A 72,089-nucleotide genomic window follows, 5' to 3' on the forward strand; every position below is an offset into this window, starting at 1 on the left:
GCGTCCTTGACGCTTACTGATGAGTCCATATTTGATGGTATATTGTGACTCAATTTAGATGGATTCTAGCACATGAACTCACACTTAAGCACTAGAATAGCGTACTTTTGTGTTTGATCCCTAATTTGGACTTAAATATGAAAACATGCATTTTTGTGCTTAAATCGAGTAATTTAATTCCACTTTTAAGCCATTCGATGCCGTGATATGTTTTGTGAGTAATTTCAGGTCATTTTGGCAAGATTGGCTAAGCAAAAGTGGAAGAAATCATGAAGAAGGGAGAACACATAAAGAAAACAAGGAAAAGCACACAGAGCAAGGTGTGCGTGCGCACAAGCAAGCGTGCGTACGCACAAGACCGCATCAGCCAAGTGTGCGTGCGCACAAGCCAGCGTGCATACGCACAAGAGGAAATTTCCATGCGTGCGTGCGCACAAGTACCCGTGCATACGCACAGGAGCCAAAACAGCCGAGTAATTAGGAGTAGGAGTAGTCCAGAGTAGAAAGCTCTCCTATGGTTTTTGTAGTTTCCATGTAGCATTTTATAGCAAGCTTAATCTTAGATTTTGATCATCTTTAATTGTAAGTACTCTTGATCTTCTCTTTAATTACATTACCCTTGCCTTTATTTTCTTTTGGTTTAAGCACTTTGTTTATAAATGCAATTTTGAGTTCTTGAAGTTTTGATTGATGAATTTAATGTTTCATGCTTTCTTTATGTTTGATTTCTTGTTTATGTTTAGTTTTGTTGATAGTTGGTTATAGTTTCCGTTTTACTTTGCAATTTTCTCATGTTTTACTTTTATGCACACAAGGTGTTTGTGAAAACGCCAACATTAGAATTTGAGTAGATTTTCCCACCTTGGCTTGTGGTTTGAGTTACTAGGATACTAGAGTCATAATGTCTGACATTTAGTGGTAATTCTTGGGTAGTTAGTTGACTCTTGTTTGCGTTGACGCTAGCCTTTTATCAACTAGTTTGGTAAGTTGGCTAGGACTTATGGATTAAGGTCAATTATGCTTGCTTGACTTACCCCTCGATGGTTGGGGTTGACTAGGCGAGATCGACTCATCATAATTACCATAGTTGTGGTTATGGCGATGATAGGATTCATTGGATCCTCATTCCCAAGTCAAGGCTCTTTGTTTCATTTATAGCATTTTCACTAGTTTTGACCTTGTTTCCTTTTACTTGCATTAATTCCAATTTTTGGTCATTGCTTAGTTCTTTTAATCTTTAGTTCTTTGATTGCACAAAACCCCTTTTTTGCCCCGTTAACAACCGAAAGCGTAACACTTCCAATTGCGTCCTAGGGAGAACGATCCGAGGTTTCATTACTCTTGGTTAATTTGAATTAGAAATATTAAACTTTGATTTTGAGGATTATTTGTTGGCTTGGACTATACTACCAACGGAGAAATTATTTTGCTATTTCCGAACTATCGTGATCCTCTCCATCAAGTTTTTGGCGCCGTTGCCGGGGATGCAATTGAGTGCTGTCTTTTGGTTGTTGTAAATATGTCCATAGTGTAAATAGCTTACTTTTTGGTTATTTGGTTGTTTTTGTTAATATTTGGGTGTCTATTTTTCTTGTTTGTTGATGCCTTTGGCTTTTATTTTCTACTTTCTCTATGAGCTATCACCCTTGTTGCTTGGAGCTTGGTTGTGACTATTTTCTAGGGTACGATGAATTCATGTTGGGATGGCTTCATGGAGAGGGAGAATCAATTAAGGGAGGAACCAATTGTGTATGAGCAACACTCATGGCAAACACCTCCCTCATGCCACAACGAGCCACACTCTCCCCTATATGAATATCAAACCAAGGATATGAAGGATACCTCATACACAACCCTCAACCACTAAACCTTTAAGCACCACCCTATACACCTCCATGGAATCAAAACGTCTACACACCTTATTACCAACCATATGAACCACACCCTTATACACCACCTCAATACCCTCATCCACATGATGCACCGTCCAACTATACAACCTTCTTCCCAACTTTTGAACCTTCTCTTCTACCTCAATGCAAAGTTTTCCAACCCTTGCCCCAAGAAGAACAATACCTTCAAGCATTCTTCCAAGTGCAAGAAGGGTTCCAAAGGAAGCAAGGGGAGTTCATAGCTACCATAGCCGAAGCAGTGAACCGCTTAGCCTCACTACGCTCAAGCAATCAAGACATTCCCCTTGAGGAATGTGGAGGAGCAACGAAGGAGTGTAGTGAAGAGGAGAACGTGGAGCCTCAAGAGAAAGAAGAAAAGCTGGAACAAGAGTTGCAACATGAGGAGGAAGGTAGAGCTAGTGAACTAGAAGAGTTAAATGGAGAATTGAGGGAGTTTGATCAAGAAGCGGATTGCATCATCAATGATTTTTTTTCTACCTTGGTCAACCCCCTCAATGATCTTGAGGAGCCTTCTACTCTTGAGTTTCAGAGGGATATGGAAGAGCTTGAAAAGGTAGGTGAGGAAGAGGTGATGACCCAAGAAGTGGAAGCAATTGTGTAAGAGCTAAATAGGTTAACTCCACCCCAAGGACAAATTGAGTGGGTAACAATTTCCTCCATGAGCTTCACAGGCCCGCATCAATTTTCTCTCTTGGAAATGGATTATCAACTAAAGGTGCTTCTTGGAGTGTTACATGATGAAAAATTGGGTGTTGGGTTCCAAAGAAATTCAAAGCATGAATTATGCAAGGTCCAACTAGGAGGAGTCCAACATTCAAATGGGTGCTTTAAAGGTGCTTCAAGAGGTTGTTTATCCAAAGACACAAGTGAAAGGCAACAAGAGGATGATAGAAAAACCAAGGTGTGGGATCCGGGCATACAATTCTACAACCAACAATTTTGGATCCCAATATTTGCTTGAGGTTTCTATAGAGCTTGATGTACCTTGTGTGGGATCCCGGAGGATTTGTGAAGAACAAACATCGGTGGCAACTCAAGGACGAGTGGAAGCACAAGCCACCATGACACAAGCTTCATCTCTTTTACCTTTTGTTTCATGAATAATTGGCTATATTGCTTGTTCGGTTAGATTTACTTTGATGTTTGTTAGGTAATTTTAGTAGAATAATATGTTTTTGGGAGTTTTATGATTATTTGAGACTTGAAAATCTGTTTTGGATGTCAAGTTTGGTGCCTTAGAACCAAAATTTTTGTTGCAGGAACAGAGACCTGTGCGTCCACACAGTCCTGTTCGTGCGTACAGCTCCCTTGTTTTCCCATCACTATGCATCCGCACAGCATTGTGTGCATGCATGACCCTCAACACTCCTTCTGTTCGCAGCACGCGCACGTCCTGTGCGTGTGTACACCCTTTCCTTCCCCCTGTGCGTCCGCACCCCAAGCGTGCAAATGCACACTTCACCCTGTACTCAAAAAAAAAAAAAACCTCGTGTGCCAGCGCATAGCTCTTTGTGCCCGCATAGCTTGCAGCGATCCCTCTGGTCACAGCGCACGCATAGGCTGTGCGTGTGCATCCAACCCCTTTCCTTCTTCTGTGCAAATGCACACCCTCCTGTGCGTCCGCATAGGTTGTGATACATCTTCTGCTCGCAGCGCCCGCACACCTCTGTGCACGCGCATACCCTCCTCTCTTTCTTTCGTGCGTTCGCACACAACCTTATGCGTCCGCACAGGTCTTTTCTCTCTTCTCTATTTCTTTCTTTCCTCTTCTTTTCTTTCTTTCTTTTATTTCTTCTTTCTTTCTTCTTTTTCTTCTTTCTTTCTTCTCTACTCCGGCGAAACTCCATAGTCGTGAGCCTCGCCGTGGCTAACACAAGTGCCACTGTTGTCTATCCCTTTCTTTTCCATCCTTCACCTTTTTAATTTTCTTGTTTTCATCTTCCTTTTTATGCTTAGCTGCACGCTTAATTTTTGTTTCCATTATTTAATTTTGGTTATTTAGTTTAAGACTTTTTAATTATCTATTTGTTTGTTGTATTACAAGTGTTCAATTTTTTTCATTTATGGGTTGTTGATGTTTGAATTTTTGCTTGAATTGTTGAATTTGTGCACTGGACTCGATGTGTTTGACATAATGCCTACATGAACTTTTTGTTTAATGCATGTGTTGTCGCGACCATGTGTGTTGGACTATATCCTTGATTGGCATTCTAATCATGATTATGAAGATATCTTGGAGTGAAATTTCAATAATGCACTTGTGGTTTTGAGTTGCTAACATCAAATGAATATGGACATTGATATTTAATTTCTTGTTTGGTAAAATTTTTAACAATTACATATTGAATTTAGTGAATTTAATTGAATTGCTTGTTCATCATGATTTTTAAGTCAATATAATCACATCACGAGGTATTTGCTCCTTGTTATGCTTTGCATTTGTTTGAGTTGACTTGACTTGATTTTTATCAAGACCGGTTACTTTTTGTAGCAAACACCTTCCCATGTGATTATTGCCTTATTCCTTAGAATGAATAAGTAGTTTCTCTTCATCATTGCATTGGTTATTGTTTGTTGTGCTGTTTTATCGCTCTTGTACTTTCACTTGCACACCTTCAATATCCAATATTTTCTAAATTCAATTCACTCTTGTTGCAATTGCCTAAGCTTGCTTGTGTTTAACTAATTCTCATCTTTTAGTTGCATCTTAGGCCATTTAATTGAGGAACTCATTATTACCTTTAAGTGTGTGGATGCCATCTTAACTGGCCGTTCTATGTATTCTAACCATGTGCACAATTGGAATACACACATGGCTCATCTTTTCATCATACCACACAACTATGCAAGTTTCCTCAATTAGATGCTTAATTGCTTACTCCTTTACCCTTTTGTGCCACTTGCCTTTTGATTCTTAATTATACTTTATTCATTCTTTTTGAGGATGAGCCGTGAAGGCAAGATCCGGTAGAGGAGAAGCAAACCGACAATGGAGATACTGAGCATCCATTGGACTAGGCGATTTCCACATAACCCGAGCCCCCGCATCCACCAACCGAAGGTGGAGCTCTTGAGAGGCGTTCTCCCTGGATCGTGTTCGTGCACAGAAGACTGTGTAACACTTAAGTGTGGGGAGGATTCGTCATTTTTGGGGTGTAGATTCCTTTTCCGAACACTTTGCACTTTCATTTTTTGTGTTCTTTTATTACATTCTTGCAGATGTTTGGAGTGTTTTTAATTGTTAGATTGCATTTTCTTTTTGTATACATATCATTGTTTATTTCTAGTTATTGCATTATGCATTTTTGCATGGTATATAGCTTATAGATAGATAGCTGTGATTGGATGATGTAAATAGCATATGCCTAGTTTGTCTTGATCCTAATTGTTCATGTTACTTTTTGCTTGTTAAAAATTAGGAAAAGAACTAGGAAATTTTGAAAAGTTTGCATCCATCACATCATATAGACATATAAGAAATAAGTTTTGCTGAAAAACAACAAATTTTCCAAGAATTTTGTTTTAAAGGCATTCTATTGAATTGATTGAGAAAATTGTTTTCAAACTTGCTTGAATGATTTCCTTATGGAACATAGAAGAGTAAAGAACAAATACCTTGTGAGTTTTTGAGATTGAATGAGTGGTTACATCTTTTAACCACTAATTTTATTCATGTGTGATATATCTCTCCTATTATTGTAATCTTGGTTTTGCTTGATTCTTTATGTCCAATGTTTGATGTTTTGAATTGCATTGAGTATGATTGAGGCCATCCTTGATAATAGCTCACTTTACCCAAATATCCTACCCTTTGCATCTACTATTGTTGAACCCCTTTGAGCTTTATTTATCCCATTGTTCTTGATATTAGCACATCACAACCTTAAGTGGAAAACCATGAATTACCTTGGATTGTATCCTTGATTAGCTTAGGTTGAAGGAGTGTGTTATATTTAAGTGTGGGGGAATCTTTTGGGAAACTTTGGTAGTAAAAGAAAATGTTTAATTTGGGTATTCATTGAAAATTTGGAAAATGGGTGCATTCATGTATGAGCTATTGAACCATATTGATGAGCGGATAATTTATACGCTTTTTGGCATTGTTTTTAGTATGTTTTTAGTAGGATCTAGTTACTTTTAGGGATGTTTTCATTAGTTTTTATGATAAATTCACATTTCTGGACTTTACTATGAGTTTGTGTGTTTTTCTATGATTTCAGATATTTTCTGGCTGAAATTGAGGGACTTGAGCAGAAATCAGATTCAGAGGTTGAAGAAGGACTGCTGATGCTGTTGGATTCTGACCTCCCTGCACTCAAAGTGGAATTTCTAGAGCTACAGAACTCGAAATGGCGCGCTTTCAATTGCGTTGGAAAGTAGACATCCAGGGCTTTCCAGCAATATATAATAGTCCATACTTTGGCCAAGAATTGACGACGTAAACTGGCATTCAACGCCAGCCTTCTGCCCAAATCTGGCGTTCAGCGCCAGAAAAGGATCCAAAACCAGAGTTGAACGCCCAAACTGGCACAGAAACTGGCGTTCAACTCCACAAATGGCCTCTGCACGTGCAACACTTAGGCTCAGCCCAAACACACACCAAGTGGGCCCCGGAAGTGGATTTATTCATCAATTACTTACTCATGTAAACCCTAGTGACTAGTTTATTATAAATAGGACCTCTTACTATTGTATTAGACGTCTTTTTGACCATCTTTGGACGCCTGGTTCTTAGATCAGAGGGGCTGGCCATCTCGGCCATGCCTGGACCTTTCACTTATGTATTTTCATACGGTAGAGTTTCTACACTCCATAGATTAAGGTGTGGAGCTCTGCTGTTCCTCAAAGATTAATGCAAAGTACTACTGTTTTCTATTCAATTCTTCTTATTTCGCTTCTAAGATATCCATTCGCACCCAAGAATGTGATGAAGGTGATGATTATGTGTGACGCTCATCATCCTTCTCCCTTATGAACGCGTGCCTGACAAACACTTCTGTTCTACATGAATTAAGCTAGAATGAGTATCTCTGAGATCTCCTAACCAGAATCTTCGTGGCGTAAGCTAGAATGATGGCGGCATTCAAGAGAATCCGGAAGGTCTAAACCTTGTCTGTGGTATTCTGAGTAGGATTCAATAATTGAATGACTGTGACGAGCTTCAAACTCGCGAGTGCTGGGCGTTAGTGACAGACGCAAAAGGAGGGTGAATCCTATTCCAGCATGATTGGGAACCGACAGATGAATAGCCGTGCCGTGACAGGGTGCGTGAGCATATTATTCACTGAGAGGAGGGGATGTAGCCACTGACAACGGTGATGCCCTTGCATAAAGCCAGCCATGGAAAGGAGTAAGACTGATTGGATGAAGATAGCAGGAAAGCAGAGGTTCAGAGGAATGAAAAGCATCTCCATTCGCTTATCTGAAATTCCTACCAATGATTTACATAAGTATCTCTATCCCTATTTTACTATATAATATTCAAAAACACCATTATCACTTTATATCTGCCTGACTGAGATTTACAAGGTGACCATAGCTTGCTTCATACCAACAATCTCCGTGGGATTCGACCCTTACTCACGTAAGGTATTACTTGGACGACCCAGTGCACTTGCTGGTTAGTTGTATCGAAGTTGTGACAATTATGAATTAAGATCAAAGCACCAAGCTTTGGAGCCATTACCAGGGATTGTTCGAGCCTGGACATCACAATTTCGTGCACCAAGTTTTTGGCGCCGTTGTCGGCGACTTAATTGTTCCTGTTTGGCGCCAAGAATCGTCTGAGATCCCAATCCCGGCAACAACACCATGTTTTTGGCGTCGTTGCCGGGGATTGTTCGTGTTTGGACAACTGACGGTTCATCTTGTTACTCAGATTAGGTAATTTTCTTTTTGTTTTCTTTTCAAAAAATTTTTCAAAAATATTTCAAAATATTCTCATCTGTTTTCGAAAAAAAAAATGTTTTCAAAAATTTATTCAAAATTTTTAAGAATGAATTCTGGTGTTTCATGAAGCATGTGAAGCCTGGCTGGCTGTAAAGCCATGTCTAAATTCATTTGGACTGAGGCTTGCAATTTGTTATCAAGAGCAACTTAGTTGTTGCTCATCCACCTGCTGCTGATCCATGATCACCTGCTGAAGCTTGGCTGGCCATTGGCCATGTCTAGTGTTTTGGACCGGAGCTTTCTTTGAAAGCTTGGCTGGCTAGTGAGCCATGTCTAATTCCTGGACTGAAGCTTTAGACTAACATGACAAGATTCCTGGAATTCATATTAAAAATTTTTGGAATCCTTATTTTTCCTTTTAATATGCGAAAAATATAAAATAAAAATCCAAAAAAATTAGAAAATCATAAAAATCAAAAATATTTTGTGTTTCTTATTTGAGTCTTGAGTCATATCATAAGTTTGGTGTCACTTGCATAAGCATCTTGCATTTTTTTCGAAAATATCATGCATCCATAGTGTTCTTCATGATCTTCAAGTTGTTCTTGGTAAGTCTTCTTGTTTGATCTTGATGATTTTTTTGTTTTGTGTCTTTTCATGTTTATCATATGCATTCTTGAATTCTTAGTGCGTAAGCATTAAAGAATTCTAAGTTTGGTGTCTTGCATGATTTCTTTGCATTAAAAATTTTTCAAAATTGTGTCTATGATGTTCATCTTGACATTCATAGTGTTCTTGGTGTTCATCTTGACATTCATAGCATTCTTGCATGCATTCATTGTTTTGATCTAAAAATTTCATGCATTGCATAATTTTCATGTTTTTCAAAAAAAATTCAAAAATCAAAAAAAATTTCTTTCCCTTTTTCTCTCATCAAATTCGAAAATTTGGATTGACTTTTTAAAAAATTTTTAAAATCAAATTGTTTCTCATGAGTCAAATCAAATTTTCAATTTGAAAATCTTATCTTTTTCAAAATCTTTTTCAAAAATCAAATCTTTTTCAAAATTCTTAGTTATTTTCGAAAATTCCAAAAACATTTTTCAAAAATCTTTTTCTTATTTTTATATCAAATTTTCGAAAATAACATAATCAATTAATGTTTTGATTCAAAAATTTGAAGTTTGTTACTTGCTTGTTAAGAAAGATTCAAACTTTGAGTTCTAGAATCATATCTTGTGATTTCTTGTGAATCAAGTCATTAATTGTGATTTTAAAAATCAAATCTTTTTTTTCAAAAACTAATTTCAATCATATCTTTTCAAAAATATCTTCTTATCTTATCTTTTTCAAAAATATCTTTTCAAATATCTTTCCTAACTTCCTAACTTCTTATCTTTTCAAAATTTGTTTCAACTAACTAACTAACTTTTTGTTTGTTTCTTAACTTTTTCAAAACTACCTAACTAACTCTCTCTCTCTAATTTTCGAAAATATCTTCCCCCTTTTTCAAAAATTTCTTTTTAATTAACTAATTAATTTTATTTTTTATTTTTGATTTCAAAAATTTTCGAAAATTACTAACATTTTTCAAAAACCATTTTCGAAAATCACTAACTCTTTTTCAAAATAATTTTCAAAAATTATCCCTCCCCCATCTCATTCTATTTATTCATTCATATCCTAACATCTCATCTCACATCTCTTCTATTCGTACAGTTGTGTTTCTTCCTTTACATCACATTCTTTGTCTCCCCCTCTTTTCTTCCACTCACAAAGGGATCCCTATACTGTGGTATAAAGGATCTCTATTATTATTATTATTATTTTTCTGTGCCTTCTTCTTTGTCATATGAGCAGGAGCAAGGATAAGAACATTCTTGTGGAAGCAGATCCAGAACCTGAAAGGACTCTGAAGAGAAAATTAAGAGAAGCTAAAATACAACAATCCAGAGATAACCTTTCAGAAATTTTCGAACAGGAAGAGGAGATGGCAGCCGAAAATAATAATAATGTAAGGAAGATGCTTGGTGACTTTACTGCACCTAATTCCAATTTACATGGAAGAAGCATCTCCATTCCTGCCATTGGAGCAAACAACTTTGAGCTGAAACCTCAATTAGTTTCTCTGATGCAGCAGAACTGCAAGTTTCATGGACTTCCATCTGAAGATCCTTTTCAGTTCTTAACTGAATTCTTGCAGATATGTGATACTGTTAAGACTAATGGAGTAGATCCTGAAGTCTACAGGCTCATGCTTTTCCCTTTTGCTGTAAGAGACAGAGCTAGATTATGGTTGGATTCTCAACCCAAAGACAGCCTGAACTCTTGGGATAAGCTGGTCACGGCTTTCTTAGCCAAGTACTTTCCTCCTCAAAAGCTGAGCAAGCTTAGAGCTGATGTTCAAACCTTCAGACAGAAAGAAGGTGAATCCCTCTATGAAGCTTGGGAAAGATACAAACAGTTGACCAAAAAGTGTCCTTCTGACATGCTTTCAGAATGGACCATCCTGGATATATTCTATGATGGTTTATCTGAGCTATCAAAGATGTCATTGGATACCTCTGCAGGTGGATCCATTCACCTAAAGAAAACACCTGCAGAAGCTCAAGAACTCATTGACATGGTTGCTAATAACCAGTTCATGTACACTTCTGAAAGGAATCCTGTGAGTAATGGGACGCCTATGAAGAAGGGAGTTCTTGAAGTTGATACTCTGAATGCCATATTGGCTCAGAACAAAATATTGACTCAGCAAGTCAATATGATCTCTCAGAGTCTGCATGGAATGCAAGCTGCATCCAACAGTACTCAAGAGGCATCTTCTGAAGAAGAAGCCTATGATCCTGAGAACCCTGCAATAGCAGAGGTAAATTACTTAGGTGAACCTTATGGAAACACCTATAACTCAACATGGAGAAATCATCCAAATTTCTCATGGAAGGATCAAAAGCCTCAACAAGGCTTTAATAATGGTGGAAGAAACAGGTTTAGCAATAGCAAACCTTTTCCATCATCAACTCAGCAACAGACAGAGAACTCTGAACAAAATGCTTCTAATTTAGCAAATCTAGTCTCTGATCTATCTAAGGCCACTGTAAGTTTCATGAATGAAACAAGGTCTTCCATTAGAAATCTGGAAGCACAAGTGGGCCAGCTGAGTAAAAGGATCACTGAAATCCCTCCTAGTACTCTCCCAAGCAATACAGAAGAGAACCCAAAAGGAGAGTGCAAGGCCATTGACATAAGTGCCATGGCCGAACCTGTGAGGAGAGGAGAGGACGTGAATCCCAAGGAGGAAGACCTCCTGGGACGTCCAATGGTCAATAAGAAGCTTCCCTCTAGGGAATCAAAGGACTCTGAGGCTCATCTAGAGACTATAGAGATCCCATTGAACCTCCTAATGCCCTTCATGAGCTCTGATGAGTATTCCTCTTCTGAAGAGAATGAGGATGTCACTGAAGAGCAAACTGCCAAGTTTCTTGGTGCAATCATGAAGCTGAATGCCAAATTGTTTGGCATTGATGCTTGGGAAGTTGAACCTCCCTTGTTCATCAATGAACTAAGTGATTTGGATCAACTGACATTGCCTCAGGAGAGATAGGATCCTGGAAAGTTCATAATACCCTGTACCATAGGCACCATGATCTTTAAGGCTCTGTGTGACCTTGGTTCAGGAATAAACCTCATGCCCCTCTCTGTAAAAGAGAAACTGGGAATCTATGGGGTGCAAGCTGCTAAAATCTCACTAGAGATGGCAGACAGCTCAAGAAGACAGGCTTATGGACAAGTAGAAGATGTATTAGTAAAGGTTGAGGGCCTTTACATACCTACTGATTTCATAGTCCTGGATACTGGAAAGGAAGAGGATGAATCCATCATCCTAGGAAAACCTTTCCTGGCCACAGCAAGAGCTGTGATTGATGTTGACAGAGGTGTAATAGTCCTTCAATGGAATGAGAACTCCCTTGTATTCAAAACTCAAGGATCTCCCTCTGCAACCATGGAGAGGAAGCAGAAAAAGCTTCTCTCCAAGCAGAGTCAACCAGAGCCCCCACAGTCAAACTCTAAGTTTGGTGTTGGGAGGCCACAACCAAACTCTAAGTTTGATGTTTAACTCCCATATCCAAACTCTAAGTTTGGTGTTGGAAAGTCTCAACAAAGCTCTGCACATCTGTGAGGCTCCATGAGAGCCCACTGTCAAGCTATTGACATTAAAGAAGCGCTTGTTGGGAGGCAACCCAATGTTTATTTATCTAACTCTATTATTATTGTTTTTCATGTTTTCTTAGGTTCATGATCATGTGGAGTCAAAAAATAAATATAAAAATTGAAAATAGAATCAAAAACAGCAGAAGAAAAATCACACCCTGGAGGAGCATCTGTCTGGCGTTCAGCGCCAGAACAGAGCATGGTTCTGGCGCTGAACGCCCAAAATGGGCAGCTTCTGGGTGCTGAACACCAGAACAGGCATGGTTCTGGCGTTCAACGCCAGAAATGGCACACAGATGGGCGTTGAACGCCCAAAATGGCCACCAACCTGGCGCTGAACGCCCAGAGTTGGGTACAAAGGCATTTTTACATGCCTAATGGGTGCAGGGATGTAAATCCTTGAACACCTCAGGATCTGTGGACCCCACAGGATCCACTCAGGATCTGTGGACCCCACAGGATCCCCAACTACCTCCACCCACTTCTTCTCACCACTCTCTTTCACACAACCCCATAAACACTCTTCCCCAAAAACCCTTCACCAATCACCTCAAACTCTCTACCCCATCACCTCTTCACCACTCACATCCACCCACTCTTCCCCATAAACCTACCTCATAAACTCCACCTACCATCAAAATTCAAAACCAATTTCCCACCCAAACCCACCCATATGGCCGAACCTTAACCCCCCCTCCCTTCCCTATATAAAGACCTCCATTCTTCATCAAATTCACACAACACACCCCTCTACACTCTCCTTGGCCGAAACCACATCTCCCTCTCCCTCTCCATATTTCTTCTTCTTCTTCTATTCTTTTGTTTATTGCTCGAGGGCGAGCAATATTCTAAGTTTGGTGTGGTAAAAGCATAGCTTTTTTGTTTTTCCATTACCATTGATGGCACCCAAGACCGGAGAATCCTCTAGAAGAGGGAAAGGGAAGACAAAAGCTTCCACATCCGAGTCATGAGAGATGGAAAGATTCATCTCTAAAGCCCATCAAAACCACTTCTATGATGTTGTGGCCAAGAAGAAGGTGATCCCTGAGGTCCCTTTTAAACTCAAAAGAAATGAGTATCCGGAGATCCGACATGAAATTCAAAGAAGAGGTTGGGAAGTTCTAACAAATCCCATCCAACAAGTCGGCATCCTAATGGTTCAAGAGTTCTATGCCAATGCATGGATCACCAAGAACCATGATCAAAGTAAGAACCCGGATCCAAAGAACTATGTTACAATGGTTCGGGGGAAATACTTAGATTTTAGTTCGGAGAATGTGAGGTTGGCGTTCAACTTGCCATACATGGAAGAGAACGCACGCCCCTACACAAGGAGAGTCAACTTTGATCAAAGGTTGGACCAAGTCCTTATGGACATATGTGTAGAAGGAGCTCAATGGAAGATTGACTCCAAAGGCAAGCCGGTTCAACTAAGAAGATTAGACCTCAAGCCTGTAGCTAGAGGATGGTTGGAGTTTATTCAATGCTCAATCATTCTCACTAGCAACCGGTCTGAAGTTACTATAGACCGGGCCATCATGATCCATAGCATCATGATTGGAGAAGAGGTGGAAGTTCATGAGATTATACCTCAAGAACTCTACAAGGTGGCTGACAAGTCCTCCACCATGGCAAGGTTAGCCTTTCCTCACCTCATTTGCCACCTATGCAATTCAGCTGGGATTGACATAGAGGGAGATATCCTCATTAAAGAGGACAAGCCCATCACTAAGAAAAAGATGGAGCAAGCAAGAGAGCCTAATCATGGAGCTCAAGAGGCGCAAGAAGCTCATTTCCTTGAGATCCCGGAGATGCCTCAAATGCACTTTCCTCCACAAAATTATTGGGAGCAAATCAACACCTCCCTAGGAGAATTGAGTTCCAATATGGGACAACTAAGGGTGGAACATCAAGAACACTCCATCATGCTTCAAGAAATAAGAGAAGATCAAAAAGCAATGAGGGAGGAGCAACAAAGACAAGGAAGAGACAAAGAAGAGCTCAAGGACATCATTGGTTCCTCAAGAAGGAAGCGCCACCATCACTAAGGTGGATTCATTCCTTGTTCTTCTTTCTTCTATTTTTCGTTTTCTATGTTATGTGCCTATCTATGTTTGTGTCTTCACTACATGATCATTAGTAGTTAGTAACTTTGTCTTAAAGATATGAATGTCCTATGAATCCATCACCTCTCTTAAATGAAAAATGTTTTAATTCAAAAGAACAAAAAGTACATGAGTTTCGAATTTATCCTTGAACTTAGCTTAATTATATTGATGTGGTGACAATGCTTCTTGTTTTCTGAATGTATGCTTGAACAGTGCATATGTCTTTTGAAGTTGTTGTTTAAGAATGTTAAATATGTTGGCTCTTGAAAGAATGATGACTAGGAGACATGTTATTTGATAATCTGAAAAATCATAAAAATGATTCTTGAAGCAAGAAAAAGCAGCAAAAAAAAACAAAGCTTGCAGAAAAAAAAAAAAAAGAGAAAGAGGAAAAAAATAGGCGAAAAAAAAAATAGAAAGAAAAAGAAAAAGCAAGCAGAAAAAGCCAATAACCCTTAAAACCAAAAGGCAAGGGCAAATAAAAAGGATCCCAAGGCTTTGAGCATCAGTGGATAGGAGGGCCTAAAGGAATAAAATCCTGGTCTAAGTGGCTAAACCAAGCTGTCCCTAACCATGTGCTTGTGGCGTGTAGGTGTCAAGTGAAAACTTGAGACTGAGCGGTTAAAGTCAAGGTCCAAAGCAAAAACAAAGAGTGTGCTTAAGAACCCTGGACACCTCTAATTGGGGACTTTAGCAAAGCTGAGTCACAATCTGAAAAGGTTCACCCAATTATGTGTCTGTGGCATTTATGTATCCGGTGGTATTACTGGAAAACAAAGTGCTTAGGGCCACGGCCAAGACTCATAAAGAAGCTGTGTTCAAGAATCATCATACTGAACTAGGAGAGTCAATAACACTATTCGAAATCTGAAGTTCCTATAGATGCCAATCATTCTGAACCTCAATGGATAAAGTGAGATGCCAAAACTATTCAAGAGGCAAAAAGCTATAAGTCCCGCTCATATGATTGGAGCTATGTTTCATTGATAGTTTGGAATTTATAGTATATTCTCTTCTTTTTATCCTATTTGATTTTCAGTTGCTTGGGGACAAGCAACAATTTAAGTTTGGTGTTGTGATGAGCGGATAATTTATACGCTTTTTGGCATTGTTTTTAGTATGTTTTTAGTAGGATCTAGTTACTTTTAGGGATGTTTTCATTAGTTTTTATGATAAATTCACATTTCTAGACTTTACTATGAGTTTGTGTATTTTTCTGTGATTTCAGGTATTTTCTGGCTGAAATTGAGGGACTTGAGCAGAAATCAGATTCAGAGGTTGAAGAAGGACTGCTGATGTTGTTGGATTCTGACCTCCCTGCACTCAAAGTGGATATTCTGGAGCTACGGAACTCGAAATGGCGCGCTTTCAATTGCGTTGGAAAGTAGACATCCAGGGCTTTCCAGCAATATATAATAGTCCATACTTTGGCCAAGAATTGACGACGTAAACTGGCGTTCAACGCCAGCCTTCTGCCCAAATTTGGCGTCCAGCGCCAGAAAAGGATCCAAAACCAGAGTTGAACGCCCAAACTGGCACAGAAACTGGCGTTCAACTCCACAAATGGCCTCTGCACGTGCAACACTTAGGCTCAGCCCAAACACACACCAAGTGGGCCCCGGAAGTGGATTTATTCATCAATTACTTACTCATGTAAACCCTAGTGACTAGTTTATTATAAATAGGACCTCTTACTATTGTATTAGACGTCTTTTTGACCATATTTGGACGCCTGGTTCTTAGATCAGAGGGGCTGGCCATCTCGGCCATGCCTGGACCTTTCACTTATGTATTTTCATACGGTAGAGTTTCTACACTCCATAGATTAAGGTGTGGAGCTCTGCTGTTCCTCAAAGATTAATGCAAAGTACTACTGTTTTCTATTCAATTCTTCTTATTTCGCTTCTAAGATATCCATTCGCACCCAAGAACGTGATGAAGGTGATGATTATGTGTGATGCTCATCATCCTTCTCTCTTATGAACGCGTGCCTGACAAACACTTCTGTTCTACATGAATTAAGCTAGAATGAGTATCTCTGAGATCTCCTAACCAGAATCTTCGTGGCGTAAGCTAGAATGATGGCGGCATTCAAGAGAATCCGGAAGGTCTAAACCTTGTCTGTGGTATTCTGAGTAGGATTCAATGATTGAATGACTGTGACGAGCTTCAAACTCGCGAGTGTTGGGCGTTAGTGACAGACGCAAAAGGAGGGTGAATCCTATTCCAACATGATCGGGAACCGACAGATGAATAGCCGTGCCGTGACAGGGTGCGTGAGCATATTATTCACTGAGAGGAGGGGATGTAGCCACTGACAATGGTGATGCCCTTGCATAAAGCCAGCCATGGAAAGGAGTAAGACTGATTGGATGAAGATAGCAGGAAAGCAGAGGTTCAGAGGAACGAAAAGCATCTCCATTCGCTTATCTGAAATTCCTACCAATGATTTACATAAGTATCTCTATCCCTATTTTACTATATAATATTCGAAAACACCATTATCACTTTATATCTGCCTGACTGAGATTTACAAGGTGACCATAGCTTGCTTCATACCAACAATCTCCGTGGGATTCGACCCTTACTCACGTAAGGTATTACTTGGACGACCCAGTGCACTTGCTGGTTAGTTGTATCGAAGTTGTGACAATTATGAATTAAGATCAAAGCACCAAGCTTTGGAGCCATTACCAGGGATTGTTCGAGCCTGGACATCACAATTTCGTGCACCACATATGCATTGTCTTTTTAAAAAAATATATATATATAATATCATAAAAAGGGGACAAAAGTTACCCCAAAGGGAAAAGAAATGAATAAGGAATGCATATGTGATGTAAATGAAATAGCATACATGAACGTGAATAAAAAGTGAGAATAGGAAGGTTAGGTTGCATATTCTTGTCATTGGATTGAGAAACGTTAAGTTGGATACTTAAACTAATCAAGGATTCAATCATATTAGTCCACTTAGCCATATTTATCCTACCTCAGCCCTAACTTGATTACAACCCTATGAAGTCCTCATGATAATTACATTCATGCATCCATGGTTGTTGATTGCTAGATGAAAAGCAAATCCTTGAAAGCATGATTAGGAGGAGGCTTGAGTGATTGAAACCCTAGACACCGAGTGATTAGAGTGTATACACACCTAGTGAGGGTTCAATTACTCATTCTATGTTTCCATACCTTCTTATCATGCATTCTTGCAAGTTGCTTTTTATTGATGAGTTGGATCAATTCAATAGATTTTGTTTGCATTGAGTTAATTCTTTGCTTAGCCCTATATGTTATTACTCTTGCTTGGAATTTTATTGTCTGTTTTCACCAAACCAATAGGATACATAGATAGATATATATAGATAGTATATAATATACTTGCATGTATATAAGTAGTTGCATTTAATAAGTTGATTTCCCCTCTTGATTATTTTCCTTGTTAGTTTAGCATGAGGACATGCTATTGTTTAAGTGTGGAGGAATTGATGAGTCCATATTTGATGGTATATTTTGACTCAATTTAGATGGATTCTAGCACATAAACTCACACTTAAGCACCAGAATAGCATACTTTTCTGTTTGATCCCTAATTTGGACTTAAATGGGAAAACATGCATTTTTGTGCTTAAATCGAGTAATTTAATTCCACTTTTATGCCATTCGATGCCGTGATATGTTTTGTGAGTAATTTCAGGTCATTTTGGCAAGATTGGCTAAGCAAAAGTGGAAGAAAGCATGTAGAAGGGAGAACACATGAAGAAAACAAGGAAAAGCACACACAGCAAGGTGCACGTGCGCACAAGCAAGTGTGAGTACGCACAAGACCGCATCAGCCAAGTGTGCGTGCACACAAGCCAGCGTGCGTACGCACAGGAGCCAAAACAGCCGAGTGTGCGGACGCACACACCTGTGCATCCGCACAGGTCCCTGCACGTGATTTCATTAAAGAAATGCGTGCTGCGTGATTTTGGGGGCCTTTGGCCCAGTTTTGGAAGCTCCAATGCTAAAAGGGAAGTGCTATATCAAGGGGGATTGAAGCCATCTGAAGGCACTTTTTTACATTTTTTTGCATAGTAATTAGGAGTAGGAGTAGTGTAAAGTAGAGAGCTCTCCTAGGGTTTATGTAGTTCCCATGTAGCATTTTACAGCAAGCTTAATCTTGGATTTTGATCATCTTTAATGGTAAGTACTCTTGATCTTCTCTTTAATTACATTACCTTTGCCTTTATTTTCTTATGATTCAAGCACTTTGTTTATAAATGCAATTTTGAGTTCTTGAAGTTTTGATTGATGAATTTAACGTTTCAAGCTTTCTTTATGTTTGATTGCTTGTTTATGTTTGGTTTTGGTGATAGTTGGTTATAGTTTCCATTTTACTTTGCAATTTTCTCATGTTTTACTTTTATGCACACAAGGTGTTTGTGAAAATGCCAACATTAGAATTTGAGTAGATTTTCCCACCTTGGCTTGTGGTTTGAGTTCCTAGGATACTAGAGTCATAATGTCCGACATTTAGTGGTAATTCTTGGGTATTTAGTTGACTCTTGTTTCCATTGACGCTAGCCTTTTATCAACTAGTTTGGTAAGTTGGCTAGGACTTATGGATTAAGGACAATTATGTTTGCTTGACTTACCCCTCAATGGTTGGGGTTGACTAGGCGAGATCGATAATCATAATTACCATAGTTGTGGTTATGGCGATGATAGGATTCCTTGGATCCTCATTCTAAAGTCAAGACTCTTTGTTTCATTTATAGCATTTTCACTAGTTTTGACATTGTTTCCTTTTACTTGCATTAATTCCAATTTTTGGTCATTGCTTAGTTCTTTCATTGCTAAGTTCTTTTAATCTTTAGTTCTTTGATTGCACAAAACCCTTTTTTCCCCCTTAACAACCGAAAGTGTAACACATCCAATTGCGTCCTAGGGAGAACGACCCGAGGTTTTATTACTCTCGGTTGATTTGAATTAGAAATATTAAAATTTGATTTTGAGGGTTATTTGTTGGTTTTGACTATACTACCAATGAAGAAATTGTTTTACTGTTTCCGAACCATTGTGATCCACTCCATCACTTACGCGTGGGTTGAAATTTCCACAGGGGACGCGTACGCGTGAGGCACGTGTATGCGTGGGGTGGTTCATGCTCCAGGCACCCCTCCCGCGCGTCTCCATCCCAACTCTCTGTTCGTTTTCTCTTTGTTGCGCAGTCACACACGACACGTGCGCGTCTTAGACGGTTGCGCGTCGATTCCTCTTTTTTTTTTAAATGCAAAATAAAAGTAAATATGCAGAATTGGAAATTAAAACTGACAGAAAAAATTAAAACTAATAAAAAGGAGGATCATACGATGGTGGGTTGTCTCCCACCTAGCACTTTTAGTTATTATCCTTAAGTTGGACATTTGGTGAGCTCCCTGTCATGGTGGCTTGTGCTTGAACTCATCTTTGAACCTCCACCAACGCTTGGACTTCCAATAAGCTTTAACATCTCCAAATAAATTCACCAAGCCGTGATGAAGTTCTCCACAAGCTTTGAGCTCCCAAAGTTGATCCTCTTGTATGCCCGGATCCCAAATCTGGTTTCTACACCCGTCTTGAAGTGGATCACCATTGTCCTAACCGGGTGGCAAGCAATCCGAATGTTCACTAGTTCTACCCTTGCATCTAGTTCTTGAAGTATCAACCTTGATGAGCCTTGATTTGCAACTCCAACCACTAAACATCCTTCTCTTACGCTTAATGCCACAAAGCTTCCTAAGTTGGCCATCCGTTTCAAGAATACCATATTCAAGTGGGAAAGTAAAGCAAATAGAGATAAGTCTTACCTACTCAAATGAAGGAGTAGATGACCACCTAAGTAGAGAAGTCTCCAACGTTCTTGACAAAGCGTACTCAACTCCTGTCCACCCTTTCTGAAGGACGTCTGCTTCCACATCATTCTCAGACTCAATCAGGGAAGGGTCTTCATATTCGTGGAGTTCATTTGCGGATGTAGATTCATCACTAGGAGGAATTGATTCTTGATCCTCATCACCAAGGGAACTTGCTTCTTGATCTATCCCATCCAAGTCTTCATAGGGAATATGCCATGGAGGTTGTGCACTAGCCTTCTTGACATCAATTTCAATCTTCTTGGAGGAATACTCTACAACTCTAGATTCCCATGGAGGTTCAGCATCTCCTAAGTCTTCAACCACTTCTTCCTCTTCAACTATTATAGCTTCCTCCACTTGTTCCAATACAAAGTCATGTTCTTCATTGTCCACCGGGGTTTCTAGTGTCTCCTTCATGCTAGGCTCTTCTATTGATTCTCCACATGTAGCCATGGGATTACTTTGAGTGTCCAAATGTTGGGAAGCTAATCGATTTACTACCTCAGTCAAGGTAGCCGTGAATTCCAGTACTTCCCTTTTCATCTCTCTTTGCCCTTGAGGAAGAAAACCAAGAGTTTCATGCATTGAAGATTGAGGTGGATATGAGGGCTCATTACTTGAGAGGAAAGATTTATGATAAGAGGGTGGTTCATCATAATAAGGATGTGGTGGTTCATCACTCTCCATCTTTTCCACTTGTTGCACAACACACTTCAGTTCCTTGTTCTCAAGTTGAGATTCTTTAGCCATAAGAGCTTCATGTGCTCTTCGGCATACCACTCGCTCCAATTGATGAATGGTTGCTTGAAATCGATCCAATGTTTCCTTGAGACGATCTTTTGATTCTTGTTCCGCTCAGATTGCATGATTAGGATCATATGGCTCTTGGGTTGATGGATATGGACATCGTGTATATAGAGGTGGTGTTTGGTAGTAGGGAGCTTGTGAGTATGGTGGTTCAAAGCTACATTGAGGAGGTGGTTCATAAGCATATGGTGGTGGTTGTTGACAAGTACAATAAGGACTACCACATCTATTAGATTGATATGGTAGGGCTTGTTGGTAACTACAAGGAGGTCCACCATATCCATTGAATTGATGTGCACCTCAGAATGGCTTTTGCTCATAGTACGTTGGTGGGGGTTGGTTGTCACGAAAAGGTCCACCATAACCATGGTCTTGGGATGCATCGTAGAATGGTTGTTGCTCATGGCACATTGGAGGAGGATGTTGCCGAAAGGGTTAATCAAATCCTTGTGGCTCCTCCCATCTTTGATTATCCCAACCTTGATGCATGCTCCTATTATAGCTTCCATTCCCTACGCATAATTTGAACCAAACTCATAGCCAAAGGGGTGAGAATTCATAGTAACAAAAGAAAGTAAAAACAAAGACTAATAAGAAAATAATGAGAATAAACTTCTAAAACTAGAAACAACTAACAAAGAAACAAAAAAAGCAAAATTATTCACAATATTCACAATAACCAATAATAATGCACACGTTTGCAATTCCCCGGCAACGGTGCCATTTTGATGAATGGATCTTTGACGGTTTAGAATTCATAATAAATTCTCGTTGCTAGTATAGTTTCTAAACCAACAAAGAATCCTTTCATACAAAAATTTGGTTGTCACTAAAGCAAACCCAATAAAACTAAACCGAAGTATTAAAACCCCGGGTCGTCTCTCAAGAAATTGCAGGGAGGTGTGTTACTTATAATTGGTTATGAGATTGTATCTTTCTAGGGTTTTTAAAATAAGGAATAAGGAAAGTAAGTTGCAAGAAAGTAAATTAAAAACTAGAAAAGCTCTTGGCAAGGTATGAGAATTTGAAATCCTATCCTAGCTATCCTTATCAATTGTGACATCAATTGTCCATTGCTCCCACTTAGTTAACCTCTAACTATGAAGGAATGTCAAGTGGATGAATCAATTTGATTCCTCAAGTCCTAGTCAACTCCTAAGGAAAGACTAGCTTTAGAGGGATCCAAATCAACTAGCAACTTTCAATTATCAATCAACAAAGGAGTTTGATAACTCAAGAGTCTCCAATTACTCAACCAAAGCCAAGAGGAGAAAAATCAACACTAAAATCCAATCAAGCATTCTATCAAATACTTGGAAGGCATAACATGAAAGCATAGAAAAGCAATAATAGATAATAAAATCCAAACAACCAATTGAAAGCATCAATAACATAATTTGAAGAAAGAAATCATAAATATGAAATACCTCAAATTACACTAAATAGAAAATCAAATCTAACATGAGATTCATAAACTAAAGTAGCAACACAAAGTAATCAATAAGGTAAATAAATAAACTAGAATGCTAGAAAAAATAAGAGTAGAAGAGAAACTAAATTAAACTAAGATAGAAACCTGAAATTGAAAATAGCTAAACCTAAGAATCCTAAAACCTAGAGAGAGGAGAGAGCTTCTCTCTCAAAAAAACTACATCTAAAATCTAAAATTATGTCAATGAAAGTTGTGTGAATGAATGAATGATTCCCCCACTCTGTATCCTCTAATCTGTGTTTTTTGGGCTTGGAACTGGGCCAAAATTAGCCCAAAAATCTCCCCCAGCGTTTTCTACAATTTTTGCACGTGGCGCATGTCACGCGTACGCGTACGTCACGCGTATGCGTCGCTGAACTTTTGCAAGGTCACGCGTACGCGTGATGCACGCGTGATGAGCGGATAATTTATACGCTTTTTGGCATTATTTTTTACATAGTTTTTAGTATGATTTGATTAGTTTTTAGTATATTTTTATTAGTTTTTAATTAAAAATCACATTTCTGGACTTTACTAGGAGTTTGTGTATTTTTCTGTGATTTCAGGTATCTTCTGACTGAAAATGAAGGACTTGAGCAAAAATCTGATTCAGAGGCTGAAGAAGGACTGCAGATGTTGTTGGATTCTGACCTCCCTGCACTCAAAGTGGATTTTCTGGAGTTATAGAAACCTAAATGGCGCGCTCTGAATTGCGTTGGAAAGTAGACATCCAGGGCTTTCCAGCAATATATAATAGTCCATACTTTGCCCAAGTTTAGACAATGCAAACTGGCATTTAACGCCAGCTTTCTGTCCTATTCTGGCATTCAACTCCAAGGTAGACCTCTACACGTGAAAGCTTCAATGCTCAACCCAAGCACACACCAAGTGGGCCCAGAAGTGGATTTCTGCATCATTTACTCATTTCTATAAACTCTAGTAACTAGTTTAGTATAAATAGGATTTTTTACTATTGTATTCAGAGTCTTTTGACCACCTTTAGGGTCTTGGTTATTCTAGTTCCCCCTCTGGGGCCGAAGCCAATGAACACCATTATCACTTATGTATTTTCAACGGTAGAGTTTCTACACACCATAGATTAAGGTGTGGAGCTCTGATATTCCTCAGGAATTAATGCAAAGTACTATTGTTTTTCTATTCAACTCAAGCCTATTTCTTCTCTAAGATATTCATTCGCACACAAGAACATGATGAATGTGATGATTATGTGACGCTCATCACCATTCTCACCTATGAACGCGTGCCTGACAAACACTTCCATTCTACATGAAAGCAAGCTTGAATACATATCTCTTAGCCTCCTGATCTACGATCAGAGTCTTCGTGGTATAGGCTAGAATTATTGGCAGCCATTCCTGAGATCCGGAAAGTCTAAACCTTGTCTGTGGTATTCCGAGTAGGATCTGAGATGGGATGACTGTGACGAGCTTCAAACTCGCGAGTACTAGGCGTAGTGACAGATGTAAAAGGATTATTGAATCCTATTCTAGCATGATCGAGAAACGATAGATGATTAGCCGTGCGATGACAGCGCATTTGGACCATTTTCACTGAGAGGACGGGATGTAGCCATTGATAACGGTGATGCCCAATATACAGCTTGCCATGGAAAGGAGTATGAATGATTGGATGAAAGCAGTAGGAAAGCAGAGTTTTAGAAGGAATAAAAGCATCTCCATACGCTTATCTGAAACTCTAACCAATGAATTGCATAAGTATCTCTATCCTATTTTATATTTTAATTATATTTTAATTATCAAATCTCCATAACCAGTTGAATCTGCCTGACTGAGATTTACAAGGTGACCATAGCTTGCTTCAAGCCGACAATCTCCGTGGGATCGACCCTTACTCACGTAAGGTTTATTACTTGGACGACCCAGTGCACTTGCTGGTTAGTTGTGCGAAGTTGTGAAAAAGCACTAAGATTATGAACGTGTGTATTAAGTTTTTGGCGCCGTTACCTAGGTATGAACAATCACGATTTCATGCACCAAGTTTTTGGCGCCGTTGCCGGGGATTGTTCGAGTTTTGACAACTGACGGTTCATCTTGTTGCTCAGATTAGGTAATTTTATTTTAATTTTAAGTTTTTGTTTTTATTCTTTTTATTTTCGAAAAATTTTCAAAAAAATAATAATAAATTATTATATGGCTTCAGAATTTTTAAGAATGAATTCTAGAGTTTTACGATGATCTATTGAAGTCTGGCTGGCTGTGAAGCCATGTCTAATCCTTTGGACCAAGATTTCAAATTATCATCACAAGAGTCCGTGGACTCCCATCTGATCAGCTGTTGAATGCCTGATTTGTATGTTAAAGCTTGGCTGGCCATTGGCCATGTCTAGTCTTTTGGACCAGAGCTTTCACTAAAAGCTTGGCTGGCTAGTAAGCCATGTCTAATTCATGGACTGGAGCTTTAGACTAACATTGCATGATTCCTGGAATTCTCATTAAAAATTTTGAAATCCTTATTTTTCTTTTCCAATTAACTTTCTAAAAATTCAAAAAAAAAATTATACAAAAAAATTAATAAAATCATAAAACCAAAAATAATTTTGTGTTTCTTGTTTGAGTCTAGTGTCAAATTTTAAGTTTGGTGTCAATTTCATGTTCTAATTTTTCATAAAAATTTTCAAAGCCTCATGCATAATGTTCTTCATGATCTTTAAGTTGTTCTTGATGAATTTCCTTGTTTGATCTTTGCATTTTCTTGTTTTTGTCTTTTCTTGTTTTTCATATGCATTTTTGAATTATTAGTGTCTAAAGTTTTAAAATTTCTAAGTGTGGTGTCTTGCATATTTTTCTTTTCTTAAAAATTTTCAAAAATAAGTTTTGATGTTCATCTTGATCTTCAAAGTCTTCTTGGTGTTCATCTTGACATTCAAAGTGTTCTTGCATGCATCATGTGTTTTGATCTTGAATTTTCATGTTTTGAGTCATTTTCATGTTTTTCTCTTTCTTCATTAAAAATTAAAAAATAAAAAAAATTCTTTCCCTTATTCTCTCATAAATTTTCGAAAATTTGGTTTGATTTAGTCAAAAAGTTTTTAAATTTAATTGTTTCTTATGAGTCAAATCAAATTTTCAATTTAAAAATTCTATCCTTTTCAAATCTTTTTCATTTTTTCTTTCATAATTTCGAAATTTTCAAAATTTATTTTCAAAATCTTTTTCTTATTTCCATTTCATATTTTCAAAATTAATGCTAACAATTAATGTGATTGATTCAAAAATTTTAAGTTTGTTACTTGCCTAGTAAGAAAGGTTCAATCTTTAAATTTTAAAATCATACCTTTTTGTTTCTTGTTAGTCAAGTAATCAACTTTAATTTTCAAAATCAAATATTTTTGAATTTCTTTTTCAAATCTTTTTCAAAATAAATGTGAATCACATCTTTTTCAAAATAAATTTCAAAATATTTTCTAACCTCTTATCTTTTCAAAATTGATTTGCAAATCTTTTTCAAATTAATCCTATCTTTTTGTTTGATTCGTATCTTTTTCAAAACTACTTAACTAATTTTCTGTCTCTAATTTTCGAAAATCACTAACCTCTTTTTCAAAATTTCTTTTCATTAACTAATTATTTTAAATTTTAATTTTAATTTTAATTTTATTCCTTTTCGTATTTTCAAATTCTAACTAATATTTAAAATAAAAACAAAAATATTTATATTTTATTTTATTTAATTTTCGAATTCTTCTCCCTCTCATCTCCTTCTATTTATTTATTTATCTACTAACACCCTTCTTTCACTCAAAAATTCGAACCCACTATTCTCCTCTGTGTTCGAATTCTTATATTTTCCTTCTTTTATTCTTCTCTTCTTATACTCATATAAGGAATCTCTATACTGTGACATAGAGGATTCTATATTTTTTTTTTCTGTTCTCTTCTTTTTCATATGAGCAGGAACAAGGATAAGACCATTCTTGTTGAAGCTGATCCTGAACCTGAAAGGACTCTGAAGAGGAAGCTAAAGCACAACTCTCTGGAGAAAATCTGACAGAAATTTTTGAAAAAGAAGGAGACATGGCCGAACCCAACAATAATGCAAGGAAGATGCTTGGTGAATTCACTACACCAAATTCCAACTTACATGGAAAAAGCATCTCAATCCCTGCCATTGGAGCAAACAATTTTGAGCTAAAACCTCAATTAGTTTATCTGATGCAACAGAATTGTAAGTTTCATGGACTTCCATCAGAAGATCCTTTTCAGTTCTTAACTGAATTCTTACAGATCTGTGATACTGTTAAGACCAATCGGGTTGATTCCGAGGTCTACAGGCTTATGGTTTTCCCATTTGCTGTAAGAGACAGAACTAGAATATGGTTGGACTCTCAACCTAAAGATAGCCTGAACTCTTCGGATAAGCTGGTCACGGCTTTCTTAGCCAAGTTCTTTCCTCCTCAAAAGATTAGCAAACTTAGAGTGGATGTTCAAAACTTCAAACAGAAAGAAGGTGAATCCCTCTATGAAGCTTGGGAGAGATACAAGCAACTGACCAAAAAGTGTCCTTCTGACATGCTTTCAGAATGGACCATCCTGGATATATTCTATGATGGTCTGTCTGAATTATCTAAGATGTCATTGGACCATTCTGTAGGTGGATCCATTCACCTAAAGAAAACACTTGCAGAAGCTCAGGAACTCATTAACATGGTTAGAAATAACCAGTTCATGTACACTTCTGAAAGGAATCCTGTGATTAATGGGACGCCTCAGAGGAAGGGAGTTCTTGAAATTGATACTCTGAATGCCATATTGGCTCAGAATAAAATATTGACTCAGCAAGTCAACATGATTTCTCAGAGTCTGAATGGATTGCAAGCTGCATCCAACAGTACTAAAGAAGCATCTTCTGAAGAAGAAGCTTATGATCCTGAGAACCCTGCAATTGCAGAGGTGAATTACATGGGAGAACCCTATGGAAATAACTATAATCCCTCATGGAGAAACCATCCAAATTTCTCATGGAAGGATCAACAAAAGCCTCAACAAGGCTTTAATAATGGTGGAAGAAACAGGTTTAACAATAGCAAGCCTTTTCCATCATCCTCTCAGCAACAGACAGATAATTCTGAGCAGAATATATCTAGCTTAGCAAATATAGTCTCTGATCTATCTAAGGCCACTCTAAGTTTCATGAATGAAACAAGGTCCTCTATTAGAAATTTGGAGGCACAAGTGGGCCAGCTGAGTAAAAGAGTCACTGAAACTCCTCCTAGTACTCTCCCAAGCAATACAGAAGAGAATCCAAAAAGAGAGTGCAAGGCCATAACCTTACTTGGTGTGGCCGAACCCAGAGAGGAGGAGGAGGACGTGAATCCTAGTGAGGAAGACCTCCTGGGATGTTCACTGACCAATAAGGAGTTTCCCTTTGAGGAACCAAAGGAATCTGAGGCTCATCTAGAGACCATAGAGATTCCATTGAACCTCCTTTTACCATTCATGAGCTCTGATGACTATTCTTCCTCTGAAGAGGATGAAGACATCATTAAAGAGCAGGTTGCTAAATATCTAGGAGCCATCATGAAGTTGAATGCCAGTTTATTTGGTAATGAGACTTGGGAGGATGAACCCTCCTTGTTCACCAATGAACTAAGTGCATTGATAAGGCAAACATTGCCTCAGAAGAAACCGGATCCTGAAAAGTTCTTTATACCTTGTACCATAGGCACCATGACCTTTGAGAAGGCTCTGTGTGACCTTGGGTCAGGGATAAACCTCATGCCACTCTCTGTAATAGAGAAACTGGAAATCTGTGAGGTACAAGCTGCAAGAATCTCACTAGAGATGGCAGATAAATCAACGAAACAGGCTTATAGATTAGTAGAGAACCTATTAGTAAAGGTTGAAGGCCTTTACATCCCTGCTGATTTCATAATCCTAGACACTGGGAAGGATGAGGATGAATCCATCATCCTTGGAAGACCCTTCCTCGCCACAGCAAAAGTTGTGATTGATGTGGACAGAGGAGAGTTGGTCCTTCAACTAAATGAGGACTACCATGTATTTAAGACTCAAGGTTCTCCTTCTGTAACCATGGAGAGCAAGCATGAAAAGCTTCTCTCACTGCAGAGTCAACCAAAGCCCCACAGTCAAACTCTAAGTTTGGTGTTGGGAGGCCATGATAAACCCATATTTCATGAGTTCTTTTGTGCTTAATTTGAGTGATTTATACAATCCTTCATCTACTTATTCACATTAATTGCATGGTTTTACTTTCCCTTCCTTATTACGTCATATTGTGAAAAACATGTTTCCTAAGCTTTAAAAATTAATTATTTTAATTACCTTAATTTCCATTCGATGCCGTGATTAGTGTGTTGAGTAGTTTCAGATTTTCTAAGACAGAATGACTTAAAGGATGGAAAAGGAAACATATAAAATGGAAGGAGAAAGCAAAATGGAGCTTCAAGGAAACTGGTATCCACGCGATCGCATGGATGACGCGATCACGTGCCAGAAGCGAAGATGCAGCGACGCGGCCGCATGACTGACGCAACCGCGCGACCTAAGCAGAACGCATATGACGCAGTCGCATGACTGACGTGACTGCGTGGCAAAGAAAAGCTCCGAATGATGCGACCGCGTGGCCCATGCGGACGCGTGACAGAGGCCACCTATCAGAATTTACAGAATGCGCCCCTAGCGATTTCTGAAGCCCTTTTTCGCCCAGATCCAAGTACATACAGCATAGACCAGAGGTTATAATGTGTGGGAATGCACCCATTCAAGAGGGCTCGCATATTTTACTTTTCAATGATTTAGATTTAGTTGAGAGGGAGATCTTCTCCTCTCTCTTTTAGGATTAGGATTTAGGATTTCTTCTTGTTTTAAGAGTGACTCTCAATCCAGGTTTTACATTTCTTTATTTTAGCTTCCTTTTACTTTTTATTTATTCCAGCACTTGAATTGATCAGTGAATTTATGAATTTCTTCCATGTTACAGACTGTTATTTGAATTAATGATAATTGAGGTATTTTCAGTTCATGATTGTTCTCTTTGATTTAAGTCACCATTGCTTCCCATCTAAGGATATTTTTATTATTCTATCAATTTTACTTTTTCCCCTTTTGGTTCTGGTTAAGGATTCAGTAACTCAACAGTTATTAAACTCAACATAATTGATAATCGTTATCTTGCTAATTGAGCTGAACTTAAGTAATCCCAACCTTTTCTTAGGAAATAAATAGGATTCAAAGGTCAATTTAATTAGTCCCTTGACTTTCCTTTGCTTTAGTAAAGGTTGACCAAGTGGAGTTTAGATTCAACTTTCATTATAGTTGAGCGAAATAACTACGTTGGACCTCCAACTTCTTTTACCTTACCAAAAGTCTGCTTTACAGTATTTATTTATTTTAATTGCCATTTACTTTACTTGTCATTCAAATTACTTGCTTCTCATCTTCTAAACCCTGATTACAACCTTTATAGCCAATAATAAGAACATACTTCCTCGCAGTTCCTTGAGAAGACGACCCGAGGTTTGAATACTCGGTTAACAATTTTTAAAGGGATTTGTTACTTGTGACAACCAAAACGTTTGTATGAAAGAACTTTTGAAGGTTTAGAAACTATACTTGCAACGAGGATTTATCCGCAAATTTCTAGACCACGCAAAAGTTCTCTCATCAGGCCACAACCAAACTCTATGTTTCGTGTTGAACCCCCACATTCAAACTCTAAGTTTGCTGTTGGGAGGACCCAACAATGCTCTGAACATCTGTGAGGCTCCATGAGAGCTCACTGTCAAGCTATTGACATTAAAGAAGCGCTTGTTGGGAGGCAAACCAATGTTATTTAATTATATCTATTTATTTTCCATTGCTATTTTATGTTTTCTTTAGGTTGATGATAATGTGAAGTCACAAAAACTACTGAAAAATAAAAAATAGAATAAAAAACAGCATAAAAAATAGCTCACCCTGGAGGAAGAGCTTACTGGCGTTTAAACGTCAGTAAGAAGCATCAAACTGGCGTTTAACGCCAGAAAGAAGCATCAAGCTGGCGTTAAACGCCAGAAACAAGCACCAGACTGGCGTTTAACGCCAGAACAGAGCATGGAATTGGCGTTAAACGCCAGGAACAAGCAGCAAGCTAGCGTTTAAACGCCAGACATACATTCTAAGGGCGTTTGCACGCCTAATTGGAGCAGGGATATTAAGTCCTTGACCCCTCTGGATCTGTGGACCCCACAGGATCTCCACCTACCCCACCTCTTTTTCTCTCCTCTTCACACCTTTTCATAACTCTCTTCCCCAAATACCCTTCACCAATCACCTCCATATCTCTTCTCCAAATACCCTTAACCACTCACATCCATCCACTCTTCCCCAAAAACCCCACCTACCTCCAAAATTCAAATTTTTTCCCTCCCAAACCCAACCCTAATGGCCGAAACCTACCTTCCCCCTACCCTTATATAAACCCCTCAATACTACTCCATTTTCACACATTACAACCACCACTTCTTCCCCTTGGCCGAATAGACTCTCTCCCTCCATCAAATCCATTTTCTTCTTCTTCTACTACTTTCTTTCTTCTTTTGCTCGAGGACGAGCAAACCTTTTAAGTTTGGTGTGGTAAAAGTATTGCTTTTTGTTTTTCCATAACCATCAATGGCACCTAAGGCCAGAGAAACCTCAAGAAAGAGGAAAGGGAAGGCAATTGCTTCCACCTCTGAGTCATGGGAGATAGAGAGATTCATCTCAAAGGTCCATCAAGACCACTTCTATGAAGTCGTGGCCAAGAAGAAGGTGATCCCTGAGGTCCCTTTTAAGCTCAAAAAGAGAGAGTATCCACAGATCCGACAAGAGATTAAAAGAAGAGGATGGGAAGTTCTCTCTAATCCTATTCAATAAGTTGGGATCCTAATGGTTTAAGAGTTCTATGCAAACGCATGGATCACTAGGAACCATGATCAAAGTAGGAACCCGAATCCAAATAATTGGCTTACAATGGTTCGAGAGAAATACTTAGTTTTCAGTCTGGAAAATGTAAGGTTGGTGTTCAACTTGCCAATGATGCAAGAAAACACACGCCCCTACACTAGAAGGGTCAACTTTGATCAAAGGTTGGACCAAGTCCTCATGGACATATGTATGGAAGGAGCTCAATGGAAAGTTGACTCAAGAGGCAAGCCGGTTCAATTGATAAGACCGGACCTTAAGCCTGTAGCTAGAGGATGGTTGGAGTTCATCCAACGCTCTATCATTCCTACTAGCAACCGATCCGAAGTAAGTGTGGATCGGGCCATCATGATCCATAGTATCATGATTGGGGAGAAAGTGGAAGTTTATGAGATTATACCTCAAGAACTCTACAAAGTGGCTGACAAGTCCTCCACTTTGGCAAAGTTAGCCTTTCCTCACCTCATTTGCCACCTCTGCAATTCATCTGGGATTGACATAGAGGGAGATATCCTCATTGATGAGGACAAGCCCATCACTAAGAAAAGGATGGAGTAAACAAGAGATCATGGACCTCAACATGAGCATGAGGAAATTCCTCACCATGAAATCCCTGAGATACCTCAAGGGATGCACTTCCCTCCACGAAACTATTGGGAGCAAATCAACACCTCCCTAGGAGAATTAAGTTCCAACATGGAACAACTAAGGATGGAGCACCAAGAACACTCCATCATTCTCCATGAGATTAGAGAAGATCAAAGAGCTATAAGGGAGGAGCAACAAAGACAAGAAAGAGACATAGAGGAGATCAAGAACACCATTGGTTCTTCAAGAGGAAGAAGACACCACCCTCACTAAGGTGGACCCGTTCCTTAATCTCTTTATCTATTTATTTTCTCTATTTTTTGTCTACTATGCCTTATGTCTATTTATGTTTGTGTCTTATTACATGATCACTAGTGTCAAAGTGTCCATGTCTTAAAGCTATGAATGTCCTATGAATCCATCACCTTTCTTAAATGAAAGATGCTTTTAATCTCAAAAGAACAAGAAGTACATGATTTCGAATTCATCCTTGAAACTAGTTTAATTATTTTGATGTGGTGATAATACTTTTTGTTTTCTGAATGAATGCATGAACAGTGCATATGTCTTTTGAATTTGTTGTTTATGAATGTTAAAATTGTTGGCTCTTGAACGAATGATGAAAAAGGAGAAATGTTATTTGATGATCTGAAAAATCATAAAAATGATTCTTAAAGCAAGAAAAAGCATTGAATAGAGAAAAGCTTGCGAAAAAAAAAGAAGGCGAAAAAAAAAGAAAGAAAAAGAAAAAAAGCAAGCAGAAAAAGCCAATAGCCCTTAAAACCAAAAGTCAAGGGTAAAAGGGATCCAAGGCTTTGAGCATCAGTGGATAGGAGGGCCCAAAGGAATAAAATCCTAGCCTAAGCGGCTAAACCAAGCTGTCCCTAACCATGTGCTTGTGGAGTGAAGGTGTCAAGTGAAAAGCTTGAGACTGAGCGGTTAAAGTCGAGGTCCAAAGAAAAAACAGAGTGTGCTTAAGAACCCTGGACACCTCTAATTGGGGATTTTAGCAAAGCTGAGTCATAATCTGAAAAGGTTCACCTAATTATGTGTCTGTGGCATTTATGTATCCGGTGGTAATACTGGAAAACAAAGTGCTTAGGGCCACGGCCAAGACTCATAAAGTAGCTGTGTTCAAGAATCAACATACTGAACTAGGAGAATCATTAACACTATCTGAATTCTGAGTTCCTATAGATGCCAATCATTCTGAACTTCAAAAGATAAAGTGAGATGCCAAAACTGTTCAGAGGAAAAAAGCTACTAGTCCCGCTCATCTGATTGGAGCTAAGTTTCACTGATATTTTTGGATTTATAGTATATACTCTTCTTTTTATCCTATTTGATTTTCAGTTTCTTGGGCACAAGCAACAATTTAAGTTTGGTGTTGTGAGGAGCGGATAATTTATACGCTTTTGGCATTGTTTTTTACATAGTTTTTAGTATGATTTGATTAGTTTTTAGTATATTTTTATTAGTTTTTAATTAAAAATCACATTTATGGACTTTTCTAGGAGTTTGTGTATTTTTCTGTGATTTCAGGTATCTTCTGACTGAAATTGAAGGACTTGAGCAAAAATCTGATTCAGAGGCTGAAGACGGACTGCAGATGCTGTTGGATTCTGACCTCCCTGCACTCAAAGTAGATTTTCTGGAGCTACAGAAACCCAAATGGCGCGCTCTCAATTGCGTTGGAAAGTAGACATCCAGGACTTTCCAGCAATATATAATAGTCTATTCTTTGTCCAATTTTAGATGATGCAAACTGGTATTTAACGCCAGCTTTTTGCCCTATTCTGGCGTTAAACGCCAGAAACAAGTTACAAACCGGCGTTCAACTCCAAGGTAGACCTCTACATGTGAAAGCATCAATGCTCAGCCCAAGCACACACCAAGTGGGCCCGGAAGTGGATTTCTGCATCATTTACTCATTTCTGTAAACTCTAGTAACTAGATTAGTATAAATAGGACTTTTTACTATTGTATTCAGAGTCTTTTGACCACCTTTAGGGTCTTGGTTATTCTGGTTCCCTCTCTGGGGCCAAAGCCATTGAACACCATTATCACTTATGTATTTTCAATGGTAGAGTTTCTACACACCATAGATTAAGGTGTGGAGCTCTGCTGTTCCTCATGAATTAATGCAAAGTACTATTGTTTTTCTATTCAACTCAAGCCTATTTCTTATCTAAGATATTCATTCACACACAAGAACATGATGAATGTGATGATTATCTAACGCTCATCACCATTCTCACCTATGAACGCGTGCCTAACAAACACTTCCGTTCTCTATGAAAGCAAGCTTGAATGCATATCTCTTAGCCTCCTGATCTACGATCAGAGTCTTCATGGTATAGGCTAGAATTATTGGCGGCCATTCTTGAGATCCAGAAAGTCTAAACCTTGTCTGTGGTATTCTGAGTAGCATCTGGGATGGGATGACTTTGACGAGCTTCAAACTCACGAGTGCTGGGCGTAGTGACAGACGCAAAAGGATTACTGAATCCTATTCTAGCATGATCAAGAACCGACAGATGATTAGCCGTGCGGCGACAGCGCATTTGGACCATTTTCACTGAGAGGACGGGATGTAGCCATTGACAACGGTGATGCCCAATATACAGCTTGCCATGGAAAGGAGTATGAATGATTGGATGAAAGCAGTAGGAAAGCAGAGGTTCAGAAGGAATAAAAGCATCTTCATACGCTTATCTGAAACTCTCACCAATGAATTGCATAAGTTTCTCTATCCTATTTTATATTTTAATTATATTTTAATTATCAAATCTCCATAACCAATTGAATCCGCCTGACTGAGATTTACAAGGTGACCATAACTTGATTCAAGCCGACAATCTCCATAGGATCGACCCTTACTCACTTAAGGTTTATTACTTGGATGACCCAGTGCACTTGCTGGTTAGTTGTGCAAAGTTGTGAAATAGAACTATGATTATGAACGTGCGTATTAAGTTTTTGGCGCCGTTACCAAGGAATGAACAATCATAATTTCGTGCACCAATGCGTGTGCATCGCTTAACTGCATGGCATTTATGGCAAATTGCATATCATTTTGAAGTATCGGATGTTAGCTTTTCAACGCAACTGGAACCGCCTCATTTGGACCTATGTAGCTCAAGTTATGATCGATTTAGTACGAAGAGGTCAGGCCTGACAGCTTAGCAATTCCTTCAATATCTTGTATTCCTTCTACTTTTGCATGCTTCCTTTCCATCCTCTAAGTCATTCCTGCCCTATAAACCTTGAAATCACTTAACACACATATCAAAGCATCGAATGGTAATAAAAGAGGATTAATAATTAGCAATGTTAAGGCCAAAGAAGCATGTTTTCAATCAAAGCATATAATTAGAAAGGAAAATGTAAAACATGTGAATTATATGAATAAGTGTGAGTTTAGTGGATAAAATCCACTAAATTAAGCACAAGATAAACCCTAAAATAGTGATTTATCAATCTCTCCCCACTTAAACATTAGCATGTCCTCATGCTAAGCTCAAGAGGAGCTATAAAGGAGTGAAGAGGAATGGTAAAACTTATGAAATGCAACCTATCTATATGAATGCAGCTAAATGCAAAAATACTTCTACCTTCTTAGTTAAAGGTAAACAAATTCTCCAAGAAAAACATAAATCAGATTCCACTAATTCAAATCACACAATAAGAGACAAGTAAACTTGTAAGAAGATAGCTCATGAAAGCCGGGAACACGGAATCAAGCATTGAACCCTCACTGGAAGTGTATATGCACTCTAATCGCTCAAGTGTCTAGGGTTAATTCACTCTAATCTCCTCTAGTCATGCTTTCTAATACTTTGTTCTTCATCTAACCAATCAACAAATATTTAATGTACAAATGCAAACATCATGAGGGCTTTTTAAGGTTGTAATGGAGCTAAGGTAAGGGTGAGGATACATGTATGGCCAACTGAGTTATACTTTGAATCTTTGAATAACCTAAATTCTCACTTAACACACACACATACTCTATATAATTCTAAAATCATGCCTAGCTACCTAAAATCTCACTTTTGTATATTTCACATACTCAGGCATCAATTTTTAATTCCATCACATGTGCATTGATCTTTTTATTGAACTTAACATTGGGGTAATTTTATCCCCTATTCATTTATTTCTTTTCTTTTCTCTTTTCTTTTTTCTCTTTTTTTATCATAAATAAAAACATAATATATCAATGCATATGGTTTTTCTGATTTCACATGAATAAGCACCCAAATTTCCAATATTTGTTAGTAAAAATACAACACATTCTCATCAACCCAAGTCCCCACATTTCCCACACTAAGTTGACACACAATCTATCTTAAGCTAACCAAAGATTCAAATGGGATAATTAATTGTTTTTCCGCTTAAGGCTAGTGATATGGTAAAATACAGAACAAATGGGGGTTAAGAAGGCTTAAAGTGGCAAACAAAGGTAAATGAAATGGTGGGCTATTTGGGATAAGTGAGCTAATAACAAATAATGGCCTCAATCATATGTATGCATGAATATACACTAAACAATAGACATATAGAATGGAACAAACCATAGATTGCAATCATAGAGAAGAAAACACACAAGAATAAAAATCATGGTTAAATAATGTAACCATATAATTAAGCTCAAAATCTCACAGGTTAAGTGTTCTTAGCTATAAACCATGTTCCAAATTACAATCTTCAAATAAGTTTAACAAAAAAGTTTTAATTTAAATTAGTGAAATGCTATATAAAGGGTCTTGAAAAAGAACTTATCACTCCAACCAAGTAGTGGTAGAAGAATATACACAAAATCAAACAAACATGCAATTAAACATGCAAATGCAACAACTAATTTAACAAGAAAAATTAAACATTGGTGTTGAAATAGAAAATAACTAACCCACGGAAGTCGGTATCAACCTCCCCACACTTAAAGATTGCACTGTCCTCGGTGCATGCCAAGATGTGCAAGTGGACGGGCTGCTACAACTGATGCATTTCTCCATAGATTGTGCAGATGGACTTGTCTGTCACTCCATTGAGAAGCTTCTCTTTTCCCTTCTCGGTGGCCATCCTGAAGGAAGAGGAAAAGGAAGAAAAGTAACCCAGAAATAAAGATAAGAAAGCAAATAAAGTATGGGCGGATTAATGCCAAATAATGAGGGTCTCAATTACATGGTAGCTACAACATGTAAGTGAGAAAACAATAGAAGCAAATGGCATATCAATAATGCAAAAAATTGCAACAAAGGGGAAGAGAGAGTGGGTCATGAAAGATAATATAAATTCATGTCAATGCAAAAGGAATACAGGTATCATAAAAAATTGGTATTGACAGATAAATAATATCACCAAACAATGTAAAACAAGTCACTAGGCACCAAAATAATACCATAAAAGATACAACAGTGGAATAAGAACATTTAACACCAACGGAGAAAATAATAAATGTAGAAAAGAAAATAAAAACATGAACAAAATTAAAATGCAAGGAAGAAAAGTATGCAAATGCAGTAAGTAAAAGAATTTAAAAGAGAATATGGATGAGAATGTAAAGAAATTAAAAAGAAGAAAGTAAGAAAGAAGGAAGAAAGAGGGAGAAATGATAAGAGAACAAGAAATGGACGCGACGCGCGAGCATGCATCACGCGTACGCATGAAAACTAAAGAAGTAAGTGTTGCACACGCGTACGCGTAGGTGGCCAAACATGCGCACTGACGAGTGAGCATCGGTCACACGTATGTGTGACTACTCGCACGCTTCCAGTACAGTGGCCGCACAACTCTCTATGAAATTCACGATTTTATGTTGTTTTGATGCCCACGCGTACGCGTCCTTGACGCTTACTAATAAGTCAATCTTTGATGCAATATTGTGACTCAATTTAGATGGATTCTAGCACACGAACTAACACTTAAGCATCAGAATAGCATACTTTTGTGTTTGATCCCTAATTTGGACTTAAATGTGAAAACATGCATTTTTGTGCTTAAATCGAGTAATTTAATTCCACTTTTATGCCATTCGATGCCGTGATATATTTTGTGAGTAATTTTACGTCATTTTGGCAAGATTGGCTAAGCAAAAGTGGAAGAAAGCATGTAGAAGGGAGAACAGATGAAGAAAACAAGGAAAAGCACACACAGCAAGGTGTGCGTGCGCACAAGCAAGCGTGCATACGCACAAGACCGCATCAGCCAAGTGTGCGTGCGCACAAGCCAGCGTGCGTACACACAAGAGGAAATTTCCATGCGTGCGTGCACACAAATACCCGTGCGTACGCACAGGAGCCAAAATAGCCGAGTGTGCGGACGCACACACCTGTGCGTCCGCATAGGTCCCTGCACGTGATTTCATTCAAGAAACGCGTGCTGTGCGATTTTGGGGGCCTTTCGCCCAGTTTTGGAAGCTCCAATGCTGAAAGGGAAGTGCTATATCAAGAGGGATTGAAGCCATATGAAGGCATTAGAGTAGAAGGCCACTTTTTTACATTTTTTTGCATAGTAATTAGGAGTTGGAGTAGTGTAGAGTAGAGAGCTCTCCTAGGGTTTATGTAGTTTCCATGTTGCATTTTATAGCAAACTTAATCTTGGATTTTGATCATCTTCAATTGTAAGTACTCTTGATCTTCACTTTAATTACATTACCTTTGCCTTTATTTTCTTATGGTTCAAGCACTTTGTTTATAAATGCAATTTTGAGTTCTTGAAGTTTTGATTGATGAATTTAATGTTTTATGCTTTCTTTATGTTTGATTTCTTGTTTATGTTTGGTTTTGTTGATAGTTGGTTATAGTTTCAATTTTACTTTGCAATTTTCTCATGTTTTACTTTTATGCACACAAGGTGTTTGTGAAAATGCCAACATTAGAATTTGAGTAGATTTTTCCACCTTGGCTTGAGGTTTGAGTTCCTAGGATACTAGAGTCATAATTTCTGACATTTAGTGGTAATTCTTGGGTAGTTAGTTGACTCTTGTTTCCATTGACGCTAGCCTTTTATCAACTAGTTTGGTAAGTTGGCTAGGACTTATGGATTAAGGTCAATTATGCTTGCTTGACTTACCCCTCGATGGTTGGGGTTGACTAGGCAAGATCGACTCATCATAATTACCATAGGTGTGGTTATAGCGATGATAGGATTCCTTGGATCCTCATTCCCAAGTCAAGGCTCTATGTTTCATTTATAGCATTTTCACTAGTTTTGACCTTGTTTCCTTTTACTTGCGTTAATTCCAATTTTTGGTCATTGCTTAGTTCTTTCATTGCTTAGTTCTTTTAATCTTTAGTTATTTGATCGCACAAAACCCCTTTTTCCCCCTTAACAAAAGAAAGCGTAACACTTCCAATTGCGTCCTAGGGAGAACGACCCGAGGTTTCATTACTCTCGGTTAATTTGAATTAGAAATATTAAACTTTGATTTTGAGGATTATTTGTTGGTTTGGACTATACTACCAACGAAGAATTTTGTTTTGCTATTTCTGAACCATCGTGATCCATTCCATCAAGTTTTTGGCGCCGTTACCGGGGATGCAATTGAGTGCTATCTTTTGGTTGTTGTAAATATGTCCATAGTGTAAATAGCTTACTTTTTCGTTATTTGGTTGTTTTTGTTAATATTTGGGTGTCAATTTTTCTTGTTTGTTGATACCTTTGGCTTTTATTTTCTACTTTCTCTATGAGATATCACCCTTGTTGCTTGGAGCTTGGTTGTGAGTATTTTGTAGGGTACAATGAATTCAAGTTGGGATGGATTCATGGAGAGGGAGAATCAATTAAGGGAGGAACCAATTGTGTATGAGCAACACTCATGGCAAACACCTCCCTCATGCCACAACGAGCCACACTCTCCCTTATATGAATATCAAACCCAAGGAAATGAAGGATACCCGATATACAACCCTCAACCACCAAACCTTCAAGCACCACCCTATACACCTCCATGGAATCAAAATGTCTACACACCTTGTTACCAACCATATGAACCACACCTTTATACACCACCTCAATACCCTCAACCACATGATGCACCGTCCAACTATAAAACCTTCCTCCCAACTTTTGAACCTTCTCTTCCACCCCAATGCGAAATTTTCTAACCCTTGCCCCAAGAAGAACAAGACCTTCAAGTATTCTTCCTAGAGCAAGAAGGGTTCCGAAGGAAGCAAGGAGAGTTCATGGCTACCATAGCCGAAGCGGTGAACCGCTTAGCCTCACTATGCTCAAGTAATCAAGACATTCCCCTTGAGGAATGTGGAGGAGCAACGAAGGAATGTAGTGAAGAGGAGAACGTGGAGCCTCAAGAGAAAGAAGAAAAGCTGGAACAAGAGTTGCAACATGAGGAGGAAGGTGGAGCTAGTGAACCAAAAGAGTTAAATGGAGAATTGAGGGAGTTTGATCAAGAAGAAGATTGCATCATCAATGATTTTTTGTCCACCTTGGTCAACCCCCTCAATGATCTTGAGGAGCCTTCCACTCTTGAGTTTGAGAGGGATATGGAAGAGCTTGAAAAGGCAGGTGAGGAAGAGGTGATCACCCAAGAAGTGGAAGCAATTGTGCAAGAGCTAAATAGGATAACTCCACTCCAAGGACAAATTGAGTGGGTAACAATTTCCTCCATGAGCTTCATAGGCCCGCATCAATTTGCTCTCTTGGAAACGGATTATCAACTAAAGGTGCTTCTTGGAGTGTTACTTGGTGAAAAATTGGGTGTTGGTCTCCAAAGAAATTCAAAGCATGAATGGTGCAAGGTCCAACTGGGAGGAGTCCAACAGTTAAATGGGTGCTTTAAAGGTGCTTCAAGAGGTTGTTTATCCAAAGGCACAAGTAAAAGGCAACAAGAGGATGATAGAAAAACCAAGGTGTGGGATCCGGGCATACAATTCTACAACCAACAATTTTGGATCCCAATTATTTGCTTGAGGTTGCTTGAGAGCTTGATGTACCTTGTGTGGGATCTCGGAAGATTTGTGAAGAACAAACATCGGTGGCAACTCAAGGACGAGTGGAAGCACAAGCCACCATGACACAAGCTTCACTCAAAAGTCCAACTTGAGGACTTAAAACAAAAGTGCTAGGTGAGAGACACCCCACCATGGTAATGTCCTTCTAGCTTTCTCACTTTTACCTTTTGTTTCATGAATAATTGGCTATATTGCTTGTTTCATGGTACGTCCTGTGTGTGTGTACACCCTTTCCTTCCCACTGTGCGTCCACACCCCAAGCGTGCAAACGCACACTTCACCATGTATTCAAAAAAAAAAAATCTCGTGTGCCAGCCATAGCTCTATGCGCCGCACAGCTTGCCGCGATCCCTCTGGTCGCAGTGCACGCACAGGCTGTGCGTGTGCATCCAACCCCTTTCCTTCTTCTGTGCGTCTGCATAGGTTGTGATACCTCTTCTGCTCGCAGGGCCCGCACACCTCTGTGCGCGCGCATACCCCCCCTCTTCCTTCCGTCCGTTCGAACACAACCTTATGTGTCCGCACAGGTCTTTTCTCTCTTCTCTATTTCTTTCTTTCCTCTTCTTTTCTTTCTTTCTTTTATTTCTTCTTTCTTCCTTCTTTTTCTTCTTTCTTTCTTCTCTACTCTGGCAAAACTCCATCACCGTGAGCCTCGCCGTGGCTAACACAAGTGCCACTGTTGCCTATCCCTTTCTTTTCCATCCTTCACCTTTTCAATTTTCTTGTTTTCATCTTCCTTTTTATGCTTAGTTGCATGCTTAATTTTTGTTTCCTTTATTTAATTTTGGTTATTTAGTTTAAGACTGCTTAATTATCTATTTGTTTGTTGCATTGCAAGTGTTCAATTTTTTCATTTATGGGTTGTTGATGTTTGAATTTTTTCTTGAATTGTTGAATCTGTGCATTGCACTCGATGTGTTTGACATAATGCCTACATGAACTTTTTTTAATGCATGTGTTGTCGCAACCATGTGTGTTGGACTATATCCTTGATTGGCATTCTAATCATGATTATGAAGATATCTTGGAGTGAAATTTCAATAATGCACTTGTGGTTTTGAGTTGCTAACATCAAATGAATATGGACATTGATATTTAATTTCTTGTTTGGTGAAATTTTTAACAAGTACATATTGAATTTAGTGAATTGAATTGAATTGCTTGTTCATCACGATTTTTAAGTCAATATAATTACATCATGAGGTATTTGCTCTTTGTTTATGCTTTGTATTTGTTTGAGTTGACTTGACTTGATTTTTATTAAGACCGATTACTTTTTGTAGCAAACACCTTCCCATGTGATTATTGCCTTATTCCTAAGAATGAATAAGTAGTTTCTCTTCATCATTGCCTTGGTTATTATTTGTTGTGCTATTTTATCGCTCTTGCACTTTCACTTGCACACCTTCAATATCCAATATTTTTCAAATTCAATTCACTCTTGTTGCAATTGCCTAAGCTTGCTTGTGTTTAACTGATGCTCATCTTTTAGTTGCATCTTAGGCCATTTAATTGAGGAACTCATTATTACCGTTAAGTGTGTGGATGCCATCTTAACCGGTTGTTGTATGTATTCTAGCCATGTGCACAATTGGAATACACACATGGCTCATCTTTTCATCATACCACACAACTGTGCAAGTTTCTTCAATTAGATGCTTAATTGCTTACTCCTTTACCCTTTTGTGCCACTTGCCTTTTGATTCTTAATTTTACTTTATTCATTCTTTTTTAGGATGAGCCGTGAAGGCAAGGAGCCGGTAGAGGAGAAGGAAACCGACGATGGAGATGCCGAGCATACATTGGACTTGGCAATTTCTACACAACCTGAGCCCCCGCATCCACCAACCAAAGGTGGAGCTCTTGAGAGACGTTCTCCCTGGATCGTGTACATGCACGGAGGACCGTGCAACGCTTAAGTGTGGGGGAGGATTCATCATTTTTGGGGTGTAAATTCCTTTTCTGAACACTTTCCACTTTCGTTTTTTGTGTTCTTTTATTACATTCTTGTAGATGTTTAGAGTGTTTTTAATTGTTGCATTGTATTTTCTTTTAGTATACATATCATAGTTTATTTCTAGTTATTGCATTATACATTTTTGCATGGTATATAGCTTATAGACAGATAGTTGTGATTAGATGATGTAAATAGCATATGCCTAGTTTGTCTTGATCCTAATTGTTCATGTTACTTTTTCCTTGTTGAAAATTAGGAAAAGTACTAGGAAATTTTGAAAAGTTTGCATCCATCACATCATATAGACATATAAGAAATAAGTTTTGGTGAAAAACAACAAATTTTCCAAGAATTTTGTTTCAAGGGCATTCTATTGAATTGATTGAGAAAATTATTTTCAAACTTGCTTGAATGATTTCCTTATGGAACATAGAAGTGTAAAGAATAAATACCTTGTGAGTTTTTGAGCTTGAATGAGTGGTTACATCTTTTAACCACTAATTTTGTTCATGTGTGATATATCTCTCCTCTGATTGTAATCTTGGTTTTGCTTGATTCTTTATGTCCAATGATTGATGTTTTGAATTGCATTGAGCATGATTGAGGCCATCCTTGATAATATCTCACTTACCCAAATAGCCTACCCTTTGCATCTACCATTGTTGAACCCCTTTGAGCTTTATTTACCCCATTGTTCTTGATATTAGCACATCACAACCCTAAGCAAAAAACCATGAATTACCTTAGATTGTATCATTGATTAGCTTAGGTTGAAGGAGTGTGTTACATTTAAGTGTGGGGGAATATTTTGGAAAACTTTGGTAGTAAAAGAAAATGTTTAATTCGGGTATTCATTGAAAATTTGGAAAATGGGTGCATTCATGTATGAGCTATTGAACCATATGCATTGTCTCTTTAAAAAAATATATATAATATCATAAAAAGGGGACAAAAGTTACCCCAAAAAGAAAAGAAATGAATAAGGAATGCATATGTGATGTAAATGAAAGAGCGTACATGAATGTGAATAAAAAGTGAGAATAGGAAGGTTAGGCTGCATATTCTTGTCATTAGATTGAGAAAGGTTGAGTTGGATACTTAAACTAATCAAGGATTCAATCATATTAGTCCACTTAGCCATATTTATCCTACCTCAGCCCTAACCTCATTACAACCCTATGAAGTCCTCATGATAATTGCATTCATGCATCCATGGTTGTTGATTGCTAGATGAAAAGCAAATCCTTGAAAGCATGATTAGGAGGAAGCTTGAGTGATTGAAACTCTAGACACCGAGTGATTAGAGTGTATACACACCTAGTGAGGGTTCAATTACTCAATTCTATGTTTCCATACCTTTTTATCATGCATTCTTGCATGTTGCTTCTTTTTTATGAGTTGGATCAATTCAATAGATATTGTTTGCATTGAGTTAATTCTTTGCTTAGCCCTATATGTTATTACTCTTGCTTGGAATTTTATTGTCTGATTTCACCAAAACAATAGGATACATATATAGATATATATATAGATAGTATATAATATACTTGCATGTATATAAGTAGATGCATTTAATAAGTTGATTACCCCTCTTGATTATTTTCCTTGTTGGTTTAGCATGAGGACATGCTATTGTTTAAGTGTGGGAGAATCGATGAGTCCATATTTGATGGTATATTGTTACTCAATTTAGATGGATTCTAGCACATGAATTAACACTTAAGCACCAGAATAGCATACTTTTGTGTTTGATCCCTAATTTGGACTTAAATGCGAAAACATGCAATTTTGTACTTAAATCGAGTAATTTAATTCCACTTTTATGCCATTCGATGCCGTGATATGTTTTGTGAGTAATTTCAGGTCATTTTGGCAACATTAGCTAAGCAAAAGCGGAAGAAAGCATGTAGAAGAGAGAACACATGAAGAAAACAAGGAAAAGCACACACACCAAGGTGTGCGTGAGCACAAGCAAGCATGCGTACACACAAGACCGCATCAGCCAAGTGTGCGTACGCGCAGGAGCCAAAACAGGCGAGTGTGCAATTTTGGGGGCCTTTGGCCCAGTTTTGGAAGGTCCCTGCACGTGATTTCATTAAAGAAATGCGTGCTGCGCAATTTTGGGGGCCTTTGGCCCAGTTTTGGAAGCTCCAATGCTAAAAGGGAAGTGCTATATAAAGGGGGATTGAAGCCATATGAAGGCATTAGAGTAGAATGCCAATTTTTACATTTTTTTGCATAGTAATTAGGAGTAGGAGTAGTGTAGAGTAGAGAGCTCTCCTAGGGTTTATGTAGTTTCCATGTAGCACATTACCTTTGATTTTGATCATCTTTAATTGTAAGTACTCTTGATCTTCTCTTTAATTACATTACCTTTGCCTTTATCTTCTTATGGTTCAAGCACTTTGTTTAAAAATGCAATTTTGAGTTCTTGAAGTTTTGATTGATGAATTTAATGTTTCATGCTTTCTTTATGTTTGATTGCTTGTTTATGTTTGGTTTTGTTGATAGTTGGTTATAGTTTCCATTTTACTTTGCAATTTTCTCATGTTTTACTTTTATGCACACAAGGTGTTTGTGAAAATGCCAACATCAGAGTTTCAGTAGATTTTCCCACCTTGGCTTGTGGTTTGAGTTCCTAGGATACTAGAGTCATAATGTCCGACATTTAGTGGTAATTCTTGGGTAGTTAGTTGACTCTTGTTTCCATTAACGCTAGCCTTTTATCAACTAGTTTGGCAAGTTGGCTAGGACTTATGGATTAAGGTCAATTATGCTTGCTTGACTTACCCGTCAATGGTTGGGGTTGACTAGGCAAGATCGACTCATCATAATTACCATAGTTGTGGTTCTGGCGATGATAGGATTCCTTGGATGCTCATTCCCAAGTCAAGGCTCTTTGTTTCATTTATAGCATTTTTACTAGTTTTGACCTTGTTTCCTTTTACTTGCATTAATTCCAATTTTTGGTCATTGCTTAGTTCTTTCATTGCTTAGTTCTTTTAATCTTTAGTCCTTTGATTACACAAAACCCCTTTTTTCCCCCTTAAAAACCAAAAGCGTAACACTTGCAATTGCATCCTAGGGAGAACGACCCGAGGTTTCATTACTTTCGGTTAATTTGAATTAGAAATATTAAAATTTGATTTTGAGGATTATTTGTTGGTTTTGACTATACTACCATCGTGATCCTCTCCATCACTTACGCGTGGGTTGAAATTTCTGCAGGGGACGCGTACGCGTGGGGTGGTTCGTGCTCCAGGCACCCTTCCGCGTGTCTCCATCCCAACTCTCTATTCGTTTTCTCTTTGTTGCGGAGTCACACACGACGCGTGTGCGTCGTAGACGCTTACGCATTGATTCCTCTTTTTTTAATGCAAAATAAAAGTAAATATGCAGAACTGGAATTCTCCACAAGCTTTGAGCTCCCAAAGTTGATCCTCTTGTATGCCTAGATCCCAAATCTAGTTTCTACACCCGTCTTGAAGTGGATCACCATTGTCCCAACCGGGTGGCAAGCAGTCCGAATTCTCAATGCAATACCAAACTCTTCTCTTAGATCCAACCAAATGTTCACTAGTTCCACCCTTGCATCTAGTTCTTGAAGTATCAACCTTGATGAGCCTTGATTTGCAACTACAACCACTAAACATTCTTCTCTTATGCTTAATGCCACAAAGCTTCCTAAGTTGGTCATCTGTTTCAAGAATACCATATTTAGGTGGGACAGTAAAGCGAATAGAGATAAGTCTTACCCACTCAAATGAAGGAACAGATGACCACATAGGTAGAGAAGTCTCCAACGTTCTTGACAAACCATACTCAACTCCCGTCCACCCTTTTTAAAGGACTTCTGCTTCCACATCATTCTCAGACTCAATCAGGGAAGGGTCTTCATATTCGTGGAGTTCATTTGTCGATGTAGATTCATCACTAGGAGGATATGATTCTTGATCCTCATCACCAAGGGAACTTGCTTCTTGATCTATCCCATCCAAGTCTTCATAGGGAATATGCCATGGAGGTTGTGCACTAGCCTTCTTGACATCAATTTCAATCTTCTTGGAGGAATACTCTACAACTCTAGATTCCCATGGAAGTTCAGCATCTCCTAAGTCTTCAACCACTTCTTCCTCTTCTACTATTATGGCTTCCTCCACTTGTTCCAATACAAAGTCATGTTCTTCATTGTCCACCGGAGTTTCTAGTGTCTCCTTCATGCTAAGCTCTTCTATTGATTTTCCACATGTAGCCATTGAGTACTTTGAGTGTCCAAATATTGGGAAGCTAATCGATTTACTACCTCAGTCAAGGCAGCCGTGAATTCTAGTACTTCCCTTTTCATCTCTCTTTGCCCTTGAAGAAGAACACCAAGAGTGTCATGCATTGAAGATTGAGATGGATATGAGGGCTCATTACTTGAGAGGAAAGGTTCATGATAAGAGAGTGGTTCATCATATTAAGGATGTGGTGGTTCATCACTCTCCATCTTTTCTACTTGTTGCAAAACACACTTCAGTTCCTTGTTCTCAAGTTGAGATTCTTTAGCCATTAGAGCTTCGTGTGCTCTTCGGCATACCACTCGCTCCAATTAATAAATGGTTGCATGAAATCGATCCATTGTTTCCTTGAGACGATCCTTTGATTCTTGTTCCACTCGGATTACATGATTAGGATCATATGGCTCTTAGGTTGATGGATATGGACATGGTGTATATGGAGGTGGTGTTTGGTAGTAGGGGGCTTGTGAGTATGGTGGTTCAAAGCTACATTGAGGAGGTGGTTCATAAGCATATGGTGGTGGTTGTTGAGAAGTACAATAAGGACTACCACATCTATTAGATTGATATGGTGGAGCTTGTTGGTAACTACAAGGAGGTCCACCATATCCATTGAATTGATGCACACCTCGGAATGGCTCTTGCTCATAGTATGTTGGTGGGGGTTGGTTGTCATGAAAAGGTCCACCATAACCATGGTCTTGGGATGCATCGTAGAATGGTTGTTGCTCATGGCATATTGAAGGAGGATGTTGCCGAAAGGGTTGATCAAATCCTTGTGGCTCCTCCCATCTTTGATTGTCCCAACCTTGATGCATGTTCCTATTATAGCTTCCATTCCCTACAACATAATTTGAACCAAACTCATAGCTAAAGGGGTGAGAATTCATAGTAACAAAAGAAAGTAAAAACAAAAACTAATAAGAAAATAATGAGAATAAACTCCTAAAACTAGAAACAACTAACAAAGAAAAAAAAAAGAAAAATTATTCACAATATTCACAATAACCAATAATAAGGCACACGTTTGTAATTCCCCGGCAATGGCGCCATTTTGATGAACGGATCTTTGACGGTTTAGAATTTACAATAAATTCTCGTTGCTAGTATAGTTTCTAAACCAACAAAGAATCCTTTCATACAAAAATTTGGTTGTCACTAAAGCAAACCCAATAAAATTAAATCGAAGTATTCAAACCTCGGGTCGTCTCTCAAAAAATTGCAGGGAGGTATGTTACTTATAATTGGTTATGAGATTGTATCTTTTTGGGTTTTTGAAATAAGGAACAAGGAAAGTAAGTTGCAAGAAAGTAAATTGATAACTAGAAAAGCTCTTGGCAAAGTATGAGAATTAGAAGTCCTAACCTAGCTATCCTTATCAATTGTGACATCAATTGTCCATTGCTCCCACTTAGTTAACCTCTAACTATGAAGGAAAGTAAAGTGGATGAATCAATTTGATTCCTCCAGTCCTAGTCAACTCCTAAGGAAAGACTAGCTTTAGAGGGATCCAAATTAACTAGCAACTTTTAATTATCAATCAACAAAGGAGTTTGATAACTCAAGAGTCTCCAATTACTCAACCAAAGCCAAGAGGAGAAGAATCTACACTAAAATCCAATCAAGCATTCTATCAAACACCTGGAAGGCATAACATAAAAGCATAGAAAACCAATAAGAGATAATAAAATCCAAACAACCAATTGAAAGCATCAATAACATAATTTGAAGAAAGCAATCATAAATATGAAATACCTCAAATTACATTAAATAGAAAATCAAATCTAACATGAGAATTCATAAACTAAAGTAGCAACACAAAGTAATCAATAAGGTAAATAAATAAACTAGAATGCTAGAACAAATAAGAGTAGAAGAGAAACTAAATTAAACTAAGATAGAAACCTGAAATTGAAAATAGCTAAACCTAAGAATCCTAAAACCTAGAGAGAGGAGAGAGCCTCTCTCTCTCTCTAGAAAACTACATCTAAAACCTAAAATTATGTCAATGAAAGTTGTGTGAATGAATAAATAATTTCTCCACTCTACAGCCTCTAATCTGTGTTTTTCGGGTTTGGAACTGGGTGCATGTCACGCGTATGCATACATCATTTGTATATCATTTTGAATCCCTGGATATTAGCTTTCCAACGCAACTGGTACCACCTAATTTGGACGACTGTAGCTCAAGTTATGATCGATTTAGTACGAAGAGGTCAGGCTTGACAGCTTAGCGATTCCTTCAATTTCTTGTATTCCTTCCACTTTTGTATGCTTCCTTTCCATCCTCTAAGCCATTCCTGCCCTATAAACCCTGAAATCACTTAACACACATATCAAGGCATCGAATGGTAATAAGAGAGGATTAATAATTAGTAATGTTAAGGCCAAAGAAGCATCTTTTCAATCAAAGCACAGAATTAGGAAGGAAAATGTAAAACATGTGAATTATATGAATAAGTGTGAGTTTAGTGGATAAAATCCACTAAATTATGGACAAGATAAACCCTTAAATAGTGGTTTATCACTTCCCTCTATCTGCGACGAACTACTTGTGAATCGCTGAAGATGGTAAGCTTTTGTGATCTGACTTCCCTAGCCAGCTTCAAACCAGCCAGTAAGGCTTCATACTTGGCTTGATTATTTGAGGCGGGAAACTCGAATCTTAAGGAGAGTTCGAGTTTTGTCCCTTGGTCGCTTTCTAGGATGATGCCGGCTCCACTCCCGGCTTTGTTTGATGAGTCGTCGACATAGAGGTTCCACTCGATGGGGGTCCCTGGTGCGTAGGTGTACTCTGTGACGAAGTCGGCCAGGTGTTGGGATTAGATGGCTGTCCGAGCTTCATACTTGAGGTCGAACTCGAATAATTCTATTGCCCATTGTAGGATTCTTCCGGCCAAGTCGGTTTTCTGAAGGATCCCTTTCGTGGGTTGGTTGGTTCGTACTCTGATGGTGTGAGCTTGGAAGTATGGTCAAAGCCATCAGGAAGTAAGTATAAGGGTGTAGGCGAAATTTTCTATCTTTTGATAGTTTAGTTCAGCCCCTTGTAAAGCCTTACTAATGAAGTAGATGGGTTGATGTCTGTTCTCGTCCTCTCTGACTAGGGCTGAGGCCATCGCCCGACTTCTCGTGGTGAGGTATAGGACCAGTTCTTCTCCTTGTTGACGTCGGGTTAGGATTGGCGGTTAACCCAGGAATGTTTTGAAGTCATGGAAAGCTTGTTCACATTCTGGGGTCCATTTGAACCTCTTTCCTTTCCTTAGGGTGGCGTAAAAAGGGAGAGATCTTATGGCCGATCCGGCTAGGAACCTGGATAGGGCTGCTAAACTTTCATTTAGCTATTGTACCTCCTTAACACAGGTCAGGCTTTTCATGTTGAGTATAGCTTAGCATTTGTCTGGGTTTGCCTCAATACCTCTCTGGGTAAGCATAAACCCTTGGAATTTGCCAGCCTCTACTGCGAAGGTGCACTATGTGGGATTTAGTCTCATCCCATGGTTTCTTATGGTGCTGAATACTTTAACGAGGTCGGGTAGCAGCGTTTCTTCCTTTTGTGTTTTCACCAGCATGTCATCTACATAGACTTCCATCAGCTTTCTGATGTGGTCGGCGAAGACTTTATTCATCAACCTCTGATATGTAGCCCCTGCGTTCCTAAGTTCGAATGGCATGACGACATAACAGTAGTTTACCTTCGAGGTTAGGAACGAGATTTTCTCTTGGTCGGGTTGATGCATCAGTAGGCATCCCTAAAGGAAAGGTACTTGTATCCTGACGAAGTGTCGACTAGTGTGTCGATACTCAGGAGGGGGTTAGGAACGAATGGCATGACGACATAACAGTAGTTTACCTTCGGGGTTAGGAACAAAGTTTTCTCTTGGTCGGGTTGATGCATTAGTAGGCGTCCCTGAAGGAAAGGTACTTGTATCCTGATAAAGTGTCAACTAGTGTGTCGATACTCGGGAGGGGGTAGGGGACTTTTGGCAAGCTTTGTTGAGGTCCGTGTAGTCGACACACATCCACCACTTTTCATTTGGCTTTTTGACCAGTACAACATTGGCTAGCAATAGTGGGTATTTGACTTCCCTTATGAACCCTGCCTCTAATAAGGCCTGTACTTGTTCCTCCATGACTTGTGACCTTTCCGAAGCGAGCTTTCTGTGACTTTGTTGCACTGGTCGGGATCCAGGGTATACCAACAGCTTGTGGCACATTAAGCCGGGATCTATACCGGGCATATCTTATTTTAGGTTTGCACATATGCTTGTTGTTTTATCTTGAGAGTCCCCGATTTGGACCTCCTCTGTTTTGCCTTCTGGTTGCCGGCGAAATTCTTCTAGAGCCCGGGCTCCTCTGAGTTCAATGGTATTTGACTCTTTTCCCCTGGGGTCGCCCTTTAAGTTTAGGCTTTCATTATAGCAACGTCGCGTGAGCTTTTGGTCTCCTTTGATGGTGGCAATGCCTTCTGAGGTTGGGAACTTCATGCATAGGTAGGGGGTGGAGACCACTACGGCGAGCTGATTTAAGGTCGTCCAGCCTATAAGGGCGTTGTATGCGGAGCACACGTTAACTACAATGTAGTCTATACTCAGTGTTCTGGACCGAGGTCCCTTTTCGAAAGATGTGTGTAGTGGAATGTATCCGAGGGGCTGGATTAGGGCGTCTCCGAGCCCGAACAGGCTATTGGGATATGCTCTGAGTTCTTTTTCTTGCAGACCGAGCTTGTCGAAGGCTGATTTAAATAAGATATCCGCAAAGCTTCCCTGATCGACCAGTGTTCGGTGGAGGTTGGCGTTAGCCAGTATGATGGTGATAACCACGGGGTCATCGTGCCCGGGGATGATGCCCGCGGCGTCCTCTTTGGTGAAGGCAATAGTGGGGAGGTCGGGTGATCTATCTTCTTCCCCGAGATGGTATACTTCTTTAAGGTGTCTTTTCCGGGATGATTTGGAGACTCCTCCTCCTGAAAATCCTTCGTTGATCATGTGAACGTGCCTTTCTGGGGTGTGAGGAGGTCATTCAGCTCATCCCTCCTCGTCATCCCTTCTTCTCTTTTTTAGGTCGTCCGTTTTGTTGGCCAAGAACCGGTCTAGCCTTCCTTCTCAGGCCAGTTTTTCTATGATGTTCTTCAAGTCGTAGCACTCATTAATGGGGTGCCCATAGATTCTATGGTATTTTTAGTATTCGATTTAACTTCCTCCCCTTTTGTGCTTTATTGGGCGGGGTAGCGGGATTTTTTCTGTGTTGCATATTTTTCGGTAGACATCTACAAGGGATACCCGAAAAGGGGTGTAGTTGTGGTATTTCCTGGGCTTCTCTATGGGTTGGTCTTCTTTTTTCCTGGATTCCTTATCCTTATTCCAAGGTGGGTAGGAGAATCCGGTTTTGGAGGTTTCACCTAATCAGGAGTTTCTTGTACCTCGTTCAACAATTTCGGATGTTTCTTGGAGATGGAGTAGCTAAAGGGTCCTTCCCGCAGACCTTGATGACTCCCATAAATGCTGCTTCTGTGGGGAGATTCTGTATGGCAAGGTATGCTTTATTGAATCTTTCCATGTAGCTGTGAAGGCTTTCTCGATCTCCCTGTTTGATTCCTAGCAGGCTTGGAGCATGTTTGGCTTTGTCCTTTTGTATGGAGAATCTATCTAATAATTTTTTGGCGAGATCGTCGAAGCTTGTGATTGATCTCGGAGGCAAGCTGTCGAACTACTTTATTGCCGTTTTGGTCAGGATGGTCGGGAAGGCCTTGCAACGGGTAGCGTCTGAGGCATCTGTGAGGTACATCCAACTTCTAAAGTTGCTGAAGTGGTGGCTTGGAACAGACGTACCATCGGGTCATGTCGGGAGCTTTGAAGTCTTTTGGGACTTTAGCTTTCATGATTTCCTTAGTGAACGGATCTTGATACTTATGGGGGCTATCCTCGTGGTTGGATTGAGCGGCTTTTGTTTTTAGGTTGGCTTCGAGCTTTAGGAGCTTGTCTTCCAGCTCCCGACGCCGTCTTGTTTCTCTCCAGAGATTTCACTCGGCTTCTCGCTGATGTTCGGCTTCCTGTTAGAGCTGTTTAAGGTGATCCTGCTATTCACAGATGGCGTCTAAGATTTCTGTGTTCTAAGGTTGTTTGCCTCCCTTGGACTGGTGTGCGTCCTCTGGGGAGGTTGGTGTACCATCCGTGTTGTTGGCTAGTGTTCATTCTTCTAATCCGGAGTTATGGTCGTTGGTAGGCTTTTTGTCCTGATGATGGGATGACTTCCAGGTCTCCGGTAACAGCGCCAATATTCCGAAGATTACCTAAAACAGAGAGGTCGATCTCAAGCGAGATCTTCTGGTATGGTCGAGTCTGCCGTGCCCAATATGTTTCAGAGGGAGGAGCAGTTGTTCCACGTCCACCGGATGGGGGTGGTACCTACAAGAGACTTCGATGCTTAACTTAGTACGGGCTTTAGGCAGGTTCTTTGTAGAATTAGAGTTTGAGTTATACCTGGGTGCTCCAGTGTATTTATAGTAGTGTTTGGCAATCTTGCTTTGAGATAAGTTTGTTATCTTATCTTATCTTTTGTGGGTGAGATCCTATCTTTGGGCCAACTATATTCTAGCAGACCGTGGCCTTTTTGTTTTGTGCCTTCTAGGGCCTCTGCGGTGATAGTCTGACCTCTTTACAGAAGAGGTCGGTCCTTCCATCCTTGTCCGGCCTGGACCATATAGCTCGGTCCAGGGTATGAACACTAACCAACTGAGAAGATTGAATCTCAAACCAGTTGCTAGGGGTTGGTTGGATTTTATTAGGCATTCCATACTCCCAACCAGCAACCACTTTGAAGTCACTATTAGAAGGGCTGTGATGATTCACTGCATCATGATGGGGAATGAGGTGGAAGTCCACCAATTAATCCCGTTTGAGCTCTACAGGGTTGCAAACAGGATGTCAACTCAAGCCAAGTTGGCCTATCCAAACCTTATCTTTCGCTTGTGCAAGGAGGATGGAGTCCTGATTAACAGAGACTCATGGATCCCAGCAGATGGCCCAATCACCAAGCAACTGATAGAAAGCACTAGACTACTGGATGATCATCCCAAAAGAAAGACACCTGAGCCTCTTCAAGCATAAGAGATCCCTCTAATTGAATATTGGACCCAGCTGGAAGCATATGTTGCACAATTGCAAACCGCCTTGGATCAACTAAGAGAGGAGCAAAAAGATCAGACTAGCATGCTTTGCAAACTAGTCAAGGAACAAGAGAAGCAGGGGTGTAAACTAGAAGAACTGAAGCGTCAAAAATTATCCCTTGAAGAGCCTAACGCCAACCATGATTAAGGTGGTTGGGTTCCACCCCCCTATTTCTGTGCCTATTTTAATTGCTGTTTCCTATGTTTAGATTTATATGATCACTAGTAGTATTTAATTTTTTATTTAAGTTTCTATTTTCTAATTTAAGAATTGCATAAGAATTAGTAAGATTTAAGTTTTTATTTCCCTCTTCCAATTAGGTATAAAATGTTCCTCTTATCATCTCATTGAACTTAAATAAAATGTTGATTTTTTTAGAAGCAGTAAAGATGCATGAATTTTGAGTTATATAATAAGAATAGCTAAATTATTTGATGTGGTGGCATTGCTTTTACTTTCTGAATGAATGAATGAACAGAGCATATTTGATGTTGGAGTTAAGAATGTTGGCTCTTGAAAGAATGATGATAAAAGTGAAGTATTATTGGTGATCTGAAAAATCCAAAAATTGATTCTTGAAGCAAGAAAAAACAGCAAAAAAAGCAAAAAGCAATAAAAGAAAAAATTATATATATGCAAAAAAAAATATAGAAAGAAACAGAAAAAGCCAATAGATCTTTAAACCAAAAGGCAAGAGCAAGGATCCAAGGGTTTAAGCATCAAAGGTTAGGAGGGCCTAAAAAAAAAAATCTTGGTGTGAAGGTGTCAAGTGAAAAGCTTGAGACTGAGCAGTTAAAGTCTTGACCCAAAGCAAAAGAGTGTGCTTAAGAACTCTGGACACCATTGGCTTGGGATTCTAGCAAAGCTGAATCACAATCCTAAAGGGTTCACCTAGTTAAGTGTCTGTGGTGTTTATGAATCCAGTGGTAATACGGGAAAACAAAGCTCTTAAGGTCACAGCCAAGACTCAAAAGAAGTTGTATTCAAGAATAAAAAAGAACTGAACTAAAAAAGTCAACAATATCATCTGGATTCTAAGTTCCTAAATATGTCAATTATTCTAAGCTTCAAAGGAAAGTGAGATGCCAAAACTATTCAGAAGTGAATAGCTACTAGTCCCGCTCATCTAATTGAAACTAAGCTTCATTGAAAACTCTAAGATTTATTCTAGTCTTCTCTTCTTTTTAATCCTATCTTGTTTTTGGTTGCTTGGGGACAAGCAACAGATTAAGTGTGGTGTTCTGAAGAGCGGATATTTTATATGCTTTTTGGCATCATTTTCATATAGTTTTATTATGTTTTGTATGAGTTTTATTAAATTTTCATAGGTTTTAGTGCAAAATTCATATTTTTGGATTCTACTTTAAGTTGTTGTGTTTTATGATGATTTCAGGTATTTTCTGGCTGAAATTGAGGAGTTTTGGCAAAGTCTGATTCAGAGACAGAGAAAGGACTACAGTTGCTGCCAGATTTTGACCTCTATACACTCGAAAGAGCATTTCTAGAGCATCAAAAGTCCAAATAGCACGCTCTCAATGGCTATGGAAAGCTAACATCCAGGGCTCTCCAGATATATTATAATAGTTTATACTTTGCTTTGGAAATGAAGGCCCCAAACTGGCATTCAACACCAACCACCATCCCCATTCCTGGTGTCCAACGCTCGAAAGGGAGCAACTGACATCCAATGCCCATTCAGGAGCCCAAAGCTGGCGTCTAATGCCCCAGAGGGAGTACCAACTCGTGGCTTCACTCAAGCTCATCCCAAACACTCACCAAGTGGGCCCAAAAAGCGGATTTTTGCACTACTAGACTAATTTATCTTATTTTTATAATCTTAGTTATCATATTAGTATATATAGGAGGAGATCACCCTTATTTAGGATCTTCTTCCCCCATTTTTACTTTCAAACATTATTGTACACTATGAGCTACTAACCTCCTAGGTTAAGGTTAGGAGCTCTGCTGATTCTTATGGATTAATAATATCACTATTCTAATTCAATCTATGCTTGATTCCATTCTAAGATGTATCTTCGTTCTTCATCCTAATGAATTGTGAGTGTAACTTGACCGTCCTCCGTATTTCACATGGGTTCATGCGAGTCCTTGACGGGATAGTACTGAACCATAAGCTTGATTGTATATCTCTTAGACGACTAATCCATGACTTTGTTGGGAACTTGGAGACATCAGTGCAGCCGAGGTACGCGCCGATTAGGGCTTTTGTGGTATAGGCTAGAATCAAAGGAGCAGCGTTCTCTGATCTGGAAGATCCGACCTTGTCTATGAGATTTTGAGTAGGATCACCAAGGGAATGGACTGCTAGAGCTTCACCCCCATTCAGATTGGATGACTACTGACCCAGTGTTTGATCTGAAGTAGAGGAGATTAATGACCGCTGACCCAGCATTAATCATTTACAGCCTGCCATGGAATGAATCAATCAGAAGTTAGAGTAGATGGTGAGAAAATTAAATCCAGAAGGAAGAAGCATCTTCGAAGCCTCAACCGTTTTCTCATCACTGATTTCACACCTATCTAGTAACATTTTTATTTATTTATCTACTTTATGCATTTTTCACAACAACTATCATAATTTTTTATCCGCCTGACTAAGATCTACAAGGTAACCCTTGCTTGCTCAAACTAACAATCCCTGTGGGATCGACGCTCACTCACTTAAGGTATTACTTGGACGACCCGATGCACTTGTCGGTCTATCTGTGCGAATATTACGGAGTCAATTTTGTGCACCAACCTCCTCCACAACATAGCCCTTAACCATACTTACAAGCCTCATACCATCAAACACCATCATATGATTCTAATCCTTATCCACTATACCAACTACCATATGAGCCATAGTTAAAACTACAACAATTCCAATACCCATACTCCCAAGAACCACCTCAATACATACCATCTCCATATCCTTATCAAGATGAACCACCTTCCGATCATGAACCCTTCCTCCCAAGAAATGAACCCTCATATCTACTCCAATCTCCAATGGGTGACACCCTTGGTCTTATTCTTCAAGGGCAAAGAGAGATGCAAAGGACAGCATTAGAATTCATGGCTACCTTGACTGAGGTAGTAAATACTCTAGGCTTCCAATGCTTAAACACTTAAAGCACTCCCATGGCCACATGTGGAGAATCAATTGAAGAGCGTAGCATGAGGGAGAGATTAGAAACTCCGGTGGAAAATGAGGAATGTGACTTTGTATTGGAACATTTGGAGAAAGCCAAAATTATTGAAGAGGAAGTGGTTGAAGAGTTAGGAGATGCTGAACCTCCATGGAAATCTAAAGTTGTAGAGTATTCCTCCAAGAAGCTTGAAATTGATGTTGAGGAGGATAGTGCGCAACCTCCAAGGCATGTTCCCTATGAAGAATTGGAAGGAATAGAGCAAGAAGCAAGTTCCCTTGATGATGATGATCATGAATCAAGTCCTCTCAGTGATGAATTTGCATCTGCAAGTGAACTCCTTAAGTTTGAAGATCCTTCTCCCGATAAAATTGAAAGCAACGTTGAGGTAGATTTTTCTCAACCTCCGGTTTATGATTTGAGTGACGGAGAATAGTTGGATGAATTTGGTGAGGAAAAGCTTGAAGGTGAAGAATCTTTTCAAAAGGTGAAAGTCCTTCGGAAAGGTTGGACGGGAGTTGAATATGCTTTGTCAAGATCATTGGAGACTTCTCTACCTAGGTTGTCATCTAATCCTTCATTTGAGTGGGTAAAACTTATTTCTCTTGCTTTATTGTCCCACTTGAGTATGGTATACTTGAAATGGATGGCCAACTTAGGAGGAATGAAGTGTAAGAGAAGGAAGTTTAGTGGTTGGCATTGCAAATCAAAACTCATCAAGGTTGAGATTTCAAGAGCTATATGTAAGGATTGGTTGAGTTCTTATTTGAATGGGTCTAGAAGAAGAGTTTGGTACCTCATTGAGAGTCCATCTTGCTTACCACCCGAGTGGAATTACACAGATCAATTTGAAGATGGGTGTGAAAATAAGATATGGGATCCCGGATCACTATATGAATGCCAACTTTGGGAGCTCATATCTTGCGAAGAGCGTCACCCAAGCTTGGTGACATCGGTTGGAAATTCTGATAACCGTTTGAGGAGCAAGCATCCTTGAAAATTCAAGGATGAGTACAAACATAAATCACCTTGACAAGGAGCTTCCCAATTGTCCAACTTAAGGACTTTAAATAAAAGTGCTAGGTGAGAGACACCCCACCATGGGAAATTCTTCCTATTTTCCCTTTTGTTTATATTGGTAATAAGTGAATTTTCATTTTTAGTTAGGTTTATTTAGTTTATGTTGTGGTTTAACTTGTTTAATAATATTTTTCATTGCTTTGGTAGCTTGTTAGTAAAAAAAGGGGGTGTCACGCGTACGGGTAACCCACGCGTGCGTGTCGACGCCCAAATTTTGATGTTGCTGCTGCATGGTACAAAAACCAGAGAGTTGTGCTGAAACCGTCCGAGTGTTATGCAAGGAGCACGAAAAGTCTCCACGCGTACGCGTCACCTTCTCTTTTCTGCTTCTCATGCGTACGCGTGACTTACGCGTACGCGTCGCCTCCTCCTTCTGCTTTCCACGCGTGCGCATGGTCGACGCATACGCGTCGCTTCTCTTCTCCCATTTCTTTCTTCTTTCTTCTCTCCTTCTTCTTTATTTCTACCTTTCTTCTTCTTCATTCCTTTAACTTCTCATCTTTATTCTCTTTCATTTTCTATTGCTTATTACATTTGCATACTTTCATTCATTGTATTTTAACTTTGTTTTTGTATCTTGTTTTTATTATTGTTCATATGTTGTTTTTTTAACATTGGTGTTGAATTTTTCCACTCGACTGTTGAATATTTCTTGGATAATTTTGCTGCTTCGTGACTTGTTTGGTATTGTTGTAATTCTTGTACCGCACACAGATTAGTGCTTTAGCCCCTTCTAACTCAATAACTTTTTCTTTGTGTGCTTCATTATCATTGAGTTAGGATGGGACCATAATCTCTCATGCTTATAAATAATCTTGCTTGTGTAAATTCTTGTATGAACTTGATGCTTTTGAGTGTTCTCTTTATGCCATTTACTTACCCTTTGATTTTACTTTTGCATCAAGTGTTAGTTGATATGCCCTTTGCTTATATTGTTTTCTCACTTACATGTTGTAACTACCATGTAGTTGAGAACCCAACTCTTATTTGGCATTAGCCCCCACCTATGTTCTATTTGCTTTGATATCTTTGCTTTTTGGGCTTAATCTTCTGTCTTTTTCTCCCCTTTCAGGATGGCCACCAAGAAGGAAAAGGAAAAGCTTCTAAATGGGGCGAACAACAAGTCCCTCCGCACAATCCTTTGAAGTAGCTCATCAGTTGTAGCAACCCACCCTAATCCACCTTGCTCATCTTTGCATGCACCAAGGACAGTGCAATCTTTAAGTGTGGGGAGGTCGAGATTGACTTCCGTGAGTAACTACTCCCTTTTTTCAACACTAATTTTTAATTTTATTTGTTAGTTGGTTATTGCATTGCATGATAAATTGCATGATAGTTAGAGTTTGTACATATTTTACCACTTCTTTCTTACTAGGACTACTTGGTTGAAGTGATGATTTCCTCTCCAAGAAACTATTCTAGGGCATTCCACTAGTTTGAATTAAAACTTTTGTTGAACTTGCTTGAAGAATTAATTTTGAAACATGGTTTTAGAGCTAGAACACACAAGCCTAGTGAGATTTTGAGCCTAATTGATTGGTTGCATCTTATCAACCAATATTTTTTCTTGGTGTGTGTTGTTCTCTTTAAGATTGTGATCTCTATCTTACTTGATTCTATATTTCTATTGTATGATGTATGAATGCATTTATGTGATTGAGCCCTTGTTTCACTAAGCTCACATACCCAAATGACCTTACCTTTTCATCATTTTTTTCAAACCAATATTGAACCTATTTTATCCCATTTGTTCTCTATTTTAGCACATCACTAACTCTAAGCAAAAAATAATGAATGTCCTAACTTTGAATCCTTGGTTAGCTTAGACTAGTGGGAGTGTGCATGATTTAAGTGTGGGGAAATTGGGATTGGGAACATTTGGTTTGGGAATTGGGTATATTTTGTAAAAATGTGAAAAACATAGTTGAGCACATGTCCGTGCATTCAATACTTTAATCATATGCATTAATCTCTTGTATATACGTTCTCTACCATATATACATAAAAAAAGGAAAATTTAAAAAAAGAGAGAAAAAGAAGGCAATAAAAAGGGGACAAAATGCCCCAAAATAAGTGGTGATAGCAATGCATATGAATTGTGTTCAAATTTGAGATGCATGAATATGTGGCGAAAAGATAGTTAATGGGTAGTTAGGTTTTGCATTTTAAATACATGGATTGTCTTAGGTTAGGTAGGAAGTTTAGGTTAATCAAGGATTAAAATTTTAGTCCACTTGACCAAATACAATCCTACCTTGACCCTAACCCCATTACAACCCTTAAAAAGACCTTTTGATATGCATATTCATGCATTGAACATATGTTGATTGGTAGACGAAGAGCAAGCCTTAGAAAGCAAGATTATTAGAGAATTGAAAGAATCAACTGTTAAAAACTTGAGCGATTAGAGCGGATACACATCCGGTGAGGGTTCGATGCTCAATTCCTTTTTCCCGGCTTTCATGAGCTTTCTTCTTGCAAGTCTATTTGTACATCATTTTGAGATTTGAATTAGTGGAATTCATAAATCATAATACTATCTTAGCCCTACTTGTTCATATTTGTTCTTGGAAGATTGATTTATGATGAACGGATAATTTATACCCTTTTTAGCATTGTTTTTACATAGTTTTTAGTATGATTTAATTACTTTTTATTATATTTTTATTAGTTTTTATTCAAAAATCACATTTCTGGACTTTACTATGAGTTTTTGTGTTTTTTTGTGATTTCAGGTATTTTCTGGCTGAAATTGAGAGACCTGAGCAAAAATCTGATTCAGAGGATGAAAAAGGACTGCAAATGCTGTTAGATTCTGACCTCCCTGCACTTGAAGTAGATTTTCTGGACAATATATAATAGTTCATACTTTCTCGAGATTTGATGGCCCAAACTGATGTTTAAAGTCAGCCTAAAACATCTTGGCGTAAAATGCCAAAACTGGCACTAGAATTGGAGTTAAACGCCCAAACTGGCACCAAAGCTGGCGTTTAACTCCTGAGATCTGGAAAGTCTAAACCTTGTCTGTGGTATTCCAAGTAGGATCTGGGAAGGGATGACTGTGACGAGCTTCAAACTTACGAATGTTGGGCGCAGTGACAGTGTGCAAAAGGACAATGGTCCTATTCCGAAGCTAGCGGGAACCGATAGATGATTAGCCGTGCGATGACAGCGCATATGGGTTTGTTTTCATCCGAGAGGATCATACAGCTTGCCATAGAAGGAGGTAACGCATGGTTGGAAGAAGGCAGTAGGAAAGCAGAAGTTCAGAAGTAACAAAGCATCTCCAGACACTTATCTGAAATTCCCACCAATGAATTACATAAGTATCTCTATCTTATTTTCTGTTTTATTTATATTTTAATTACCAAAACTCATAACCATTTGAATCAACTTGACTGAGATTTACAAGGATGACCATAGCTTGCTTCAAACTGACAATCTCCGTGGGATCGACCCTTACTCACGTAAGGTTTATTACTTGGACGACCCAGTGCACTTGCTGGTCAGTTACACGGAATTGTGAAGACATCTTGAGATAACGTTCTCCCACACCAAGTTTTTGGCACTATAGCCAGGGAATGAACAATCATGATTCCGGCGTACCAAATTTTTGGCGCCATTGCCGGGGATTGTTCGAGTTTGGACAACTAACGGTTCATCTTGTTGCTCAGATTAGCTAATTTTATTTTTTTTTAAGTTTTTTTATTTTCAAAAAATTCAAAAAAAATTTATATTTGTTCTTTAGAATTTTTAAGAATGAATTCTAGAGTTTCAGATGATATGTTGAAGCCTGGCTGCCTGTTATGTCATGTCTAATTTTTTTGGACTGAGGCTTCCACTTATCATTACAAGAGCCTTTGGATTCCCATCTAATTGGCTGTTGTATGTCTGATTTGTATGCTGAAGCTTGGCTGGCCATTTGGCCATGCCTAATCTTTTGGAGCGAAGCTTTCACATAAAGCTTGGCTGGCTATTTAGCCATGTCTAAATTTTTGGACCGAAGCTTTAGACTAACATTGCATGATTCCTGGATTTTCTATTAAAAATTTTGAATTTATTTATTTTCTTTTTCGAAATTAATTTTTGAAAAATTAAAAAAATTAATAAAATCATAAAAACTAAAAAAAAAATTGTGTTTCTTATTTGAGTCTTGTGTCAAATTTTAAGTTTGGTGTCAATTGCATGCTTTTACCTTTCTCTAAATTTTCAAAAATCCATGCATTGAGTTTTTTCATTGATCTTCAAGTTGTTCTTGATGATTGTCTTTGTTTGATCTTTACATTTTCTTGTTTTGTGTCTTTTCTTGTTTTTCATATGCATTCTTGAATTATTAGTGTCTAAAGTTTAAAAATTTTTAAGTTTAGTGTCTTGCATGTTTTTTTTTCTTAAAAGTTTTCAAAAATATGTTCTTGGTGTTCATCTTGACATTCAAAGTGTTCTTGGTGTTCATCTTGACATTCAAAGTGTTCTTGCATGCATTTTTTGTTTTAATTTTAATTTCTTATGTCTTGTGTCTGTTTGATGTTTTTCTCTCTCCTCATTAATTTAAAAAAAAAATCTTTCCCTTTATTTTGCTCATATTTTCAAAATTTTGAATTGATTTGGTCAAAAATTTTTAAAATTTAATTTTTTCTTATGAGTCAAGTCAAATTTTCAAATTAAAAATTCTATCTTTTTCAAATCTTTTTCAAAAATCAAATCTTTTTCATTTTTTTTATATTTTCGAAAGTTTAAAAATTTGATTTTCAAAATATTTTTCTTATTTTTATTTCATATTTTTGAAATTAATGCTAACATTTAATGTTTAGATTCAAAAATTTTCAAGTTGTTACTTGCCTATTAAGAAAGGATCAATCTTTAAATTCTAAAATCATATCTTTTAGTTTCTTATTAGTCAAGTAATCAACTTTAATTTCAAAAATCAAATCTTTTTAATTTCCTTTACAAATCTTTTTCAAAATAAATTTCAATCATATATTTTTCAAAATCAATTTCAAAATCTTTTCTAACTTCTTATCTTTTCAAAATTGATTTTCAAATCTTTTTCAATAAACTACTTGACTTTTTGTTTGATTTAAAAGTTTACTATTTCAATCATATCTTTTTCAAAACCACCTAACTACTTTTCTCTTTCTTATTTTCGAAAAATCATCACCACTTTTTCAAAATTCCTTTTTAATTAACTAATTGTTTTAAATTTTAATTTTATTTTATTCCTTTTAATAATTTCGAATTTTAAATAATAATTAAAATAAAACAAAAATATTTTCCTTTTATTTTAATTTAAAATTCGAATTCTCTCTCTCTCTCCATCTCTTTCTATTTATTTATTTATTTACTAACACTTCTCCTCTTCTTATAATTCGAACCCTCTCTCCCTCACTGTGTTCGAATTCTTCATCTTCTCTCTTCTTCATTCTACTCTTCTATTCTTCTACTCATATAAAGGAATCTCTATACTGTGACATAGAGGATTTCTATTCCTTTCTATTCTCTTCTTTTTTATATGAGCAGGAACAAGGATAAGAACATTCTTGTTGAAGCTGATCCTGAACTTGAAAGGACTCTGAAGAGGAAGCTAAGAGAAGCTAAAGCACAACACTCTGGAGAGGACCTGAGAGAATTTTTTGAAAAAGAAGAAGAGATGGCCGAACCCAACAACAATGGTGGAGATGCAAGGAAGATGCTTAGTGACTTTATTGCACCCTCTTCTGACTTCTGTGGAAGGAGCATCTCAATTTCTGCAATTGGAGCAAACAACTTTGAGCTTAAGCCTCAATTAGTTTCTCTGATGTAGCAGAATTGCAAGTTTTATGGACTTCCATTGGAAGATCCTCATCAGTTTTTAGCTGAATTCTTGCAGATCTGTGACACTGTTAAGACCAATGGGGTTAATCCTGAGGTCTACAGACTTATTCTTTTTCCCTTTGTTGTAAGAGACAGAGCTAGGACATGGTTGGACTCACAACCTAAAGATAGCCTAAACTCTTGGGAAAAGTTGGTCAATACTTTCTTGGCCAAATTCTTTCCAGCTAAAAAATTGAGCAAGCTTAGAGTGGAAGTCCAAACCTTCAGACAGAAGGAAGGTGAATCCCTCTATGAAGCTTGGGAAAGAAACAAGCAACTGATCAGAAGGTGTCCTTCTGACATGCTTTCAGAATGGAGCATCATATGTATATTCTAGGACAGTCTGTCTGAATTATCCAAGATGTCATTGGACCACTCTGCTGGAGGATCTCTTCATCTAAAGAAGACGCCTGCAGAAGCCCAGGAACTCATTGAAATGGTGGCAAATAACCAGTTCATGTACACTTCTGAAAGGAATACTGTGAATAATGGGACAACTCAGAAGAAAGGAGTTCTTGAGATTGATACCCTGAATGCAATATTGGCTCAGAACAAAATATTGACTCAGCAAGTCAATATGATTTCTCGGAGTCTGTCTGGAATGCAAGCTACAACAGGCAGTACTAAGGAAGCTTCCCCTGAAGAAGAAGCCTATGACCCTGAGAATCCTACAATGGAAGAGGTGAATTACATGGGAGATTCCTATGGAAACACTTACAATCCTTCATGGAGGAATCATCCTAATCTCTCATGAAAGGATCAACAGAAGCCTAATCAAGGCTTCAATAATAATAATTGTGGAAGAAACAGGTTTGGCAATAGCAAACCTTTTCCATCATGTTCTCAGCAACAGACAGAGAATTCTAAGTAGAGCCATTCTAACTTAGCAACTGTAGTCTCTGATCTATCTAAGACCACTCTCAGCTTCATGACTGAAGCAAGGTCCTCCATTAGAAATTTAGAGGCACAAGTGGGTCAGTTGAGTAAGAAAGTTACTGAAATCCCTCTTAGTACTCTCCCAAGCAATACAGAAGAGAATCCAAAAAGAGAGTGCAAGGCCATAACCATAACCAACATGGCCGAACCTGAAGAGGAAGAAAAGGCAGTTGTGATGAGCGGATAATTTATACCCGTTTGGCATTATTTTTACATAGTTTTTAGTATGATTTAATTACTTTTTATTATATTTTTATTAGTTTTTATTCAAAAATTACATTTCTAGACTTTACTATTTTGTGTGTTTTTCTGTGATTTCAGGTATTTTCTGGCTGAAATTGAGGGACCTGAGCAAAAATCTTATTCAGAGGCTGAAAAAGGACTGCATATGCTATTGGAATCTGACCTCCCTGCACTCGAAGTGGATTTTCTGGAGCTACAGAAGCTTAATTGGCGCGCTCTCAATTGCGTTGGAAAGTAGACATCCTGGGATTTCCAGCAATATCTAATAGTCCATACTTTCCCCGAGATTTGATGGCCCAAACTGACGTTCAATGTCAGCCTAAAACATCTTGGCGTAAAAGGCCCAAACTAGCACCCGAATTGGAGTTAAACGCCCAAACTAGCACCAAAGCTGGCGTTTAACTCCAGGAATAGCCTATGCACGTGAAGGCTTCAAGGCTCAGCCCAAGCACACACCAAGTGGGCCCCGGAAGTGGATTTCTGCACTATCTGCACTTAGTTACTCATTTTCTGTAACCCTAGGTTACTACTTTAGTATAAAAAACTACTTTTAGAGATTTATTTAAGCTCTTCTGGTCTTTTTTGTTAATTTTGAGCTTTTTGCCATAATTTAACGTTTGGAGAGGCTGGCCTCACGGCCATGCCTAGACCCTTTTCACTTATGTATTTTCTATTCAACTCACGCCTACTTCTTCTCTAAGATATTCACTCGCACTTCAACCTGATGAATGTGATGACCCATGACACTCATCATCATTCTCACTTATGAACGCGTGCCTGACAACCACTTCCGTTCTATCTGCAATAGCTTGAGTGTTTATCTCTTGGCCTCCTGGTTCACGACGCATGATTGCCTCTCCTGACAACAGAGCATTCCATTCCGCGAGATTAGAATCTTCGTGGTATAGGCTAGAACCATTGGCAGCATTCCTGAGATCCAGAAAGTCTAAACCTTGTCTGTGGTATTCCGAGTAGGATCTGGGAAGGGATGACTATGACGAGCTTTAAACTTGCGAATGATGGGCACAGTGACAGTATGAAAAAGGACAATGGTCCTATTCCGACGCTAGCGGGAACCGACAGATGATTAGCCGTGCGGTGACAGTGCATATGGATTTGTTTTCATCCAAAAGGATCATACAGCTTGCCATGGAAAGAGGTAACGCATGGTTGGAAGAAGGTAGTAGGAAAGCAGAAGTTCAGAAGCAACAAAGCATCTCCAGACGCTTATCTGAAATTCCTACCAATGAATTACATAAGTATCTCTATTTTATTTTCTGTTTTATTTATATTTTAATTACCAAAACTCATAACCATTTGAATAAGCCTGACTGAGATTTACAAGGATGACCATAGCTTGCTTCAAACCGACAATCTCCGTGGGATCGACTGATAAACCACTATTTTATGGTTTATCATTTGAGTGGTTTTTATCAAGTCCTTACCCACTTATTCATACTATTTGCATGGTTTTACATTTTCTTTCCTAATTTTGTACTATGATTGAAAACATATTTCCTGGTCCTTTAAATTGCTAATATTAATCCTCTCTTATTACCATTAGATGCCTTGATATGTGTGTTAAGTGATTTCAGAGATGACAGGGCAGGAATGGCTCAGAGGATGGAAAGGAAGCATGCAAAAGTGGAAGGAAGACAAGAAGTTGGAGAAATTGCTAAGCTGTCCAGCCTGACCTCTTCGCACTCAAATGGCTATAACTTTAGCTACAGAGGTCCAAATGAGATGGTTTCAGTTGCGTTGGAAAGATAACATCCGGGGCTTCGCAAAACTATATAATTTGCCATAGCTTTCCCGAAGCCAGGCGATACGAACGCATAGATCACGCGGACGCGTGACCTGGCCGAAACGCAATCCACGCAAACGCGTGGACGACGCTTCCGCGTCACTTTCCCGTGACCTGAACATACCAGAATACATTGGGGGTGATTTCTGGGCTGTTTTTGACCCAGTTTTCAGCCCGAAAAACACAGATTAGAGGCTATAAAGTGGGGGAATGCATCCATTCATCATACAACTTATCATCACAGGTTATTACTTCAATCACAGGTTCAATGTTCCTTTTATTTATTTTATCAATTCAGTTTATGAACTCTTTCTGTTTAGATTGATTTTCTTTTATTAATGCAATTGAGGTATTTTAGATTTATGATTTTTATTTAGCTTTTTATATTCTTGGCTTTAATTGACTAATTGGAGACTCTTGAGTTATCAAACTCATCGTGATTGATAATTGTTATTTTTGCTAATTGAATTGGATTCCAATAACTTTAGTCCTTTCCTTGGGAATTGACTAGGACCTGAGGATCTAACTAATTAGTCCGCTATACTTTCCTTGCTTTAGTAAAGGTTAACTAAGTGGGATTAAAACTCAATTCCCATCACCGTTGATAAGGATAACTAGGATAGGACTTCCGAATTTTCATACCTTGCCAAGAGTTTATTCTATAGTTATTTATTTATTTTACTTGTCATTTAAATTACTTGTTCCTTACTTTCAAAACCCCCTATTTACAAAATTCATAACCAATAATAAGAACATACCTCCCTGCAGTTCCTTGAGAAGACGACCCGAGGTTAAATACTTCGGTTATCAATTTTAAAGGGTTTTGTTAATTGTGACAACCAAAACGTTTGTAAGAAAGGAATTCTTGTCGGTCTAGAAGCTATACTTACAACGCGAATTTATTATGAAAATTCTAGATCGCGCGAGAGTTTCGCTCTTTCAAAATGGTGCCGTTGCCGGGGAATTGCAAACGTGTGCCTTATTATTGGTTATTGTAAATATTTACTTTTTGCTTGTTTATTTGTTTTTATTTTTATTTTTATTTTTGATTTTTCATAAATTAAGAGGTTATTGGTTTTTATTTCGTTATTAAAAAAAATTTTCAAAAAATTTTTCTTGGTGTTCATCTTGATTTTCAAATTGTTCTTCGTGTTCATCTTGACCTTCAAGTTGTTCTTAATTGTTTTCTTTGTTTTGATCTAAAAATTTTTAAGTTTGGTGTCATTTTATTATTTTTCTCTTTCCTCATTAAATTCAAAAATTCAAAATTTAAAACTCAAATTTCAAATTTCAAATTTCAATTTTCAAAAATTCAAATTAAAAAAATTTCTAAAATTCAAATTTTAAAATTTCAAAATTCAAATCTTTTTTTTTCAAAAATCATATCTTTTTTAAAATCTTATCTTATTTCAAAAATCGAATTTCAAAATTCAATATTTAAATTTCAAATTTCAAATTTCAAAAATTTAAAATTCAAAAAAATTCAAATTTTAAAATTTCAAAATTTAAAATTCAATTTTCAAGTTCAAAATTTAAATTTTAATAACCTTTTAATTTAAATTTGTTTTTATTTTTAATTTTTATTTGCTATTATGAGTTCTCACCCCTTTGGCTATGAGTCTAGTTACAATTATGTTGCAGGCAGAAAAGATTACAATGAGAACATGCATCAAGGATGGAACAATCAAAGATGGGAGGAGCCACAAGGATTTGATCAACCCTCATGGCAACAACCACCTCCAATGGACTATCAACAACCATTCTGCGATGCATATCAAGGCAATGGCTATGATGAGCACTCTTTTGATTATCAACAACCACCACCATATGCCTATGAACCCCCTCCTCAACATGACTTTGGACCACCATACTTACAAGCCCCTTTCCACCATTCACCTCTATATGACCCTAACCCTCATCCACCATACCAACCACCTTATGAACCATATGAACCATATATAAAACCACCCCAATTCCAACCCAATTACTCCCAAGAACCACCACCTCCATATGCACCATATCCATATCCATCAATCCAAGAGCCTTATCGTCCTACTTATGATACCCAAGCGGAACAAGAATCAACGGATCGTCTCAAGGAAACAGTGGATCAATTTCATGCAACCCTTCATCAATTGGAGCAAGCGATAAATCAATTAGCTTCCTGATGTTCGGGCACTCAAGGAACCTCCATGGCTTCATGTGGACAATCTAATGAAGAACGTAGCATGAAGGAGACATTAGAAACTCCGGTGGACAGTAAGGAGCATGAATTTGTACTGGAACAAATGGAGGAAGCCGAAATTATTAAAGAAGAATAAGTGGTTGAAGACTTGGGAGATGCTAAACCTCCATGGGAAAGTCAAGACATAGAACCTCCTTCCAAGACGGTTGCATTTGATGTTGAGGAGGGTGTACAACCTCCAAGACATATCATAGTTGAAGACTTGGAAGAGGTTGGTCAAGAAATGGAGATTAAAGAAGAAGAAGCACAGCCGCCCATGCCCTTGGAGAGCAATGAAGAAGAGATCAAATTGGAAGAAAGCTACCAAGAAGAAGAGGTTAATATTGAAGAAACTTGCAAAGAGGTGGAAGTTGACAAGGAAGAACTCAAGGGACTAGAGCTGGAAATCACCTTGCCAATGCCGTTGGAGACCTCTCCCCCAAAGCCATCACCATCCATTCCTTCATTCAAGTGGGTAAATCTTTCATCTCTAAGCTTAATTAGCTCACTTGAATATGCTTTACTTGAAACAGATGGTCAGCTTAATTTTGTGCTATGATTGAAAACATGTTTCCTGGTCCTTTAAATTACTAATATTAATCCTCTCTTATTACCATTAGATGCCTTGATATGTGTGTTAAGTGATTTCAGATATTACAGGGTAGGAATGGCTCAGAGGATGGAAAAGAAGCATGCAAAAGTGAAAGGAATACAAGAAGTTGGAGAAATTGCTAAGCTGTCGAGCCTGACCTCTCCGCACTCAAACGGCTATAGCGTTAGCTACAGAGGTCCAAATGAGATGGTTCCAGTTGCGTTGGAAAGCTAACTTCCGGGGCTTCGCAACAATATATAATTTGCCATAGCTGCCTCGAAACCAGGTGATGCGAACGCGTGGATTACGCGGACGCATGACCTGGCAGAAATGCAATCCCCGCAAACGCGTGGACGACGCTTCTGCGTCACTTTCCCGCGACCTGTACGTACCAGAATACGCTGGGGTGATTTCTGGGCTGTTTTTGACCCAGTTTTTGGCCCAGAAAACACATATTAGAGGCTATAAAGTGGAGGAATGTATCCATTCATCTTACAACTTATCATCAGCTCATAATTCACAATTTTAGGTTTTTAGATGTCATTTTTAGAGAGAGAGGCTCTCTCCTCTCTCTTAGGATTAGGATTCAGGATTTCTTTTACTTTATGGTTGTTACTTCAATCACAGGTTCAACGTTCCTTTTATTTATTTTATCAATTCAGTTTATGAACTCTTTCTGTTTAGATTGATTTTCTTTTATTAATGCAATTGAGGTATTTTAGATTTATGATTTTTATTTAGCTTTTTTTATTCTTGGCTTTAATTGACTAATTGGAGACTCTTGAGTTATCAAACTCATCGTGATTGATGATTGTTATTTTTTCTAATTGAATTGGATTCCAATAACTCTAGTCCTTTCCTTGAGAATTGACTAGGACCTGAGGATCTAACTAATTAGTCCACTTGACTTTCCTTGCTTTAGTAAAGGTTAACTAAGTGGGATTAAAACTCAATTCCCATCACCATTGACAAAGATAACTAGGATAGGACTTCGAATTTTCATACCTTGCCAAGAGTTTATTTTATAGTTATTTATTTATTTTACTTGTCATTTAAATTACTTGTTCCTTACTTTCAAAACCCCCAATTTACAAAACTCATAACCAATAATAAGAACATACCTCCCTGCAGTTCCTTGAGAAGACGACCTGAGGTTAAATACTTCGGTTATCAATTTTAAAGGGGTTTGTTACTTGTGACAACCAAAACGTTTGTAAGAAAGGAATTCTTGTCGGTCTAGAAGCTATACTTACAATGCGAATTTATTGTGAAAATTCTAGATCGCGCGAGAGTTTCACTCTTTCATCGACCCTTACTAACGTAAGGTTTATTACTTGGATGACCCAGTGCACTTGATGGTCAGTTACACGGAATTGTGAAGAAGTCTTGAGATCATGTTCTCCCACACCAAGTTTTTGGCACTATAGCCAGGGAATGAACAATCACGATTCCAGCGTACCAATTTACTTTCAACCAAGTAGGTAGGACTTTGCATTTTGTTGCATATAGCTAGGTTGTATTTAATAAATTATACCATCCCTCTTCACCCCTTTATAGCTTCTCTTGAGCTTAGCATGAGGACATGCTAATGTTTAAGTGTGGGGAGATTGATAAACCACTATTTTATAGTATATTTTGGATTGAATTGAATGGACTTTGTCAACTATTCTCACACTTATCCATATAAATTGCATGTTTTAAAGTTCCCTACCGAATTTTGTGCTATCATTGAAAACATGCTTCCTAGGCCTTTAGATTACTAATTTTTAATCCTCTCATATTACCATTCGATGCCGTGATGCATTTGTTGAGTGATCTCACAGTTATAGGGCTGGAATGGCGTGGAGGATGAAGAGGAAGCATGCTAAAGTGGAAGGAACACAAGAAATTAAAGATTTGAGAAGCAGGAATCGACGCATGCGCATGGCTGAAGCGTACACATGATCATGCCATCCTCCCACCGACGCGTACGCGTGACTAGGAGCTTCGTCTAAGCAACGCGTATGCGTGGCTGATGT

At 38.4% G+C, this 72,089-nt stretch overlaps 1 protein-coding gene, 2 non-coding genes and 1 pseudogene across 3 annotated transcripts; all 4 read right to left on the bottom strand.

The window, feature by feature from the left end:
* Window positions 1-10,188: 10,188 nt before the first annotated feature.
* Window positions 10,189-10,296, bottom strand: LOC148553398 (small nucleolar RNA R71). Its single transcript, XR_015893206.1, has one exon. It is a non-coding gene; the product is annotated as a small nucleolar RNA R71 (small nucleolar RNA).
* Window positions 10,297-19,956: 9,660 nt separating this feature from the next.
* On the bottom strand, window positions 19,957-39,768 carry LOC148553399 (uncharacterized). The gene is made up of 2 exons (XM_088494817.1): window positions 39,714-39,768; window positions 19,957-20,849 (listed from the first exon to the last, which is right to left on the bottom strand). Exons 1-2 carry the CDS (start codon window positions 39,766-39,768, stop codon window positions 19,957-19,959), a joined length of 948 nt encoding a protein of 315 aa, XP_088350943.1.
* LOC148553400 (small nucleolar RNA R71) lies at window positions 26,731-26,838 on the bottom strand. The gene has a single exon (XR_015892835.1). It is a non-coding gene; the product is annotated as a small nucleolar RNA R71 (small nucleolar RNA).
* Window positions 39,769-46,586: 6,818 nt separating the features above from the next.
* Window positions 46,587-47,365, bottom strand: LOC148553401 (uncharacterized; annotated as a pseudogene).
* Between the last annotated feature and the right edge of the window lie 24,724 nt (window positions 47,366-72,089).

The sequence above is a fragment of the Arachis ipaensis genome, chromosome B7 (assembly GCF_059453495.1).
Source record: "Arachis ipaensis isolate K30076 ecotype BB chromosome B7, ASM5945349v1, whole genome shotgun sequence".
Classification (NCBI taxonomy): Eukaryota; Viridiplantae; Streptophyta; class Magnoliopsida; order Fabales; family Fabaceae; genus Arachis; species Arachis ipaensis.

Excerpts from the sequence above, each read along its gene's own strand:
- LOC148553399 (XM_088494817.1), bottom strand. The coding sequence starts at position 39,768 with ATGGAGGTGTATAGGGTGGTGCTTGAAGGTTTGGTGGTTGAGGGTTGT. Across the intron at positions 20,850-39,713 it reads GGTTGAGGGTTGTATATCGG|AATCAAAAGATCGTCTCAAG; the intron begins GTATCCTTCATT and ends GAGCGGAACAAG.